The sequence below is a fragment of the Petaurus breviceps genome, unplaced genomic scaffold (assembly GCF_028583685.1).
Source record: "Petaurus breviceps papuanus isolate PSGF00001 unplaced genomic scaffold, PetGlider_PUasm1.0 154, whole genome shotgun sequence".
In the NCBI taxonomy this organism is placed as follows: domain Eukaryota; kingdom Metazoa; phylum Chordata; class Mammalia; order Diprotodontia; family Petauridae; genus Petaurus; species Petaurus breviceps.
The window spans coordinates 8,969,152-9,041,240 of record NW_027185715.1 but is presented as its reverse complement, the minus strand read 5'-3'; the positions used below and the strand labels follow the sequence as shown (position 1 = coordinate 9,041,240).

The following is a 72,089-nucleotide window of genomic DNA, read 5'->3' as shown; positions in this document are numbered from 1 at the left end:
AATTCAGGGCCATTGAGAGACAGGAAAGGAAGCAATTGAAAAAAGCCAGCATTAAGGGAGGATCGATGATAGACAAATTACTGAATTACATATCAAGCTCTACCATGACATTAATAATACAATCCTGAATAGTAAAAGTGCATCATTAACTTAATTCTGTCCTTCCCTAAGACTTACCTAATTAATTTTGACTTTGGTTTATGCAGTCTGTGTACGTTTCAACTGCACAAGGTCATACCTCTATTCAAAATGAACTCCGGTTTGGCTACAGACAAAGATATTTTTAACAGGGTTTTACATCTAACAGCAAAATGGATCCTAAGCAAAGATGGTGGCAGTGAGAATGGAAAGGACAGAACAGATGTAAGCACCATTATAAAAGGAAAATCAATAATACAGTCAGTTCTGCTATAACTTGACATATAATTTCCTAAAAATTACAAGTTATACAAAAGCAATGCAATAAAAACTGCAGGACTTGTGGGGAAAATGAGGTTATGGATATAACACTCAAAAATGTCATCAGTGATGAATAAAAATGATAGGAACCTAATAAAAATGGTAGCACAGTTTTATACAAGTTAATGGGTAAGAAATCCATAAATACTACAATAAATAGTGATAGAGTCCAAGACCTCAGGCTGCAACTGCTCAGCCTGTGCTCCCAGTTCCCATGCAGTCTGGGGTGACAAAGTCAAAGGCTATAGGCCATGGGTATGGTAGAAGGTGGAAAGGAGGAACTGGGGGGGAGATGGGGAAGAGAATGTGGAGTGTCTGGCTACAGATCAGCATTGCTCTGCCCACAGCTCCTACTGTACCAGAAGATATGCAATGCATATGGCATTTTTCTTCAACAAAGACCTAAAGTTTGCTTCTGAAAATGGGTATCAGAAGGGTTACAGTTTGTGAGTGACTGCAAAGTGGTGCAGTTTTCTTTGTTTTATATGTTTCTCATAGATGAAAGTATGCTCAAATTGTTCCCTGCTATAGCAATTGTGTTAGAATAAATTCAGGCTTTGGAAACAAACATTATTATAGCAGGATCAACTATACTTGAAAACAAAATATAGAGAAGGACTAAAAGTTGACTCCAAGGTTTTATACGGGGTGGAGGGTGGAGCAGAAAGATAGCATTATTGTCAAAAATGGAGATTCTGCAGATGGAACTGATCAGAAGGAAAAGGTGATGAGTTGGGTTTCAGTATATTGAATTTTAGTGATGATGGGACATGCAAGTAAATATATTGCACAAATTAGAAATGTGGTACTGAACAAGAAAGGACTTCAATGATACAGACGAGTTTTGTGAAAGAAAATTCTCAAGCTCCATTTTTTAAAAAATATCAGTAGAAGTGTATAGCAAAGAACAAAAGAAAACCAACAAGGAAGAAAAGAAAAACTGGGCAACTCTGAAAACACTATGTAGTATTTATTCTAAAGGTTTTCTTGAAATGGAAGTTTATTGTGTTATATTGAATCCTCTCCTATGGGCTGCTGTCTACATAGTAATGGGCTTTTTTCTCATTTTGTATTTAAGTTTAAAATAACAAAATTTATATTAAAAAATAATAATATCAGTAGTAAATGTTACACTCAAGTCCTTTGATGTTGCTTAATCATGGCATAGGGGTGATTGTAGGTTTTCACGGGCTTGTGCAACAGAGCATAAGTTTGTTGTATGCTACCAAGGTTTTGAATGTGGGGCATTGCTAAATAGTACGTACATCTGTTATCTAAGAGCCAGGCTACGTGAGCTGAAAGATCATCATCACCAGGGTGGTTACAGAGTGATGTTTTGGTCATGACATCTCTTGAAGTCCTTCATAGAGGAGTTATGACCTGTACTGCTAAAATACAGGTCATGCTGAAGGACAGAATTGTTAAAAAACATAAATATGGATATAACTAAAATACCTCCAAGAACAGTTCCATTATAACCCATCCTGAGGGAGAGACAAGAAGTGGTATGTGGCACTCAGACCAAACCATCTTGACCAACCCCTCCCCTTGGATACTAGTGAAGAAAACCCAGAACCCTGAACCCAGGAACCCTAGGACTAAGAGTAACCTCCAGAACACAGCCCACACTTCCACTTTGGGCCCTAAACGCTATGATCAAAGGGAACCACCTGCGTAGAAAGGGGTCTTTTATGCCCACCACCCCCATTACCAACTTCAGACCAATTGCCACCAACAGGCAAACAATCCCAAGATCCCTGGAACAGTGGTGGTTCCCAGACCACTGGCTCTGCTTCCAGCCTAACTCCTGAAGCCATAGTTCAGGGAAATAACCTTTGTTGCAGTGTGATTTGGCAACTTCCTTTGCAGTTGCCCCAGTCCTCATCTCATCAGTAGCCAGAACTACTAAAGACCCAGAAAAAAAAGTTTTTTCCATTAGTGTCCTTGGCCCTGTTAAAAGGTTCAATCTTAGGGGGATGCTAGGTGGTGCAGTGAATAGAGCACTCGCCCTGGAGTCAGGAGGACCTGGGTTTGGATCCGACCTCAGATACTTATCACAAAAAATAGCCGTGTGACTTTGGGCAAGTCACTTACCCCAAATTGCCCTCCAAAAAGCAAAAAAAAAAAGTTTCAATCTTAGAAACAATGTTAAAGAAGATGCTTTAAATCCGGCTTCAGGCAGTTGAAACACTAGCCGTGTGACCTTGGGCAAGTCACTTAACCCCAATTGTCCTGCTTTCCCCCCTCCTGAAAGAACAAAAAAAGAAGATGTTTTAGCATCTCCCTTCATGGTTCATCTTCAGGACCAAAGACCTTTCCATTTAACTTGTAGCTGAAACTTTCTGTATGTCATGTCTTTCCCTATTAGAATGTGGGCTTATTCAGATAATCGCAGGGTGGATCAAAAACCAGAGTCCTACAATATATTGTTTACAAGAAACACACTTGAAGCAGAAAGACACACACAGAGTAAAGATAAGGGGCTGGAACAGAATCTATTATGCTTCAGCTGAAGTAACAACAACAAAAAAAGCAGTGGTAGCAATCCTGATGTCTCAGGCAAAGCAAAAGCAAAAACAGACCTAATTAAAAGAGATAAGGAAGAAAACTACATATTACTGAAAGGCACCATATGAGCAAAGTGAGATAGAATCCAATGCAACCAAGCAGAAAGCTGAGAAACAATCTTTAAAACAAGTGCCTCTGATGAAGGTCTCATTTCTCAAATATATACATAACTGAGTCAAGTTTATAAAAATACAAGTCATTCCCCTATTGATAAATGGTCAAAGAATATAAACAGGCAGTTTTCAGATGAAGAAATCAAAGACCTCTATAAGCATATGAGGAAGTGTTCTAAATCACTTTCGATTAAAGAAATGCAAATGAAAACAACTCTGAGGTACCACCTCGCTCCTATCAGACTGGTTAATATAACAAAAAAGGAAAATGATAAATATTGGAGAGGATGTGGGAAAATTGGATCACAAGTTCATTGTTGGTGAAGTTGTAAACTAATCCAACTGTTCTGGAGACCAATTTGGAACTCTGCCAGAAGGACAACCAAACTGTGTATACCCTTTTACCCAGAAATGCCACTACTAGGTCTGTATCCCAAAGAAATCATTTTTAAAAAAGGGAAAAGGAACCACATAAACAAGAATACTTATAGCAGCCCTTTTCATGGTGGCAAAATATTGGAAACTGAGGGGATATCCATTAACCGGGGAGTAGCTGAACTACTTGTGGTATATGAGTGTAATGGAATACTATTGTTCCATAAGAAATGGTGAGCAGACAAATTTCAGAAAAACCTGGAAAGATTTTCATGAAGTGAAGTGAACAGAACTAGGAAAACATTATACACAGTAACAGCAACGTTGTGTGACAACCAACATTGTTAGACTTAGCTCTTCACAGTAATGCAATGATCTAAGACAATGCCAAAAGATTCATGATGGAAAATGCTATCCACATCCAGAGAAAGAACTTTGGGATCAGAATGCAGATCAAAGCATACACTTTTCTCTTTTTTTGTTGTTGTTTTTGTTTTTTATTTCTTGTGTTTTTTTTTCCCTTCTGTTCTGATTCTTCTTTCACAATGTGACTAATGTGGAAATATGTTTAATATGATCATGCATGTATAGCCTATATCAGATTGCATGCCATCTTGGGGAGGAAGGAGTAGAGAGAAGTGGGAAAAATTTAGAACTCAAAATCTTATAAAAGTGAATGTTGATGGGGCGGCCAGGTAGCACAGCGAGTAAGAGCACCGGCTCCAGTGTTAAGAAAACCTGGAGATCAAATCCCGGGCTCAGACACTTAGCACCCACCCAGAAATACCTGGCCATGTAACCTTGAGCAAGTTACTTAACCCCAATTGCTTAGGGGCAGCCAGGTGGCTCAGCGAGTACGAGCACCAGCTCCAGTGTCAGGATGACCTAGATCAAATCCGGGCTCAGATACTCAGCACCACACCCAGAAATAACTGGCCATGTAACCTTGAACAAGTTACTTAACCCCGATTGCTTTAAAAAAAAAGTGAATGTTGAAAACTAATAATAAAAAAATAAATTAAAAAAAAGAAAGAACGAACAAGATGATTTCTGAAATATATAGAGCCAGGAAAACATTGTACACAGTATCAGTAACATTGTGTGATGATGAGGTATGAATGATTCAGATCTTCTCAGCAACATGATGATCCGAGATAAGTACAAACAACTCAAGAAAGAAAATGTTATGTACATCCAGATAAAGATTGATGGACTCTTAATGCAGATCAAAGCATCTTTTTTTTCCACTTTATTTTTTTCATGTTTTTTTTTCCTTTTGATCTGTTTCTTCTTTCACAACTGTGATTAATATGGAAATGTTTCACATGATAGCACATGTATAATCTATATCAAATTGCCTACCATTTTAGGAAAAGGGGAGGGGGAGGAAAAGGAAAAATTTGGGACTCAAAATCTTATTTTAAAAAATGCTAAAAATTGTTTGACATGCCACTGGGAAAAAAATAAAATAGTATTAGAATATAAGCTTCTTGAGAGCAGGAACTATTGCCAATTTTAAATTCGTATTCCAACAGAGCACAGTTTTGCGGACAGGGTAAAATTATAATAAATTATTTTTCATTCATTATCTCACTCTATTAATGACTGATGAAATGTTTTTTCAGGGAATGAACTTGATAAGGGAGGAAGATACATTGTTCAATCTTTCTTGAGAAATGTCTGTTGTGTCAAAACAAAATGTAGCCATAATTTTTTTAAAAAGGAAAAAAATTCTGTCACAATTACTAAATGGAAGAACAAAGCAGAATGAATCATTGAAAACTGCAGTTGCTACAAAAACCTAATTTAATATAGCAACTTCACTCTCCTCCCCATTGAACCTTTTTGTCAGAAGTAGAATTAATTCATTTTAATTTCATTTATTTATATTTTCCCTGTCCTTTATAATGAAGATTCTCAGGAGTCTTGCCCAGAGGGAATAGGGGAGAAGTCAAATATAAGAGGGGTCTACAGGCTAGTGCTTATTCCTACAGAGGTTAGATGACAACCTGTCAGGAATATTGCAGAGGGGATTCCTAAATTTGCAGGGAGACTCAGTTAAATCACTTCACCTCACCAACTATTTTAACTACATCAGAAACAATTGGATAAAGATTGGATAATCTAATGGATAAAGAGCTGAACTTGGAGTCAGGAAAATCTGGGCCTGAATACCACCCCAAACGTTCTCAAAAGCTATCCAAGCCCATGAAGCCTTCATTTCCTCATCTAAACAAGGATAACAGTAATATGTGCCTCTCAAGGAAGCTGGGAACTTCACTAGGCAGATGATACCTATTGCAAATCTTAAGAGAAGAATAAACATTAGCTTTAGGTATTGTTGCCCTTTGTTTGGTGGTGGTGGTTGTTAAATGGTCATAACATAAGTCTGGGCACCAATGCAACAAGTCAGATTAGGAAAGGCTAGCTAGGTGGTGAGTAGATAGACCACTGGCCTTGAATCAGGAAGACTTATCATGAGTTCAAATCTGGCTTTAGACACTTCCTAGCTGTGTGACCCTGGGCAAGTCACTGTTTGCCTCAGTGTCCTCATCTGTAAAATGAGCTTGAGAAAGAAATGGCAAACCATCCTAGTATCTTTACCAAGAAATCCCCAAATGGGGTCCCAAGGAATAGGACACGACTGAAAACAGTTCAACTACAAAAGGACCAAAAATCTACATAAAGCCTCAGGATGGACAAAGAACAAAGGTCAGCTAGTTTCTGGATGGGCATGGGACTACATGAATAACCTAGTTAGAAAATCAGTCTCTAGACAAAAAATCAAGTGGGACACAAATACTATTTAAAAAAAGTCCAAATTAAATTAAAGATTCAGAATTGTCTAAGTAAGGTTAAAGTATATAACAATGTCTAGCATCAGTGACCCAGAATGTGTATGTGTGCATGCGCGTGTATGTATGTATGTATATGATCCAGTTATGAGGAGAATGGAGGTCTGCATCAGGAAACCCAACCACTTAGGAAATAGTCAGCTAGTTAGGTGGCACAATTGATTGATTTCTGCACCTGGAGTCAAGAAGACCTGATTTCAAATCCACCGTCAGCTACTTACTAGCTCTGTAACCCTGGACAAGTCACTTAACCACTGTCTGCCTCAGTTTCCCCAAATGTAAAATGGGGATAATAACAGCACCCAGCTCCCAGGATTTTTGTGAGGATACAATGAGATGATGTTTGTAAAGCATTTAGCATAGAGCCTAGCAAATAGTAGGCACTTAATAGATGTTTGTTCTTTTCTGTTCTTGTTGATCAGGTAACCAGGGAATAAAGGAGTGGAAGGAAACTACAGACTAGGGAAATGGCAATACTAAGATTAGAACAGGACCAGATGTAAGACTGACCAATGAGACTCCTTATACCTTCTCAACCCACCCAAAACCAAGAAGGGTCAGAGAATAAGGAAGGGCTAAAGCTATAAACGGGGATTAAGTAGGCTTAGTTCCTTGGGTTACACAGAAGGGAAGACTAGGTTAATTATTCTACTAGTCTATTGTCTAGTAGACAATGTCTGCTGGTTCTGTCCTCTGCAGTGACAGAGGAAATCGGATCTATGGCCTCTTTATACATAATACAGTGAACTAAGTCACTCCACTAATTTTCCTTTGGATTAAGAGAATTAACTTCAATTCTTTCCAGCCTTTCATCAAACACTGCAAACCTTTCATCATTTTTTATTGTTTTTCATTGATCTCTTTCTAGTTGTTTCTTCCCTAGTGTTCTTAGAACATGATTAAAGTCAACTATTATAATAAATAAATGAATAAACTGGAGCCCTGAACAAAAAAGCTAGCCGTTTGAATGAGGATATTTGATAGGCACTCATTGTTACTGCAGGAGATTGCTAGCATTATAAATCTGAGTGCAAAGTCATCTTGCTCTCACAAATGGCTGAGCGCCACCATCCTGCTTGACCGGTTCCCATTCTTAACACACCCATATGTTGTTGTTCAGTTGTGTCTGACTCTTTGTGACCTCATTTGGGTTTTTCTTGGCCCAGATCTTGTAGTGATTTGCCATTTTCTTCTCCAGTTCATTTTACAGATGAGGAAACTGAGGCAAACAAGGGTTAAGTGACTTACCCAGGGTCACACAACCAGTAAGTATCTGAGCCCAGATTTGAACTTGGGTCTTCCTAACTCGAGGCTATGCTCTATCCACTGCTTTACCTATCTTCCTACATATCCATATAGCCACATCCAATGAAAAAGTCAGCTTCATTTTGTGAGTCAGCTCTTTTATGTTTTTAAAATGGCTTTGGTTATTTTCCATGGTCTTGGTTATTTTTTCTTTCAGGTTTTTTTTTTCCCCAAGGCTGAAATAATACCAAATAAAATAAGCACACCCATATACAAAGAAGAACTGAAAAAGAAATTAAACATGAGATTGCAAATCTCCACTGCATGTAGCTTGTTTTTCCTTTTAAGTATCTATTCCATTCAACATGTAACTTTCTCTTTTTTTTTCTTACTTTTTATTTTGATAATTCTGTCATGAATCTCCCTTTCCCTTCCCAATTCCCTCCTCAGAAAAGAAAAAAAAATGGTAAGAAAGAAAAATAAAGTCTGCATCAGATAAGCATTTACAACAGTTAAACATTTCCAAATTACATTTTAATGTGGTTCAGGCCTTACTGGGAGTTTTGTATGCTGGGGGAATTTGACACCTTCATCAAAAATAAGTGAAAAATATTTGCTAATCATATTAGGAAACTAAAGCTTGGATTGGTCATTTCCTTTTATCATAGATTTAGGCAACCAATTACCAATCAGAGGTTAGATATAATTTGCAAATGCCCTTAGCCAGAACCATAAAAACCCATCAGAACCCTCCACCAGCAACCTGCTCCTGGAAGCAAGACAGACTCCTGAGTTCCCTATACTTAGAAATTCAAGTATTCTGATTTCTCTAAAAAAAAACAGTATTGATTGACAGAACAGAGGGAGACACACAGCCTTTGTCTGAGCAGAAAGGAAATCTTCTAAAATACTTACCTAGATCTCTAAGAATCAGATTGGTACATGGTTCCTAGAGGGGTTGACATTTGTATTGTTGAGCAGTCAATAAAGTTTGATTGCATGCATTGACAAGTCTAAGACATACTAATGTGCCATTAACCCTCATTAGTATATGTAAGGTTAATTGGTTTCATGCATGCACCATGGCTTACATCAACCATTACTATTCCTTTGACCACTACCACCGCCTCTAGTTTTCAGTGGGAACTAGGGTAGCTCTGATGGATCTCCTGAATTCACATGATTGATCAGCTGCTAGAATTTCTGATTCTGGCCCAAATTGTTATTTTAGATATAAGTCCAAAGGTATGTTTGAATTTTTCAGCCAATCACAAGATATTTCCCAATGACTCCTTCTTTCTTTATTCAATTATCAAAGCATTGTATTCCTCTCAAATTGATTAAGGATTTGTCCAAAACTAGTTTGCACTATTGATTGATTGACTGATTGAATTGAGCTTTCTAGGCTTTTTGTGATTGTATTAATTGGGGAAGAAAGGAGGCTAAGGACATCAAAAAAAAACCCATCAGACAATGGTGCTTGTCATGTGTAAGACCTCTTAAAGTTCTTTTCCACTGAGCCTGTTTCCTATAACCTTATAGTATTGATGGCAACAGTCCAGGCTGGTACAACCAAGTTCTTAGTACATTAGTACAGTTTTCAGATAAGGTTGTATGCCAATCTTCCCCAAAGGTTATCTGGCTCAGATTCAGAATTCATTATCACATCAGGATAATGTGCTGTACTGCCAAGTACAAGTATCTTCTTGGCCAAATCTCCACTCTCAGAATTAAATGAAAATTGAAGGCTCAATTTAAAATTACCTGGATAATGAACAGATTGCTGACTCAAATCACTACTTAATTCTAGGCAAAGAGATTTTGGGGAGGGAAGGCAGTCATCATCTGGGAAGATTTTTTTCATAGGTATATCTTAGCCACTTTGTTCTGCTAAATTATCTTTCATCTAGACACCTGACATAAATCCAACTACCTTCCAAGACAGCATGCACACAGGATTCTAGGAAGAAAGAAACAGTATAATGCATGTCCATTTCATTCAACTGTGAAGCCTGGAGAGAGAGAATGGTATTCCAAAAGTCACTGTTAATAATTGCTAAACAGGGATCATGGTCTTCATTACTAAAGGAAAGCCTTTTCTTTAAACAATAACAACAAATGAGAATCATCTGATGAAGTTCTTGCTTAGTTTTTTTTGGAGAAAGTTGTAGCAAGTTAAAAAAAAAAGTCATGTATATAGTTTTCAAAATTGATAGGTCACAGAAATTCTACTTAGATTCAAACCACCTATGCAGATCCAGATCAACAACTCACCTTGGCTTTTCTTTACCCTATATTCAAGCTACCAGGTGGTATCATGGAAAGTACATTAGGATTTTGGTTTAAGTCCCTCTTCCTGGCTATTTGACATTGAACAAATCATTTAACTCTCTTCCAGACTCCATTTCACCAATTTTAAAAATGTAAATAATAACTTCCAAAGCCAGGTTCAGTGCTCTGCGTGTAATCAGTACTTAATAAGTATTTGCTGAATTTTATTATTTTCCTTACTTAAACAACACAGACACCTGCCTGTCATTAATATGATAAGGGTAAAGAACAAACAGAAATTTCAATGAAAACCAAACAAGATAGGGGTGAGATGGGAGGGAGAGAAAATAAATGCTCATTCATTGAAAAATAAAATAAAATTTAATTTAAAAAACAAACAAGAAAAGGAAAAGTAGAGAATGCTAGAGCTTACTAAATTACTTTATGTCTATTTTCTCCATTTTCTTTAAGATTTCTACCTCATTTCACATGGTCAGGATATTGGGATCAGCTTGGGGGGGGGGCTTTTTTTTGGAGGGGGGAAGGTAGAGCAATTGGGGTTAAATAACTTGCCTGAGGTCACATGGCTAGTTTTTTGTGTTAAGTGTCTGAGACCAAATTTGAACTCAGGTCCTCCTGACTCCAGGGCCTGTGCTCTATTCACTGCACCACCTAGCTGCCCCTGGGATCAACTTTTATTGTCATAGCTAAAATAAATCTATGCAAATTGTCCATGTGGTCACTTTCCCAGGCATTTAATCTCAAATATAATAATCAAATGAAGAATTTGGAAGAGTAGAAAATGATAGGGATGGGGATGGGAATGGGATAGGAGGTAGAATATTCTGACCATAATTTGTGATATATTTCTGTATATTTTAGGCAATAACGGATGAACTTGGAGTCAGAAAGACCTAAGATCTTTATGCCATGAGACACACCTTTTACTGCCTCTTCTCTGGCCTTCCAGAGGCCCAGAGACACAACACAGATTTACAGCAGTGCCTACCTCTTGGCCAGCCTCCTGGACACACCATCTCCTACTCATGCTTGCTCTGACATGAGCTCCCCAACATCTCACAGAACATAGCAACACCACCTTCCAAGAGGCCAAGGAATTCAGGGCTATGCCAAGACTTTGAGGTTCCCAGATCTGGTACCAACTCATTGTGTTAACGTTGAGTGAATCACTTGACCTGAGTCTCAGTTTCCTCATTTGTAAAATGAAAGTATTAGAATAAAGCAGGGATTGGTGAATTATGACCTGTAAATCAAATTCAGCTCATTGCCTATCTGTGTACAGTCTACAAGCTAGGGATAATTTTACATTTTTACACTGCAAACTTAACAATTAAATACAATTACATTATCATTTATTAATATAATTATATTTATAATTTATTATAATATTATATTATGTTTATTATATAATGTATAATACATAATTTATTATATAAATATATACAATATACAATATATCATATAAATAATATATGATATGTAAATATATATTTATCATTATAATATAATTATATTACATTTATATGATTACTAGAATATAATTAAAATTCTATTTACTATGTTAATGATAAATACAAATTATTACAGCAATTAACAGTTGATTAAATTGAAAACGTATTACTAATTTAATAATTAATTTAAAAATACAAAAACCATTCTTAGCTCACAGGCCATACCAAAACAGTAACAGGCTCCATTCAGCCTAAAGGCCATAGTTAGCCAACCCATGGATTAGATGCTCTTTAAAATACCTTGTGAGGCAACTAAGTGGCACAGTAGAGAGAGCGTCAGGGAAGGAAAGGTCATCTTCCTGAGTTCAAATCTGGCCTCAGACGCTTATTAGCTGTGTGACCCTGGGTAAGTCATTTAACCCTGTTTGCCTCAGTTCCTTATCTGGAAAATGAGCTAGAGAAGGAAATGGCAAGCTACTCCAGTATCTTTGCCAAGAAAAGCCCAAATGGAGACATGAAGAGTTGGATATGACTGAAAAACAACTGAACCACAACAAAATACCTTGTATCTAAACCTTACCTGGGATAAAGAGACCTAATTGTCTGCCTTCCTCAGTAGACTTCTCCCCATTCAATGATATTCTGTCTAGACTCATTTTCCAATAGTGAACATATTCTCATCCATGCATTACTATCACTAACTATATTTGTTTTTTGTTTTCTTTTTGGAAGGGGGAGGGCAGGACAATTGGGGTTGTCACTTGCTCAAGGTCACACATATGAGGCTGGATTTGAATTCAGGTCCTCCTAACTCCAGGGCTGGTGCTCTATTCACTGTATCACCTAGCCATCCCTAACTATATTCTTTATACTCACCCTCATCCATGTTTTAACTACTTTCCTTCTTCTCCTTTGTTATCTTTAATTCAGATACCTGATACAGGAAAGCCTATCCACAGGCTTCCAGGAAGAAAGAAACAGTACAATGATTGATTGGTACTACACAAGGTCACCTCAGATTTGATATCCCTCTACCCCAATCTGGGTACCCATCATACCATCCACCTACCAATCCATCTACCCCAAAATGGAACTCATTATCTTGTCTCATTCCAATCCATCCCTCTTCTGAACTTAAGTTCACCACCACCCTTGCAGTTACATAGACTCATAACCTCAGTGCCATCCCCAGCCCCTCACTCACTCAGCCCATATATCCAATCAGTTGACAAATCATGTCATTTTTTTCTTCCACACCATCTTCCTTCTTTCCACTCATACACCCAATACCTAGTCCAGGCTTTCATCTACTCCCTTACATGGAGCCCCTTATTTGGGCTCCCTATTTGGTATCAACTTTCTTTCTACTCCAACCCATCCTCCAAAGTGATTTTCCCAATGTAGAGGTCTGACCTTTTCTCTCTCTGTCTCTCTCTGTCTCTCTGTCTCTCTCTCTCTCTATCTGTCTGTCTGTCTCTCTCTCTGTCTCTGTCTGTCTCTCTCTGTCTCTCTGTCTCTCTCTCTTTGTCTCTGTCTCTCTCTGATTCTCTCTCTCTCTCTCTGTCTCTCTTTCTCTCTGTCTCTGTCTCTGTCTCTTTCTCACACACGCACACACACATACACACCCCACACTTGGCCAACTACATTGACTAGTTCCCTTGTTACCTCTCCAAACAGATGACAAATTCCTCTATTTGACATTTAAATCTCCTTACAAAAGACTTAACTACTCTGATCAATACAATGATCCAAGACAGTCCTGAAGAATTCATGATGAAAAAAAAGCCACTCTCTATTTCCAAGGAGAGAAATGAAAGACTCTGATACAAACTGAAGCATAATTTCTTTCACTTTTTTATTTTTCTTGGGTGTTTTTTTGTTTTGTTTTTGTTTTGCTAAATGGCTGATAAGGAAATATGTTTTGCACTATTTCACATGTGTAATTGAGAATCACATTTCTTGTCTTCTCAATGGATGGGGGAGGGGCAAGAAAAAGGAAAAGAATTTAAAACACAAATTTTGAAAAAAATAAGTGTCAAAAATAAATAAATTTGAAGGAAAAAAAAAGCTGTACACAAACTGACCTCTTCTACCTTTGCAGTCTTCTTTCATTAATCCCCAACAAACAGTCTAATGTTTAACCATAGTGATCTCCTCCCTTGAATATGACTCTCCAGGCTATCCCCTGTCCCTGTGTTCTCCCTTATTCTTGGAATTCTCTCACTCCTCCCCTTGTCTCTTAGAATTCCTGGCTTCCTTCAAGACACAATTCAAAACTTGCTTTCAAAAGCTATCCTTACCCAGACAGACTCCCAGCTACTAATGCGTGCTTCACTCTCTGAGGTGACCTTGTGTAGTACCAACAGAATATTCACAACACCAAGGGTCACTGTAAATATGCTGGCATAGTGCTCAGTCACATAATATAGCAAACTCTCCGTAGAGAAGACAGAAACTAAACATTTATTCAGGCGTCAGAAAACCAAATCCCAACACCAGGAAACGGAATCCATCATAGCAATAAAGAAGTTAATACACCACAACACAGCAGGGAGCCACACCATCCTTTAGCCTTCCTACAAACAAACACAAGCCTAGCTGTCTCCCTGGGTGTGTCCTCTCCTCCCACCAGTCTCTAACTCCTCTGACTCCCAGCTTCCTGTGGGCTCTGCTTCATCTTTCAGCAAATTCCTCCCACCACAGGGTCCATGTGATTATATTCAGCCTATTAGGGGGTAGGGAAAAATCTTCAAAGCCAGGAAGGTCTTCAAATTCCCTTAGGCTTAATAAGGGGCAGGGAAGATTTTCAAATTACCATTACCATTACACCTTGAATCTGCTTTGTATGTACCTCATAGATACCAAATGTTGGACATGTCTTTCCCCCATTAGAAAATAAGCTCCTTGGAGTCAGGAAATATTTTTATCTTTCTTTGTATTCCCGTCCAAGTGCTTGTTGATTGACCCATAGTACCTGCATCACAGGGTTTTGAGGAAATAAGCATAAGCAAAGAGGAAACTACTGTCACTTTTTTTTTTTGCAGAGGATTTGACTGTTTATTCAAAGAATCCTTGTGAGTCAACTGAGCAACTGATTAAAACTTTAGCAAAGTAGCAAGATATAAAATAATTAGCATTTATGTAGCCTTTAATGTCTGCAAAGCACTTTGCAAACATTACTTCATCTTCATAATAACCTTGGGAGGTAGCTGCTATTATTATACTCATTTTTCAAATGAGGAAACTGAGGCAGAAATAAAATAAACACACATATATCCCCAGCGTTTCCATATATAACCTGGCTGTGAGCACACTCATGTTACCTAACATAGGTCCTCCTTTGATTGACTGCTGAATCTTAAAAGCTGGTGAGAAGCAACTGGATGCTTTCCTTCTGCCATCTTTGCTTTGCTTAGCTTTGCTAGCTGTTGCACCCAGCCAGGTGTGGATTCCATGAATGGATCCAGTGTTTTGCTTGTTTGTTTTTATCAAACTGCTATTACTGCTCCTCTCTACCTCCTCAAGAAATGAACCTTGGGGTGTTTGTTTCTGCTTTGTGCTGTTTGTGTTCTTTCAGGGGCCCTCCAGAAGTTTGAGCCAAGGAGACTGTGGAGCCAGGATTGCAGACTGGGTATACAGGGTTAGCCATCTCAACATGAAACCTGGAGAAGCCAGGGTAGCTGGGACTTGAGCCTCCTATGAGGATTAGATTTAGACCTGGGACTGTGTCCTAAGGGAACCAAGCTAACCTATGAACCTAATCCCCTTCCCCTCCTCAGGGACTAAAGTGGTACAGAAGAAAGGATTTTGCCTCCTACATTTTGGGAGGATTATATTTGTATATTGTTAACTATCTTTTGAAGTAAATATCCCCCTTTGTAAAAAGCTCCACTCTGTTATATACATGCACACATACATATGTGTGTATGTATACACACATATACATACACACTTGTGAAAATCTAGCAGGAAGAGATAGAAAGAGAAATTCCATAGAAAATAAATACAGAAAGCATAAAACACTTGGAGTCTACATGCCAAGACACACACAGGAACTATTTGAACACAACTATAAAAATCTTTTAAACAAATAAAGATAGAGCTAAAGAATTTAAGAAAATATTCATTGCTCATGGGTAGGCTGAGCCAATAAAATAAAAATGATGCTATCTAAATTAATCTACTGATTCAGTGCCATTCCAAGCAAACTACTGGAAGACTTTATAGGGCTAGAAAAATAATAACAAAATTCATTTGGAAGAATATAGTCAAGAATATGGGACAAGGTTAAGAATAAAGAGAAGCTAGGTGGCATAGTAGATAGAGCCCTAGGCCTAGGATCAGAAAGACTTGTGTTCAAATCTAGCCTCAGATATTTATTGACTCTGAGAAATTAATTTTTGCCTCAGTTTCTCCATCTGTAAGATAGGAATAATAATAACATTTACCCCCAGGGTCGTTTTGAGGATAAAAATAAGATATTTGTAATACCCTTAGCATAGTGACTGGCACACAGTAGGAAATACAAAAAGTTGTCTATTAGAATTATAGAATGTCAAAGGGATTAATGAAAAGATGTGAGAAGTAAGGAAACCTATTAGTATTAGACATAAAATTATACTACAAAAGAGTATTCATCAAAACAATTTGGTACTGGCTAAGAAAGAAAGAGGTTGATTAGTGGAATGGATTAGGGACACAATATACAGAAGAAAATGAGGACAGTAGCCTAGTATTTGATAAATACAAAGCTATTGAGGCAAGAATTCACTATTTAAAAAAAGCTTTTGGGAAAACTGAAAAGCAGTCCTGTAGAAACTAGGTATAGACCAATATCTCACATAGTATGACTTCAAATGGTTATATGGTTTAGACATAAATAGGTGAAATTATAAACAAAGAGGAACAAGGAAGAAATTACCTAATCAGACTTGTGAGTAAGAAAAGAGTTTATACACTCATCATTGCACTAAAAACAAAACCTGATGGTCAGCCTATGTCTTCCATGGCTATTCTGTCTGGAATACTGATGGGAACTTCCTGGGTGCTTGGAAAAGGGGTACACCCACATGCTAAATACCTTACCCCCATTTTGGCCCAACCTTTAGTGGACTGACATGCATTCCTCCAGGAACTGTTCCCAAGATAAGGTACTACTTATTTTATTGCTTTGAGATTCTTCTTCAACAGAAGTTGGAGTAGGTGGGGGGAGGGGATAATGATAAAGATCACTAAAGATAAAATGAACAATTCTAATTTAATGAAATTAATTTTTTTTGCATAAGTAAAACCAATGCAGGGAAAATTAAAAGAGGAGCAGATAAATGGGAAAAATCTTTTCAGCATAAATGTCTCGTTTTTTTTTTTTATGACAAGGGTGAAGAGGTAAGACAGTTTAAAAAAATTTTTTTTTATTTTTGGAGGGGGAAGGCAGGGCAACTGGGACCAAGTGACTTGCCTGAGGTCACATGGCCAGTTTTGTGTTGTGTCTGGGGCCAGATCTGAACTCAGGTTCTCCTGACTCCAGGGCTGGTGCTCTATTCACTGTGCCACCTAGTTGCCCCAAGGTCTTGTTTTAAAGATATAAAGGGAACTGATTCAAATTTATAAGAATAATAGTAAATTTTCAATTTATAAATAGTCAAAGGATATGAATAGGCAATTTTTCAGAGGATGAAATCCAAATTATCAATACTCAATTTGAAAAATGCTTAAATCACTAGTAATTAGAGAAATATAAATTAAAACAACTCTGAGGTAAGACATGCCAGAGAGACTGTAGGAAAACAGTTATGTCAATTCACTGCTGGTGGAATCAAGAACTAAGTCCAGTCATTCAAAAAAGTAATTTGGAACAATTCCCCATAAGCTATTAAATCCTGCATATCCTTTGACCCAGTAATATTGTTATTGTGTCTATACCCCAAAGAAATCAAAGGAGGAGGAAAAGGAACCATATGTAAAAATATATTTATATCAACTTTTCTTGAGATGTTATAGAATTGGAAACTGAAAGGATGTCAATTAACTGGGGAATGACTGAACAAGTTATGATACATGAATGTGATGCACTACTTTTCTAATAAAAGTATTGAAGTAATGGAGGGAATGATTTCAGAGGGGCCTGAGAAGACTTGTATGAACTAATACAAAGTGAAGTAAGTAGAACCATGAGAATGACTTACACAATAACAACAATATCATAAAGACAAATTGGACTTAGGAAAATTGCTCAATACAATTATATTCACTTGAATAAATAAAATTTAATTTAAAAATAAAAGGCTAGGGTTTCATATATCACCTAGGTCAGAAGTATAGTGGCTACTGACAGGGACCAATTCCACTAATAAGCTTTGAACTGCTCCATTTCAAATTTGAACCTCAGTTCACCTTTTCTTAGGCAACCTCTTGGCTGCCCAGTTCCAGAATCTTGCCCTACTGATACCAAACTTGGTGTAGATGCCCAATCAGCTTAACTGACTGCAGCTCAGAACTCCAGAACTCAAGACATATACTAACCCTGAGCCTTTCTGGGAGCAAGGATTATAAGCATGCCTCACCACAACTGACTTGCTTTTCTTTAAAAAAAAAAATTCAAAACCAAAAATTCCTTGATTTTATTTTAATTACTATCTTTTGTCTTCACATCATATTCATTTTCCTCTTCTTTTTTTCCCCTACTTCTGTTTTTCTTTTTTTGAGAGCTTCTCCAGCCTTTATTCTAAAGATTCTTAGCCTGGAGTCTATGAGTGGGTTTTAAAAAAATATTTTGCTAACTATTTGAACATCATTGTTTTCCTTTGTAGGGTTAGGTATTTCATTTTGTGCCTTTTAAAACTGTCATTTTCAGAGGATGTCCATAGAATTCACCAGATTGCCAAAGGGGTCCATTGCACCAAAGGTCAAGAATCTCTCATTTATTGAGCATGTTTCACAGGGAACAACAATCAGAAATCATCTCCAGCCTAAAATGGTGGATGATGGAGCCTCACTCATCAGGCAGCACTGAATAGAGCTAAATTCTAGAACTAGTTATTTTAAAAATGCTGGTGTGCGACTCTTAGCACAGAACAAATAACCAACACCTCTACCCTCCACTGCTTTTTGAACCTGAGCAGCACAAATTTAGTTCCAATGGAAGCAAGGTAGGTTCTGATTCCCTGAGAGTGAGGAACTGTCCCTTTCCTCTCAAATGATCCTCTCTCTTCAAAGGCAAGGGTGCACTATCAGAATACATGTAGCCTGGAGCAGGAAGAAACCAAGAACTATCACTATGGAATTCTACAGTGATTAGGGATCAGATAGGGCAGTGGGATCCTAGGAGACATCTCAGAGAAGAGCTTCTGAAGGTTGTTCTTTCTGACCTCCACACTTCAGGTCACCATTTTAAACATCTAATGCCCCAGAATTCCAGCATTTAAATAGATACATTGAGTGATAATCATCATAGCCACCTTTCTATAGGTAAGTTCCTCTATTCTCTCCCACCTACCCCAACTTCTGTTAAAGAAGCATCTCAAAGCAACTTTATCTTGGGAATGGCTCCTGGAGAAATGCATATCAATCCACTAAAGCTTGGGCCAAAATGGGGCTAAAGTATTTAGCATGTGGGTGTACCCCTTTCCCAAGCACCCAGGAAGTTTCCATCAGTATTCCAGACAGAGTAACCATGGAAGACATAGGCTGACCATCAGGTTCTGTTTTTAGTGCAATGATGAGTAAAGTATTTACAGTGTAGGTGTGATCGAGGAAGGCTGCCAAAGGCAGCAGAAGGGGAACTACTTTCCAGCATGGACTTAGTCATCAAAGATAAGAGCCTCTGAGTTCCACATTTGCTGCTAAAAGAGCTTCAGCCAAGAAAAACTAAGGAAGAGGGGGTGGATATGTCTACGTTGGGTGCAGCAAAACTGCAGGAGTCAAGAATGCCCATGCCCCTGACATGATGCAAAAAGAGGAAGCAGGAAGTCATTATGGATATATGGCAACAGCTTAGATAATGACTGGAGATAGCAGCTTCTCATCTTTTCAGTGACAGTAATTGTCCTATGCTGAATAGTGTCAATGTCTCTTCTAATGCTGGTGATCTGGACACCATACTTGATTCTGGAGAAGCAAAAATGAATATATAAAACCTCTAAGAAGAAATATTTACACAACAGAGCAAGACAGGATCACGAAACCTTTATAAGTTTCCTAGACTTGCGATCGTCTTTGGTTTCTATCATATTTCTCACTGAGTGAAAGTTGGTGAAACTCTCAGGTTTTCTTTGGAACTTAAGGGATTTCTAGGAAATTAGAGGTCTCTGTTCTTAGCACCTTCCTTCTTCCAAATGCCCCCATCATCTTTCTACTGATTCTCTCATCTCTGCAAAATTATCCAGACTTTATCTTTGCTACAGTGTTCCCTTTTCCCCAAACTGAAATTTATTGGTGAGAAACTCAGTGTTCTTATTGTCTTGGGTCAGGCTATCTGGGCCAAATCAAAAGACTGGGAAAAAAAAAGTGTGATATCTAATACCAAAAAACAGCTGACCTGGAAGACAGATCAAGGAAAGATGATTTAAGAACCAATGGATTTACTTAAAACCATGATAAAAATTATCCTAATCATTACATTTCAAGAAATCTTTTTTTTAATCCACCCAGACCTATTAGAAACAGAAGGTGAAATAAAGATAAAATTAATCCATTGATTATCTCTGAAAGCAATTCCAAAAAGAAAAGTACCGGGAATGGTTTAGCCAAATCTGGAGCTATTATAAGTATTCAGAATGAGTCTTAGCACTGAGGAATCATAGCCAGAATCACATAAGACATCTATTAAAATGATAGGAGATCTTGGATTTTAATATTCCAAAAGCTAAACAATCAAGAATCACTTACCCTCTAATGGAATAAAAAACTTTAAATCATTTCTTATGGAAAGACCAGAACTGAGGAGGAACTCTGAAATGCAAATACAAGAATCCAGAGAATCTAGAAATTTATTTGAACAATTGGAAGGGGCTATATGGTATTACAGGCTAACATTCTAACAGGCAGAAAAAAAATAAGTATTCCTTCAGAACCGTAATGTTTTCAAAGGGTAATAGGGGAGTTAAATAAGAAAAACAGAAGTTTTAAGTGAGGGAAGAAAGTGACAATAAAAGAAAAGCATTGGTGTAGGAAAAAAGAAGAGATTATTACCTGTGGTGATGACATAGAAGTGACATACTCAAGGTGCAGAAGGAGATGTACTTTTTTTCTTTTGGAGGGGGAAAGGCAGGGCAATTAAGGTTAAGTGACTTGCCCAAGGTCACACAGCTAGTAAGTGTTAAGTGTCTGAGGTCAGATTTGAACTCAGGTCCTCCTGACTCCAGGACTGGTGCTCTATTTACTGCACCACCTAGCTGCTCTAGAGATGTACTTTTTAAAATAGGATCTCTATATGAATTCATTTTGCTTGAATATACTTATTTGTTAAAAGGATTTTTTTTCCTTTCCCTCCATTTTTTTTAAATTGGGAGGTATAAGGAGAAAAAAGAGTCATCGATACTAAGTCAAAAAGAAAAGTCATTGAAAAAAATTTAAGGCATAGAGAACAGAAGGAAATTCACAAGGAAGTATAGATAAGCAGGACAGTTTTGAAAGTCGTATGTGAAGTTTATGATATACCTTTAAAAAATAAAAGCACTGTGAAATGGAGATTCCCAGTTTCATAAAGAAATCCTCTTTTTGTGTTCTACTATGTATATGACAATGGTTATGTGTGTGTGTGTGTGTGTTGTTGTTGTTAAAATAATTTCTTTGGGAGGTGGCAGAGTCACAATGGTGATAGCTGCTGCCATGTGGCTGCCTCCAAAGCTCCAGACCTACAGATCTTAGAGGGACCAAGCAACCATTCAGAGGGTAATCACTCTTGCTTTGACCTGCTTGTATCTGGGTCAGAGTCTTGGGTGATGGTCCTAGGCTAAGAAATGCCAGTGTGCCAGACCTTGTGGTGGTTGTAGGGAGGGTGTCCTTCTCATAGCTCTGACAACTGCAGAAAACCCAGCAATTTGGACCACAGCCCTCTCCATTCTGGAAGCAGAGTTCTACTGTGGCAAAGAACACAAAACTCAAGTAATTTTCTGGCAAGATGAGCAAGCAGAGGAAGAGCAATCAGGCCATAGAATCCTTTTTTGGGGACAAAAAGAATCAAAACATGGAACCAGAAGAAGATAACAAAGTCAAAACTCCTGCATCAAAAGCTACCAAGAAAAATATGAACACATTACAAACCATGGAGGAGCTCAAGAAGGATTTTGAAAATCAAGTAAGAGAGGTGGAGGAAAAATTGGGAAGAGAAATTAGAATGATATAAGACAATCATGAAAAGTGAGTCAACAGCCTGCTAAAGAAGACCCCCAAAAATACTGAAGGAAATAACACCTTAAAAATAGACTCAAATGGCAAAAGAGGTTCAAAAAGCCAATGGGGAGAAGAATGCATTAAAAAGCTAAATTGGCCAGATGGAAAAGGAATTTCAAAAACTCACTGAAGAGAATAATTCCTTCAAAATTAGATTGGAGCAAATGGAAGCTAATGACTTTATGAGAAATCAAGATACTATAAAACAGATCAAAATAAATGAAAAAATAGAAGGCAATGTGAAATATCTCATTGGAAAAACCACTGACCTGGAAAATAGATCCAGGAGAGATAATTTTAAAATTATTGGACTACCTAAAGGCCATGATCAAAAAAAAAGAGCCTAGAAATCATCCTTCAAGAAATTCTCCAGGAAAATTGCCCTGATATTCTAGAACCAGAGAGCAAAATAGAAATTCAAAGAATTCACTGATTGCCTCTTGAAAAGGATCCCAAAAAGAAAACTCCTAGGAATATCGTAGCCAAAATCTAGAGTTCCCAGGTCAAGGAGAAAATATTACAAGCTGTCAGGAAGAAACAATTTGAGTATTGTGGAAACACAATGAGGATAACACAAGATCTATCAGCTTCTACATTAAAGGATCAAAGGGCTTGGAATATGATATTCCATAGGTCAAAGGAACTAGGATTGAAACCAAGAATCACCTACCCAGCAAAACTGAGTATAATGCTTCAGGGGAAAATATGGTCATTTAATGAAACAGAGGACTTTCAAGCATTCTTGATGAAAAAACCAGAGCTGAACAGAAAATTTGACTTTCAAATACAAAAAGCAAGAGAAGCATGAGAAGGTAGACAGGAAAAAGAAATCATAAGGAACTGATTAAAGTTGAGCTATTTACATTCCTACATGGAAAAACAATAATTGTAACTCATGAGACTTTTCTCAGTATGAGGATAGTTGAAGGAAATATATATGTATGTATACATACATATATGTATGTAATAGGAGGGTATATGTGTGTATAAATACATATGTGAGTTTGTATATACATGTATAGATAGAGGGCACAGGATCAGTTGAATAGGAAGGGATGATATCTAAAAAATAAAATTAAGAGGTGAGAGAGGAATATAATGGGAGGAGAAAGGGAGAGATAGAATAGGGTAAATTATCTCATATAAAAGAGGCAAGAGGACACTGTTACAATGGAGGGGAAGAGCAGGAAGGTAAAAGGGAGTCAACCTTACTCTCATTGAATTTGGCTTAAGAAGGGAATAACATACAATTGGGTATCTTACCCTACAGGAAAGTAGGGGGGAAGGAGATAAGAGGGGATATGACAGAAGGGAGGGCAGATTGGGGGAGAGGGTAGTTAGAAGCAAACACTTTTGAAAACGTACAGGGTCAAAGTAGAAAATAGAGTAAGTCAGGGGCGGGATAGGATAGAGGGAAATATAGTTAGTCTTTCACAATGTAACTACTATGGAAACATTTTGCATAACTACACATGTACAACCTATGTTGAATTGCTTATCTTCCCAGTGGGGGTGGGTGAGGAGGGAAGAAGGGAAAGAATCTGTAAAGCAAAGTTTTAAAAACAAATGTTAAAAAAAATCGTTTTTTACATGCAACTGGGACATGAGATACACAGGCACTGGGATATAGAAATCCATCTTGGCCTACTAGAAAGTTGGAGGGGGGTGATGGGGAGGATATAAGAGACAGCAGATTGAGGGAAGGGGTATTCAGCATGCTTGCTATCTGGGGGTGGAGTAGGGGAAAGACGGGGAGAAAATTTGTAACTCAAAATTTTGTAGAAATTAATATTGAAAACAATAAATAAATACAAGATTTTAAAAAATAAAATAAGCGATTAGTATTGAGATGAGAGTGGGAAAAGGATAACAATTTGTTAATTGTGGAATTTAGGATTTGTTTTCTATTTTTAATTGGAATGAAGAAAAAATGAATGATTATCCCTTTCTTTGATGTTTAACAATACAAATAGATGAAAAATGAAAATTCAAACAAAAAAATTTTTAATGTTATGATCTGCAATAACATGAATTAAACATATTCCCCTCCCCCTCCACTGGACTGAACCAACAATAATCCCCAAGAGTAAGACCTCCTTAGGAATTCAATCCTGTCTGTGAACACTTTAACCTTGATTTTCTTTACCTGATACACTTTGTTTCTCCAGTGGTTAAATCTTCACAGTGACTCAGCATAGTTCCTACTTACCCCTGTTCTGGATCTCTTGTTATAAAGAGAAACGACTACCTCAGTTTCTATATTCTATATTCTATATTCTCAGATTATATAGAGTTCTCTCTTTTACCCCTTAATTTACATGACTTATAGCCTAAATCATGTCATTGTTCACCTACTCTTGATTCCAGTCGGGATTATATAAATGCCAATACAGATAAAATTATTGCCTTTTTCATGAAAGGCAATTCCCAATTTGTAAATGTGTTGAATTCTAAAAGTCTGTTTACAAGGCAGTTGTTTTTAATCCAGTAATAAGAATGCACGTTACCCTAGAAATAATAGTATAAATAGTGGGTGGGTGGTGTTACAACACTATTAAATACTATTATTATTTATATTAGGTATAGTGGTTGATGGTATTGTAACAACACTAGACATTCTAGAACAGATTATTGTTGATATTAGGTATAGTGGTTGGATAGAGTTACAATACTATTCATACTAGAACAGATTATTATTGATACTAGATATGATGCTTGTATAGTATTACAATACTTTTAGTACTAGATTATTTTTGATATTAGTTATGATGTTTGGATAGTGTTACAATACTAGTAGTATTAGAACAGATTATTATTGATACTAGGTAGAGTGGTTAGAATGGTGTAGTGAATTCAGAACCTGAAAGATTTAGGTTTCGATACCACCTCTGCCACATACAGGCTGGGTGACCATGGGCAACTTAACCACTTAATATCTTAGGCAACTCTCTAGGACCCTAAATTGTAGAGAATATACTGACCTACATCAGTAGAAGTAATTTCCTCGTTTAAGAAGTCCCTATATCAATGAAATCACACAATCTTTTTCCTATTCCTACCCCTATACCTATCCATAGCAGTTAAATGACATAATGAATCAGACCTAAAATCTGGAAGACTGATCTTCCTGAGTTCAAATAAAGCCTCAGGCATTTGCTAGCTGTTTGACCCTGGGCTTAAGTCCCTTAAGCCAGTTTGCCTCGGTTTCCTTATCTATAAAATGAGCTGGCAGAAGAAATAGCAAAACATTCTAGTATCTCTGCCAAGAAAATTCCAAATGGGGTCATGAAGAGTCAAACATGACTGAAAAATGTCTGAATAACAATAGATCTCTATCCTTACCCCTGTCCCTATCCCTACCCCTATGCCTATTCTTCCTATCCTCAATTCTGATAGTTTTAGAAGCAGGGTGGCTTGATGATGAGAGTTAGGATGACCTGGTTCAAGTCCTACTTCTGACACATGATGCAGGTTGTGTGACCCTGGACAAATCACCTATGTCCTCAATGTCCCAGGAACCTCTCTAAGATTTAAAGTACAGAGAAGGGGCCAATCTGCATTAGAAGAGAGGGTGTTTCCTCTCTGGCAGCTCCCTATACCAGTGAAAACACAGATGACTTTAATTGCCTTGACTTTAATGACTTTAATATGACTTGGTCTGAAAACCACCTACCTCATTTTTAATGGCAAATTGAATATCAAATTCGGACAGATTGTTTGTTCTTTGTATGCTGGATCTCAGTTGTGTTCATAACTGCACCGATGTATCAGCAAGAAATCAGCAGACTCACTCCACTCTATTTCCCTCAGAACCCCTAGGACTGATCCAGGCTTTGTTTCCTACACCTCCTCAGAGATATTGTTTCTCTGCTAGTTTAACTTCTTGGCAGCACATGGGAATGACTAGGCCCTCTTTACCTGTAATTCTGATTTCAGCCCTGTCTATTTTCATACTTACTTGCAAACAACTTCAGATTCTTACAGAGAAATCTTCAATCATCTAAAAGATTAGAAAGGACTTGTAGCATTTAGAAAACTCTTCCACAGCCAAAGTTTGTGTAGAATATATAAATAGTACTTATATAAATAATATTTCGTTAGCCTATCAGAGGTATGCTGGATTATTTTGGATGAGCTCCTAAGTCTGTTGTTAAATTTTTAGGATGAGCTTGGGAGTCAATAAATGCTAAAACTGAGAGTATGAGTTATAGTTTTATTGATAGATTAGACTTAAGAAAGTGATGGAGAAAATGTTAATAGAGTAAAGTAAACCTTAAAGTATACTGTAACATGTATATGTGTGTATACATATATGTGTGTATACACTGTACATATGTATATATGCTGGTTGTTAAGTTTTTACTAGCACACCTCTGCCTTCCCTGTTACCCTTACTTCACGGTGTCATTTGCTGTGAGTAAACCATCCTTTATATCTGGATGCCAGGTAGCAAAAGAGCGACTTTTTCAGTCAGGTAATTTCAAAGGTGCAAGCAGCAACAAAGCCAATGGAAAGATGGTGCTCCTAACAACATGGCAGATCAAAGTCAAATGTCTAACCTATCTCCCAGAAGTATGTTCTTGCTCCTTGCATCACCTATGTTGGTGTTTAAACTTTAAATGATCTGGGCATGTACCAAATCCCTATTACTTATGCATAGAATTATGATTTTATGGAATTATATATTTGCATTGACCATTTGGAATCAATAAATTGGGTTCCAAATTACATTATGACTTTCTATACTCTCTATCATAGCTTAACAGAAGAATTATTTTATATCCTAACCAGGGGTGGGGAACCTGCAGCCTTGAGGCTACAAATGGCCTTCTAGGTCCTTGAGTGCAGGCAGCCTTTTGACTGAGTCCAAGTTTTACAGAACAAATCTGTTATTAATGGGCCTCAAGGCTACAGGTTCCCCACCCCTGTACTACACCTTTTCTTCTCCATGCCTCCCTCTCCTTTTCTGTTGTTATAACTAATATATGAAACTATTCTCATATTATATAGCAGGGGATAGGGGGGAAATATGTTATTTTATCAAGATTATTCATTGCATTTATTTTAACGCATCATTATGATTTAGAGGTAGTGCTGGGTTCTTGAAATCCATGCCAGTAGAGCATAAATTCTGGAAGATATTACCATGTTGAAGAGGCACTGGGTAAAGTCCCAGTAACTGACAGCCTGTTTGCCATACAGGCTCATCACCATTTGGACTGGTCTCGATGAAGTCTTAAGCTCTGAGCCCAATTCATTCTTGGAGTTTGCTCAAAACATTTTTCATCCCTGGCTTACAATGTCCTCTCCCAGAGTTTTCTCCAAAAACCTCAGAATATAGCTTATTTCCAGCTCTCCATAGATTTGGGGAAAAGGGTCCCCAGTTCCCATGTAATATTTGAGGTAACAACACATATTAAGGAGGAGGTAGCCTTTATTTCACTCCACAGACAAAATCAGAAGAAAAAAGAAAGAAAAAGCATTCATACTAACTCATAAACAATTGAAACAATTCTCATCACTTTCCAGGGAGCCTCACCTTGCCTCAGAAACCTATATAACATTCCAGATTCATTTTACCATTGTTGGATTGCTCTCAAAAAGGACAGGACTTTGGGTTGCTAGAGAGGCAACCCCTCAAAACATTTTGTTGAATCACAGAGATCCACAGAATCCACAAGCCTGATGATACTAGCCCAAAAGCTTGGACTCCCTCACAGACAGGAAGAAAAAAAAAAAAACAACTCATGGTCATTATAGAGCCAGTCCACTTTTCCCAATAGACCAGTTCCAACAAAATAGTAGTGGAGAATAAAGTCCAAGTTTTGGTTCCTCCATATTGTGATTCAGTCCATTATTGCTCCTCTAGCTCCAAGGCCACATATGTCATCCTTTTCTCTTAGAGTTTGGTACTTTCCAGGAACTCCCCTTCCTCTCTCTAGAAGGCTGTCACTCAACTCGATGGGAAGCTGACCCTTTCCAGAAAATTTCCCCTCCCTTATCCAGAAGGTTGAATCCCTGAACTCTCAAAACTCTCAAAGAAGGCTGAGTTTCTGGAACTTGGGCCATTTCGCAATTTACTTCCCTTTTCTTAAGGTCATGTGGTTGAAAGCATGTGCCTCTCCAGCTACCTCTCCATTATTGTTCTCTCTATGGCATTATGCCATTTTTGGCTCTCCTAGAGATGTACATGGGGGAGGGAAAGACAATATTCAGTTTCACAGCCTTTTGCTGCCTCCCCCACCCCCAAATACAGATCTGATCATAGTCCTAGCTTGAGTCTCCAGGCTGCAATTCAACTCTTATAAATCTCTTCTTAGGAAAAAAAAAAAAAGTCAATCTACACTGAAGATTCCTTTTACAGATGAAACACAAAGGGGGGAGGGGGAGGGAGAGGGAGAGGAGACTCCATTCCACAGTATCTTGAGTCAGTCAATTCATCCCTAATCATTGTGTCTTAATCATTCATCCTCACTGAGGTGTTAATGACAATGAACCAGCAGTCAATCGATCAGCAGGTGGACAAGCATCGATTAAGCTATTACTATGTGATAGGAAGTGTGGCTAGGATGGGGACACAAAGACAGAAGTTAACATATCCTCTATGGGAGTGGCCAATGGGCATGTCCATATCCTCCTTTCTTTCCCTCCAGGTCTGTGATTTCATGTGTAGAGCCAACCATTCACAGAATCTACAAGAATGCTTGGGCGCAACACGCAGCACTTTCTTCTTAGAACGAGAACAATAAAAGCAATGTGCAATGCATAACAAACTACCAAGTGTAGTCCAAAACCCGGGAGTTCTAAGAAATGTCTAGTTGGAGTTGGTTTTCTGCTGTGTGTCTTCTCCCCTTCGTGATTGAGCAAATGAATGAGAAAAGAAAAAATACAGTTACCATACAAAATTCAAGTTTCGCTTCCCCTAGGACCAAGTTTTAGATGAATAAACAAAAATTCTCTTAATGTCCTTGAGCCAGGACTCAAGGAGATGTTTTCAGAATCTTGGATTCTTCTCTCGCTCAGAGAAGTGGACTTATTAGAAGACAGAATCATCCCCTGGCTTGGGATGCACTTGGTCTTGGCTGTCTGGTCAGTAGTAGGTTCCTTAGACCACTTCTGACTCATTCCTTAGAGACAGCTGACCTGAAGTCAGGAAGACCTTAGTTCAAATCCAGCTATGTGACCCTGGGCAAGTCACAAACTCGCACTTGCCTCAGTTTCCTCAACTGTAAAACAGGGACAATAATAGCACCTACTTCAAGGGGTTGTTATGAGATCAAATGAAATAATCTTTGTAAAAAGTGCTTAGCACAGTTCCTGGCATGTAGTAGGCATTATATAAATGTTTATTTCCCTTCTTGTGGAAGGTGCTTGTGGAATAGGGTAGATGGATCCAAAAGCCAACCCCAGTAAAGAAAAGCCTACCATCATGCTACCCTAGGAGTTCTCTTACTGTGAATGTGATAATCCATTGGGCTCAATCAAATCATCTCCTTTATCTACTTCTATTTCATTCATTAATGCAAAGACCTGGTACTCTAGGAAGCTAGAGGGAGGAGTCAATGGAGAAACAGCTACAGAGGAAGGAGTATGACATAAGCAAGCACAATATAAGATATAATAATAGAGTGAATGCTGTGAGAGAGAGATAGGGACTTAGAGCCATGATTTCATTGTGATAGGTAATTCCCAGGGAAATGAACTTTCTCTACCAATGAAGATCAATATCTTCTCTGAAACTCATAGCCTTAGAAGTTTACCTAGATGAGATACAGCCAAGATGGTGGAGTGGACAGAAGCAGTATGGTGAGCTGCCCTCCACAAAGCTCTTTCAAACAGACCTAGAAAATGTATTAGAACAAATCCTGGAGGGGAAATACAGAAAAAGTCATAATGAGTCATTTGTCTGGCCCAGCTCAGAACAGAGATAGACAGTGAGATCTGTTGGCACTTGGGATAAGGTTAAACCAAGAGCATGCTATGAACAGAGTAATCTAGTGCCAAGGAGAGGTTATGTACCAGGGCAAGAGAAGGTGTCAGACCCTTGTAGGGCATCACCAGACACATACTAGGACACAGGCAAGCACAGGTGTGAATTGGAAGCTTTGTAGCCTACTACCCAGTTCCAGGGCACAGATCCAGGGTGGACTGAAAAAAAGAACTGCACATGGTGGGGGGGGGGGGGGGGGGAGGTTACATTCCTGGGTAGGGAGGCCCAGGGTGGTATACTGAGAAACGAGGAAGTCCAGAAGCCAGCAACCGCAGCAGTGTGGCTCACACCCAGGATCAGAAAAGGGTCTAGTTTCTAGCATCTACACCAGTTTACAGAGGAATAACATCCAGACTAGGAATCCCAGACCAAAGGGGAGCTTACAGTTGTGCTACTCTGGTCCCACAGAGCTGGCTCCAACAGAGAGATTTTCTAGCTGGCAGACGAAAGGAGCTGATTTCGATTAGCAATCTGCTCTTACTAAGACTGAAACCCAAGTCAGAAACTTGCAAAGCTCAGACTAGGGGCACAGCAATCACATTCTGCCCTGGATCAGACTACTTTGGGAGCACTGAAAGCTTGCAGGTCCCCAGGCTCTCTCTGAGATCCTGAACACAATACCTAAAACACCATGAATTCAGTAATAGGACCGGCTCACACCTTTCTTCCAAAAGTACAGCACAGCCAGGCCCTAACATCAAGTCTGACATCATAGAGTAGGTTGAAACAATGAGGGAAAAAAAAGAATAAAGAAATATGGTGGCAGGGAAGCTCAAGACACAAACTTAGAAAAAATAACTCCCAAACATCTGCAAACAAAAGAGAAAAACATAGCTTGAGAAAAAAATTCAATTATAATTCCAGAAAGAGATGAAGCAAGAGTTTTAAATGAGAGCACTTGAGGAGGAAAAAAATAGAAAAGAAATGAAAGCAAGGAAAAAAAAAAGAATTAGAAAGGCAATTAACAGCTTGGAACAAGAGGCACAAATCCTTGCTCAAGCAATAAACTCTGAAAATTAGAATGGGCCAAGAAGCCAATGACTTCACTTGGCAACAAGAAATATTAAAACAAGTCAAAAGACTGAAAAAATAAAGAAAATGTAAGGCATCTCATAGCAAAAACAACCGATCTGGGAAAAAAGACTGAGTAGAAAAAAAAATTTAACAATCATTGGATTCTTTGAATGCTATGACCCAAAAAAGGACCTAAACTTTATATTTCAAGAAATTTAAAAGAAAGCTGCCCAAATTTCTTAGAGCCTTAGGACAAAGTAGAAATAGAAAGAATCTGCCCATTACTTCCTGAAATAAACCTCCAAATGAAAATTCCCAGGGACATCATAGCCAAATTTTAGAGTTTCCAAGTCAAAGAAAAAATACAGCAAGCATCCAAAAAGAAAGACTTCAAGTACTGAGGAGCCACAGTCAGGATCACATGTGATTTAGCAGTCATCATTATAAAGGAGGGGAGAAGTTGGAATACAATATTCCAGAAGGTAAAGGATATGGTCATACAGCCAAGAATAACTTACCCAGGAAAACTGAGTATTATACTAAAGGGGAGAAATGGGTTGTTAATGAAATAGAGGACTTCTAAGCATTCCTGATGAAAAGACTAGAGTTGCAGTTCAAAGTTTCTTCTTCTTCACAGGAGTAAAGAGAAGCATAAAAAAGTAAACAAGAGTGAACAATAACAAAGGACTAAAAGGATAAACTGCTTCCATTCGAACATGGAGAGATGATACATAAGCCCATTCTGAACCTTATCATCAGCAGTCATATATATGTGTGTGTGTGTGTGTGTGTATACATATACATATATATGTATGGTACATAGGAGGTGTTTTCATAAATGTTTATACATATATACATACATGTGTGTACATATACATGTATATGTGTTTGTTGTATTTTGGTGAAGCAATCAAGGTTAAGTGACTTGCCCAGGGTCACACAGTTAGTGTCAAGTGTCTGAGGGCAGATTTGAACTTAGGTCCTCCTGATTCCAGGGACAGTTCTCTATTCACTTTACCACCCAGGTGCCCCTCGTTCTGTCATATCTTAATTTTATTAAGAAATTAAAGGGAAAGAAAAGGGGAAAATTATCCAATATTATTAGGATGCACAAATATGCAGCCATACAAAAAAGCAAGAGGACAGAAAAAGATGGGATGTATTTGAAGAACAGTGATCAATAAACTTTAGTTGACCCCTAGGCTACATGATGAAAGGATAGTATAGTTATATTACAGAGGGCCATGAATGATGTCCTAAAGATCTTCGGCTTAATTTGGTAGCTGAAGGGGAATCGTCAAAGATGTACTGGGGATTTGTTTGTAACCCAGTACAATAAACATTTATGAAGATACCTGCTATGTACCAGGTGCTGTGCTTAGTGCTGGGAATACAAATAAGAGAAAAAGACAGTTCCTGTCCTCAAGGAACTTACAATCTAATGAGGGAAGAGACACAAAATGGAGTTGAAAGTGGGGAGGAGGAGATGATGGTGCAGCTGGTAGTAAATGAAGAGCCGGCTAGGTCTCTGAGCCCTTTTTTAATGAGGGCTTTGGGAGAAATCTCCAATCAGAGGGGCAGAGGCAAGTGAGGGTACTGAGGAAGTATGAGTATCAAAGCTTATGCAGTCTCTGTAAAGATGAGTTTCTTAGTGATGAGCTTTTTTTTGGGGGGGGGTCTAATCCAAGCAGTACAGTCGGTAGTAAATGAAATATAATGATTTAGAAATCTCCCTCACAAGCATTTATCTGTGTAATGCCAGGATCAGCAATGGTTTAAGGATGTGTGACTGGCCATGAACTGCATCTCCAGATTTGTACCTAGTGATTCAGAAGTTGTCTTGGTATCAGGAAGACTTGAGTTAGAATTCTGACCTCAGACACTATTTGACTTCAGACGCTGTGTGTCAATTAACCTCGCTCAAAATCAGTTTCCTCAGCTGTAAAATAAGACAAGTAATCACACCCACCTGAAAGGGTTGTTTTGAGGAGCAATTGAAATTAATTACATAAAGCAATTTGCAAACCTTAAAGTGCTGTATAAATGTTAGCACACATTATCACCACTATTATTTTTACCCAAACTTTTCTTTGTCATTGTTATCATAACAATGTTGATTGGCATTTCTGCGTCCTATAGGTTAATCCCTACCAGTACAGACTGATTTTGTCCATCGGTGGCTTTCTTGCAGGTAAAGATGAGGATTTTGTTCATTTGTCAGTCTACTCTTGATTATGGGACTGTCCACTAGAGTAACAAGGGAAGCTGTTTGCTGCATTGTTGGGTTTTTTAATAGGCATAATGCCATGTTGATTGTAACATTACTTTGGTGGTTGTTTTTTAAGATTTCTTTTATGTCTGTAAGCACTGCTGCCTGCAACCTGAAATACACTTTTGTTTGGCTTTGTTGTACACAAAGAATTGGATAAAACAATTTAAAACAAACTACAAAGTTTTCCTGTATTCCCAGACAGCAAAATATACTGAAACATAATACTAATCAGAATCAGGTTTTGTTCTCATTCTCTACTCCCTCTCTGCTCATAGAGAATATATACAATTCTTTTATAGAACATTCTACCATCTTGTAAAAATTTTTATGTGTTTTTGGATTCAAAAGAGTCCTTTGTGAAAGTTGTTCATGATGGAATCTCTTATAAAGATCGTGTCTCTTAGTTAAAATATGTCCTTTTTCAGGCAGCAATAAAAATGTCATGACAATGCCAGAAATGTGTTATTTTATTTAAAAACAAACAACGCTAATCCATACATCAGTAGTTTACTACAGATTGCGTCGGTTATCACAAAAAAAAATGTCTTTTGTAGAATATCGTTAACTACTTCCTAGTATTATTTGCCATTCCCAGCATGAAAACCTTAGAAGAACATAAGTATCTTTCTCAACTATCTTGCCTCTAAACAAGTCAATTTTAAAAACAACAAAAGAAAAATCAGCAAATGCTTCTTTGAAAAGGAAAATACCACTACAAAGAGGGTTATCAGAAACTTGTGTGACAAAAACTAGAAGGAAGGAGAAAGGCTGCACTATGACCAGAAGGGACAAATATGTTTTAGGAAAGTGGGAAAGGAATATATATATTTTAATATGCCCAATTATTGGGACAGAAATTTGAGAGATGAAACCATTATTCTGTCGGCCAAAGATTAAAAGAGGTTCTCAACATATATTGGGAGCTATGATCTTCAGAGAAAGGAGATCAGCATCAATGTGTCTTGAGAATACTAAAAGAATTTTTTTTAATGGAAGCATTAACACAACATTATAATACCTGAAACAAGCATATCTTCAAATGAAAGATAAAAGAATTCTATGAAAATACACCAATGTCTCAATAATATTTATAAAAGCTCCTTTTATCTTCTTCTAAGTATTATTAATAAGAATTGGTACATTTTAGGCATATTAATTTATTTGCCTTATTATTCCTAAAATTGCTGTTATTTTTTTTTTACCTTTATAACACGGGGCCCCTGAAACCTTTAAATATTCTGGATTTGGAGCTTTTTACTGCCTTTTCCAGGTTGAGTATTGCTATTTTTGGGTAGTCTACTATCTAAATCATGGTCTAAGCACCCACCAATATAATACTCTAAACTACCAGATCATGCAAAAGTCTTGAACATCTCACTAACACAAGGCATTTTGAAGCAACATTCATATGAATCTTGAAAAAGGAATATTTTACAGTATGATAAAACACAACTCAGGGTAAACTATAAAATTAACATTTTGTTTAATCAATCTAAAATAACAGTCACCTAATCTTGGAGAATCATTTTTCTAAAACAACTCAATCTCTCAGTGAACACTCACCTCAATGACACTTTTTACAATTATTATCTCATTTGATTCTCATGACAACTCTGAGAGGTATGTGGTATTATCCCCATTTTACAGAGGAGGAAACAGATGAGACAGAGGTTAAGTGACTTGCTTAGGGTCACACAGCTAGTAAGTATCAGAAGTTAGATTTTAATTCAGATCTTCCTGATTCCAGGTCCATCATTTTATTCACTGTGTTGTCTAGCTGCTATTAGGTACCAAAATGTAGTTAATATGATTTAATATGTTATTAGCACTGAGAAACTAATAAAAATACTGATTGAGTAATAATACTTTAATACATAAGTAGATTCATGACTTCATTAATGTGGGTGCTCCCTCCAGTAGCGTAGATGGAAACCTATCCATACTTCCTCATACTGTCCATTTTCACCCATATCTTCCTGTCCATTAGCAATCTTACCTAAAGCTTGAAGGCCTTCCTCTAAGTCTTTTAACAATCCAAGGTCATAGTCAAAGGAGATCAAAAAAGGGGTAAAGTATTCATATGTAAGAAAAGAAAAACTTATAGTGGTACTTTTTGTTGTAACAAACTAGAAACTAAGGGATGCCCTATAACTGAGGATTATTCAACAAGTTATGTCAAACAAGTAAAATGGAATATTATTGCTCTGGGAGACAAGAGGTATCAAACATATGGCCCATGGGCCTTACAATACTCCTAGTTTGGCCAGAACCAGGTTATAATGTAAATGGAAAATATTTAACAAAACAAATTAAAATATAATAAAACATAGATAATATTAACATGCCATTTTCTAACTCAGTATATGGCCCACAGGTATTCTTATGTATGTAGTGCCTCCAATTTCTATATGAGTTTGACACCTGCTATAGGAGATACAATTGAAAGAGATGGATTAAAAGAAGTCTGGAAAGACTTATATGAACTAATGAAGAATCAAATGAGCAGAACCAGGAGAAAATTTTATACAATAACTATAACATATAAAGAAAAATGAACTTGAAAGACTTAAAAGTACTAATAAATGCAATAAACTATCAAGATTCCATAGGACAATGAGGAGTATCCCATCCCCTATCTGACAGAGGTTTGGGGGATGCATGGGGTAGAATGAGACATATTTTTGGACATGGTCAATGTGTGCATTTCTTTTGCTTGTCTATGCCCTTCTGTTACGAGGGTTGTCACTTTTTAAGGTGTGGGGGAAAAAAGGAGGGCAAATGATAGTAATGAAAAAAGGAGAAGAATAGAAGGAAGGAGAGGAAGAAGAAGAAAAATAAAAAAGTGATAAATTTTTAATGCACAGAGGAGAAGAGGACAGTTAGAGGGAGATAACAATCAGGACACACTGTATTAATTATATATTTTTAAAACATGCAAGCTGTATATAATTGAGATTCATGGTATGTTAGATTATACATAAGCTCCTTGAGGGCAGGAATTGTCTTATGCCTCTTTTTGTATATCTCGCACATGGCAGGCACTTTAATGTTTATTCATTAATTGACTCATAGACAATCTTCTTTTCCTATTCCTTTGTATTTAGAAATACTCATGCTTATTTGTATTTGTCAAGTTCAGAATAACAAAGAAAATTATATTAAAAAATTCTTACTGCACTAAAGTAGCACTTGAATTCTATCTGTTGAATATTGATAATAACAGTAGCTCTCATTTCCATAGGGCCTTTATCTTTTACAAGTAGAATGCATATAAAAATAACTTGGAAATTTTTAACTACATTGAAAATTATTTGTCATCATATTTATATTCATATATTACTCACCAGAATTACATCATCTATAATTATTTTAGTCCCATGTCCTCTTCTTAAGGATCTTCAGAAGTAACAATTTTATAATCTTTTTATAGCATGTTAAAAGCATTTTAAAAAAACCCTTCCCTTATCAATAAGCTATTCTAGTCTAAATTCACTTAATATCATTCAAATGTATTTCCAGAGCTCTAACTAGGGCAGGGAGACCAGAGCTTTGTCCCAGGGCCCCATTTTTAGAGGACACTGACAGCACTTGCAGCTCTTCAGCACTTGTTATTCTTAGCAAAAATAATTAGCTAAAATTGGAAGGTGCCAGATGGCAGATTAGAAAGAGCCTCTAATTTACCCTCTCCGAACATGCTGGCCTCCTCAGAAGCATGGGATGTCCTGAGGTCCTCCTCCACCCTCACCTCCACCCATCTCTAGGCCTGCTTCATAATGATGATTTTTTTTAAAAAAATATGTTGCTTGATTTCAAATACAAAATGCTCTGAAACAAATCAGGAATTCTATTTCTCCATAAATTTAGTTCTGCTAAAAAGCATAGAAAGTAGATATTGCAAATATATGCAAATTTTGACTACATTCAATTTTGACACCTTTGTTACATCAAAGTCCATTGAATATAACATTCTCCTATGTTAATATTTTAACATAAGGGGAAACATACTTTATAGATCGAGGCTCTTATGCATACACTGGGGGTTGAGTAAGATGACACAGTTCAGGGAACTATGGTGAACTGAGTTGCCACCTGTTTTTGAATGGCCAGTGAACTAAAAACTTTCTTTTAAAATTTTAAAAACCATTTCTAGCTTGTGGGACGTACAAAACAGGCAGCTGGCCAGACTTAGCCCACAGGACATAGTCTACCAATGCCTAGCATAGACTATTGTCAGCTTATGAAACCATCGTGTGTTTAGGTTCAAGACGTTCTGGCAACCTGTGTTGCTGGAGATGCTACACTTATTGATATAAAGAATACATACTTATCCAACAGTGATGAATAATACTGGGTCCAAGGGACTGAGTGCTATACCTTATTCTTTGCTACTAAGGTAACTCTGTCACTGAATGCATGAAGTCCATGATGGGTTCAGTCCAGTAGGAAGGACCTTGAACGTGACTGAGAGGTGTAAGGCTCTCTCTTCTCAAACTCTGGTTTGAGACTCCTCCTTCACTCCCCCAACTCACTGCCATTAGGAAAAATTGTTAAAAGCTTCGGTTTGGCTTATATCGAGGATCTCTTCAAAGGAAAAAGTAGAAAGATACTCAATGTATAATACAAATCAGATATGAAACAGGTATTTATTTCCTACACACAAAAGAAACGCTAAACACAAAATGCTCACAAGCAAACAATGATAGAAAGACATAAAGCAAGATTCAATAACTTATAATTACCATTCTACTAGGAAGCTGAGAAATAAATCTCATCAGAATGTTGAATGCTTTATGGAACTGCCAATGGGTTTCATTTCATTCATTTCACTTCTGCTCTATGTTGCTCCTTCAAAGTCCATACCTTCTGATCACCCAGGCTACAGCTTAGTCTTCTTTTCTTATGGGTGCTCATCTCTTCCAATAGAGAAATTCTCCCTGCTACTAGTCAGCTCTAACCAAGGGACCAAAGACCTTTGAAACTCTTGAACTCACAGTCACCTCATAGCCTAGATATTTCCATCTCAAGATCAATACTATTAAGTCAGTCAAAAAGCATGTTAAGTACTTGTTATATGATAGGCAGGGTGCTGAGTGCTGTTCAATTACCTACACTCAGGAAAGAAACACAAAACAGATCATGAAGCTAGCGCTGGGAGATCCAGTCTCAGGCTGGAAACGTGCTCTAAGTTATGTGCTCACAGCAACATGGTGACCAGGGTCAGTTAGAGGGCAAGCTGCCCTTCCCCTATTCCTCACAGTTATTCTCAAAGTTATATGGTATTTGACCTTGGAGGGTCAAAGGAAGAGAAAGTCAGGGGTTGTCATTCCCTTTTTGAAGGTCCACTGAGCCACTGGTTCTTCCTGATCAGTGACCAATATGGGGATTGCTTCATCATCCCCATAGTGTCCAAGTACTGAGCTATCACTTGTGGTTGTTCAGAAGTAGTTAGAGCAGCTCTATCTGTTTAACTCTCCAGGTGTACTTACATGTACAAACACATACACAATTAGGCTTGGAAAAGTGTGGTCCACTCCCCTAGCTCATGTTTAGATATGGCTTTATGATTCACAAAGCAATTCCATTACAAAAATCCTACAAATTTTTGAAGTTTGTTTTTAGAAATATTAAGGAAGCATTAAAATTTTTTCTTAGTCTGAAACCTTTGGACTAATTCCAAATAGAGACCTTATCAGTCTCTTCTTTATCAGTTCAGAAACAAGATCCTGCTTCCTTTTCTCTGATGAGTCCAGAAAGGACTCTTCTCATGAAGTAATTATGGCAGTAACTAGACAAGATTAGTAGCTATAAATATACCAAGTATACTTGGGAAGAGAATTATCACTTAGTTGGGGGAAAGTTGGCCAAAAAACCAGTATCCAGAAACAAATGATGGTATGACACCCAACTTTATCAACAAGAGTTGAAGCAAGATGACAATTTTGTTGAAAAACCTTTGGTGTCCAGAAATGATTGGAGATATTTGAAATAGAAGTTAAACAGAGACTCCATACCCAGCCAGAAATACACGAATTTTCCAGGCACATATCCACAAGAAATGAAGATATTTTATATATAAAGAGACTAAGAACAAACAATTACCTTGATACAAACAAACTATTAAAAGATACCCCCAAAGAAACTGCTTCATTGAGAGAGAGTTCAAGAATGTCAAAGTCCAGCTGGCTTCTGAGTCAGCACAGAAAGTTTCTGAAAGAGGCAGAAGTTGTGTAAAACAAACTCTCTACCTTTGTTTAGGACTGAAAAGAAACCATGTTCAGACAAGCAGGACGGATAAAACCAAAACAATACATTTCCTGCTTAGAACCTCAACTGCAGCATCTCATAAGGTTAATAGACAAGCCAAAGAGTTAATTAGAAATCCTGGTATTGAGTTTCTACCATCAACCAATTTAAGTACCAGAATAAATTGATCACAGAGAACTAGAATCATTCAACCTTACAAGTAGGCTAAACTGTGATGTTGCAGAAAAGGGAGTTATTCAAAGAACCAAATGTAGTTCATTGCTGAATTATATTTAATATTGCTTTGTACTGTTTTATGTCAATAATCAATAAACATTTATAATTACTATGTGCCAGGCATTGTGCTAAGCTACTGAGATACAAAAAGAGGCTAACGGTAGTGCCTGCCTTCAGGGAGCTCACAATCAAACAGACAAGACAACAAAAAAATATATACAAACTGTATAGTGGAAAGGAAAGAAATGAGAAGGAAGGCATTAGAATTAAGAGGGGTTGAGAAAAGCTTCTTTTAAAAGGTGGAATTTTATTTTTTTTTTATTTTGTAGTATTTTCTTTTTCCCCAGTTACATGTCTAAACAATTTTTAACATTCATTTTTAAAAATTTGAGTTCCGAATTTTCTCCCTTCCTCCCTTCCGTCCCCACCCAACACCATTGAGAAGGCAAGCAATTTGATAGAGGTTATACATGTGTAGTCATGCAAATCATATCAATAACAGTTATGTTGTGAAAAAAACATAGATTAATAAAAACAAGAAAAATAAAGTTAAACAAGTGTATTCAGACACCATCAATTCTTTCTCTGGCGATGGATAGCATTTTTTATCCTAAGTCCTAGAAGGCGGAATCTTAATTGGAACTTAAAGGAAGCCAGAGAAATCAGTAGGTAGAGATGAGGAACAAGAGTATTTCAGGCACAGAGGACAGTCAGAGAAAACGTCCAGAGTCAAGAGACGGAATTTCTTGTTTGAGGAACTGCAAGGAGGTCATTGTCACTGGACTGAAGAGTATGTGTCAGGGAGTAAGGAGTAATAAGACTGGAAAGGCAGGACAGGGCCAGGTCACGAAGGGCTTTGAATGCCAAGCAGAAGATTTTGTATTTGCACCAGGAGGCAGCAGGAAGCCACTGGAGTTTATTGAGTGTGTGTGTGGGGGGGGGGGGGGTGTTACATTAGGAAAATCACTCGTGGTTGAATGGAGGATGGATTGGAGTGGGAAGAGAACTGAGGGAGGCAGACTCACAAGAAGGCTATTGAAGCAATCTAGGAGAAAAGGAAGTATGTTCAAGAGATATAGAAAGGTAAGACTGAAAAGTCTTGGCAAGGAGTAGAAACAGGTCCTCCGCGTGGCTCCGGCTCCCACCACCTCCAATTCATGTAAAAGGGGACTCTGAACAAACTTTGGAGCTACAGAACCCACAAAATGACACAGAGAAGCTAACCTCCCACTAAGGACAGCCCGGCAGGCTGGCAGGAATCGACCAGTGCAGTGCTCTGGGAGCTGACCCCAGCCCCACAAGCCAGAGGTTTTAGCCCCAGGGCAGGCCTGATGAGCCACCAGCTAGAGGGACTCCAGATCACCAGCAGCTGTGGTAGTCTAGAATTATCAACACATAGATGCTAAGTACAGTGAGAGGTCAGTGCAGTGTGGACTCTGGGACCCAGTAGATGGGAGTACATTGGCTTTTGCCCCTGGGGAGAGAAGCTGCTGAAGGCTGCAGTGCAGCCACCATGTGGCAGCTTCAGCTCCTGGCCTGCAGACTGTAGGGGGACCAAGCGACCAGTCTGAGGGATAATCACTCTTGCTTTAACCTGCTTAGATATGGATTGCAGTCTAGGATGGAGGTCCTGGGGTGTGTGATCAGCTTGCCAGAGTGTGTGGAGGCTTCAGAGAGGGCACCCATTTAATACCTCCGGCAGCTGAGAAAACCCCAGCATTTGGTAGGAAGCTCCCCTGTCTGGTGGCAGAGTCCTACTGTGGTAAAAAGACCAAAAGTCAAGTAAGTGAGTGGCAAAATGAGCAGGCAAAGGAAGCAAACCAAGAAAAGCAATCCAACATCAGACTCCTACTTTGGGGACAAAAAGGAGCAAAGCATGGAATAGGAGGAACACAGTGAAGTCAAACTCCTGCACCAAAAGCTTCCAAGAAACATACGAGCTGGTTACAGGCCATAGAGGACCTTAAGAAGCAGATAAGAGAAGTGGAGGAAAAAATGAGAGGAGAAACAAGAACGCTGCAAGAAAATTACAAAACAAGGGCCAACAGCCTGACTGAGGAAAATAACACCTTAAAAAACAGACTAACTCAAATGGCAAAAGAGGCTCAAAAAGGCAATGAGGAGAAGAATGCCTTAAAAAGCTGAATTTGCCAGATGGAAAAAGAATCTCAAAAGCTCACTGAGGAGAATCATTGCTTCAGAATTAGATTGGAGCAAATGGAAGCTAGTGACTTTATGAGAAATCAAGATGCTGTTAAACAGATCCAAACAAATGAAAGAATAGAAGGCAATGTGAAATACCTCATGGGAAAAACCACTGACCTCGAAAATAGATCCATGAGAGATAATTTAAAAATTATCGGACTACCTGAAAGCCATGATCAAAGAAAGAACCTAGAAATCATCCTCGAAGAAATTCTCAAGGAAAACTGCCCTGATGTTTTAGAACCAGAGGGCAAAATAGAGATTGAAAGAATCCACTGATCACCTCCTGAAAAAGATCCAAAAAAGAAAACTCCTAGGAATGTTATAGCCAGGTTCATGAAGAGTTGGACACAACTGAATGAGTAAACAATGATGAACTGTTTGTAAAATTGAGTTAGAATCAGACTAAAGGTCCCTCTGATTCCCCTTTTAGAAATATTAAGAAAGCATTTAAAATTATCTTAGCTTGAAGCCTTTGGACTAAAAATCTGAACTAAAAATCCTTATCGATCTTTCTCCATGTATCAATTCTGAAACAATGACCTTCTCTCCTTTCTCCAGGAAAGGAATTCTGCCTTGAATTGGGCTGGGGGGAGGAGGGTGGGGGAGGGAGTAGGTTGTGTCTCCCCTATCTTGCCTAGGCTGGAAGACTCTAGAACCCTGAGAGCAGGAGTTGGTTGTCATCCTTTGTTCTGGATTGCTGATGTGTATAAACTTTTTTGTTACCATGGTCGAGCTGGCTTTCTGGTATCTGAATATATTTTGGTTTTGCCTTTGAGGAAGGGAGTTATAAATTTTGCGAATTTACCTGGAAATATGCATGCATGTTGATAGCAGCTGCTATGGTTATCCCATTGGTGATATACTCAAACAAACTGAGAACTTGGAAAGACTTTAATTTAGAAAGACCAAGGTCACCCACTGCATCCTGGGCCATTGTCAGTCTTTTGTCTTGCCACTGGAGGCTGATAACTTTACCCAGTTCTGCCTCATTTAAATCCAATTCTTGTACAAGTCAAGACACCCTCATGATGTCATCGGTCCTCTTCTAGGATGGAGGATGAACAGCAACAATCTGATAGTAAAACAACCACTGATGGGCCTGACCCCATCTGATCAGCAGGGAAGCTTTGTCGTGCTTTGTTCCTAACCTAAACTGGACTGCCTTTCCTTAGGTAGTCTAGTGCCTCCCTTTCCACCCGACCCTCCCTCCCTTCATCCCTGGGGATGTAAAGGAATGTAAATAGCAATTGTTATTTGGTGTTAGACTTAATGTGGACAGCCACTAGGCCTTAGCCTCAGAACTCCAGAGCTCATGTGGGTCTACAAGTCTCAGCCTCCCCAGCAACACGAATTATAGGCATTTACCACAGTCTTTGAGTAACATTACCTTTGATCAGCTGAAAAGTAACACCCTTAAAGGATGTGGACCAAAAAGTACCAAATGGTTTTTAGGAAAATGATTCTCAATAAGGTGTGCTGAAAAATGTTGCTATTTTTCTGTTTAATGAAGTAAATTGTCAACTGAAATTCTACCGATTCTGAACCCTCACTCAATCTTGACTGAAATATTCCTGATAGAATTAAAGAATTCTATAAATTAGGACTTTCAAATGACTTGTGGAGATAGATGCTTGAGTGAATAAGTGGACGCCATCAGTTTGAACATTTCTTTCTCTAAGCAAAACAATGCTTGGATTAGAATAATGATAAATTAATAAAAAATCATTTCTGGAAGCTTGTGCCTAAAATATATACAATTTTCTTCCATAGTGCTAATAAATTGCTTATTAGGTGGTTTCATATACACATACCTCTATCTGCAGCTCACTACTTGTGGGCTGCCTCATGGGAAGGTGTGAATAATAAATGTGGGCCAGGCAGAAAATGCAAGCAAGCTGCAAGCAAATCCATTTATTCATCTGAGGGTCAGGAATTATATAGGCAAAGCATACATTGTTTTATGGCCACTCCCATGGGACATTTCCCAATACCTTAAGTGAGTACATGACTCCTAGCATGGTGGTCAAAGTTTAGGAGGATGGGTGATCTGAATTCATGGTGGTCAAAGTTTAGGAGGATGGGTGATCTGAATTCCATGGGTAAACACAAACAAAAGCAAGATCCATATCTTATTCAAGGAAAGCACAAGGAATCAGATGGTGAGCCAACAATCCTGAGAAGATTGAGCCCAGAGAGAAAACACAGACCAACAGCAAAACTCTGGCCTCGATTTTCTTAAATGGACTGTCTAAGAGCTGGCCCTTGACATCTATTTATGTGTGTATGTGTGTGTGTATATGTGTGTGTATGTGTGTGTGTGTGTGTGTGTGTGTGTGTGTGAAAAAGAGAGACAGAGAAAGAAAGAGAGAAATTTATGGGAAAAAAGTGTTTTCCAGGTTAATTAAAAATTTTTAAAAATAAACTAGGTCAGGGGATTGAATTAATTGATTAGCAAGATGTTACAATTTTAGTAATTATTGAGGAATATTCAGATATATCCCTGATTGCCCCAGAACCTGAGAAGAGAAATTAAATAAAATAATAAGCTAGTCATAGATAGAGATGGAGTGATTAGACCACATAGGATACATGTGAGGGACTGGCTATGTTTATACTGATTGGTCACCCCGGTCTCATCTGAATGTATGATACTCTGAAATGGTAAGTATCCAACATCTATATACTAAAAGAAAATAAGCATTAGCCTGAATGAATATAGACTCCCATGAGAATCATAGAGAGAACAGAAAAGAAAGGAAAAACATAGTATATTTACAATAAGATTTAGTCTCTGATTTTCATTTGACTTGCCGTTATTCCTTCTGGGCATGTGGACCAGTGCTTATTTTCATGTCTGACATACTTCCTCTACTCCCACATTCAGCTGTCCCTTAAGTATATAACACAAGCTTCCCACAGGCCAGGAATTTACAGCCGAAGCAATTCAAAGAAGATTGAGACAATTATCCAATTATTTCAGACAACAACCCCTCCCTCTACAAAAGAAAACAGCAAACAAATTTCAGTCTAAGAAATACAGACTATTGGTTTGGTGGGGGAAGAGGGGTGGGAAGGATGATTAAATGTTAAACTAGTGAAGTAGATTCTGGGGAGGATATGCTACTTGCTCCTTCTTTGAAAAATTTTTTTTCTAATTGTATGCAAAAATGTTCAACATTCACTTTTTAAAAATTTGAGGTTCAAATTCTCTCCCTCCTTTCCTCTCCTCCCCCATCATTTAGAAGGCAAGCAAAGTGAGCTACTGCTCCTGCTAGCCCTGGAACCACGTATGGGCAATGGAAGAATCCTTCACCCAGTGCTAGCAAAGGGGCCCCTATACTGTCTTTCTGACTAGCTGAAAGCTAAGAGCTCTGCAAGCTTCCACTGCCCATGCAGCCACCCCCAAGGTTTGCCAGAGTGTGGCCTGTGCTGGGCTACATTCCACTCCACTCCTAGTGAGATGGACCTTTCCTGCCAATTGTCTAAGTTGTCTTGGACCGGAAAATTGTTTCACCCTTTCCTTTTGCTGGTTCAGAATTCATTTTGAGGCATTATTTTAAAGTTGTTTGGAGAGGAATTTATGAGAGGTTGGGCAAGTCCCTGACTTTACTCTGCCATCTTGGCTCCACCCCCTTGCAACTTATTCCTGCCTGATTTAGATAACTTTTCTATGACTGTGTACTTTACTTCAGCCATGGAAGGATGACCATTAAAATTTTGAACTTCAAAAATGTCTTCTTAATTCTGCCTAGATTTGGCACACAATATACCCAATAATAAGTACAGACTAACCAATTCTACATTCCAACACATTCTTGTTAGCTGACCTATGTACTGGAGTAGAAAATTAACAACAATTATGCAGAGAATAGTTGGTAGCTGAACAGCTTGCTAGGCTGGTTTCAGCTGTAAGATAGAGAGCATTAGAACCTTGCCCTCTGGTTTTTAGATCAATCTCTGCTCCATCAACACTTTCCCTTGGCTAATTTACACTGATCATGATAGTTCTGGAAAAGCAGAGCAATTGGTAGGAACTGTAAAAATGAGTTGATGAAAGGGAATAAATTGCTCTGGAAAAGAGACATGACACTTGGAACTAGGTTAGTAATACCCTAATCAATTATAAAATTGGGTGATTTCTTTTTTTTTTGAACTGGACAGAATTTAGAACAATCTCTTAAGTTCTAAAAGGATACAAGCAGGGGCGGCCAGGTAGCACAGCGAGTAAGAGCACCGGCTCCAGTGTTGAGAAGACCTGGAGATCGAATCCCGGGCTCAGACACTTAGCACCCACCCAGAAACACCTGGCCGTGTAACCTTGAGCAAGTTACTTAACCCCAATTGCTTAGGGGCAGCCAGGTGACTCAGCGAGTAAGAGCACCGGCTCCAGTGTTGGGACGACCTGGAGATCGAATCCCGGGCTCAGACACTCAGCACCACACCCAGAAATAACTGGCTGTGTAACCTTGAGCAAGTTACTTAACCCCGATTGCTTTAAAAATAAAAAAATAAAAAAAAATAAAAGGATACAAGCAGTTCCCAACCTTCACCTAGGCGATTTTAAAAATCAGTTGTTTGTGTTCTAGAATGTTTTCTGACCCAGTAGCTCAGGCAGCTAGATGGCAAAGTGGAAAGAGTGCTGGGATACTCAATAGCTGTGAGGCTCTGAGTAAGTCACCTTAACTTCTGTTTGCGTTACTTTCCTATCTGTAAAATGGGGATAAAAATAGTGCCTTCCAGGACTTATTGTAAGAATAAAATGAAGTGACTTTTGTAAAGAAGTTATCAGCACATTACTAAATGCTTAATAAATGTTTTTTAAGTTTAATTTTTGTCATATATAATTCCCAGACTAACCCACAAAATCCAATTTAACCCACAAACTACTGAAGCTGTTTGGGGTTGCCGGGAACCCCAAAATGTCAGGGTACAGGGCGGCATCCACCTGGAAGAAATTTATGCACTCAAACCATCTTCCAGTCAAGAAGCAACTGTAACACCAATAGAAGCAGGCAGGGTTCTTAGTGAACCTGCTGGCTAATGAGGATGAGGATGATGCATATAGGGAAAAAGGATAGCGAAAAGGATCTGGGTGGGATGAAGAGTGGTAAGTAGTCTGGGGTGGGCCAGGTGCCTGTGGAGGTGCCAGTGATCTGGGCTGCTAAAATGTATGGGAAAATTCAGGGACTGAGTCTCTTCCAGAGACATGATCTTTTCCTCTTAGGGGTCTGGGTCCCATCACTCCATTATTACCATCCATGCAAAGTAGAAAAAATAATACTGCAATCACTTTAATAATTAAATAAAAGGTTTAAAAAAAGAGCCCCTTATTTTATGTGATTACGGATCATGGGTTGGGGATGGGATAGAGGTGAGGATACTGATAATCAGAAATCAGTTTCTCTACACCTATATACGATGCATTTGTAATGGGATAATATTATATAACCTGGTATGAGAAAACTGGCTTTCTCTAGTGTCTTTCTCTCTTGTCTTTTGAATAAGCAATCCTATAGTGGACTAGCATGGGCAAGACTAGACTAAAGATTGATACAAAAATACACCCCTTCACAGAAGTAAAAGTTTTTGGGGAAAAAAGACCCAAAACCAAAGCCATCTATTATTATCCCAGTGTGGCAGAGGCTTGCTGTGGACCTCTCAGCTGAGAATAGGAGGATTCCTAGAGAGGCCATGAGTTCTCTCTAATCATTCGCTTTACCAGATAAAACTGTGTTTTCTATCATTCCTACCTGTTTAGGGATACATCAGGGAAATGGTTCACGGAGGTGAGAGAAATGATTATTAATAACCAGTTATGGGGGGAGATCCAGGATTTTTCCTTGTCCTACTTCCTTGTTCAAAGCCCAGGCTTTGAAAGACATTACTGACCTCTGCCAAAAATTTGCCCCACCCAGACCATCTTATCTAGGTGAATTCCAGCCCATTGTGTTATACTCAGGTTTTGGTAGGGATAAATTCTTTGATTAAATTGCCCAAGACTGAGGGTGATTTGGAAGTAAATAAATGACTTGATCAAAATCACATCCCCTAGTACCTCATTAGAATAGGCCTACCTCACCCTCCAGGAGAGTAGGGGGGGAAGGGGATGAGAGGGGGGATGATGGAAGGGAGGGCAGGCTGGGAGGGAGGGAAGTTGGAAGCACCCACTTTTGAAAAGGGAAGGGATCAAAGTAGAGAATAGAACGGGTGGGAGGTGGGACAGGAGGGAGGGAAATATAGTCAGTCTTTTACAATATATCTACTATGGTATTGTTTTGCATTAGCCACACATGTACAACCTATACTGAGCTGCTTGTCTTCACAGTGGGGGTGGGTGGCAGGGAAGGAAGGAAATGAATTTGGAATTGAAAGTTTTAAAATAAAATATTCAAATATATATATATGTATATATGTATGTGTATATATATACATATATTATTATTAATACCATCTTACATGTAATTGGGAAATAAGATATGTAGGCACTGAGGCATAGAGATCCACTGGAAAAGTCGAAAGGGATATGGGAGAGAGCAGATTAGAGGAGGGGATATCCTGTGGGACTGCTATTTTGAGGTGGTGGGTAGGGGGAAAATGGGGAGAAAATTCGTAACTCAAAATCTGGTTAATAAAGCATTAAAAAAAAAAGAATAGGCCCACCTCTCATTATAATATTCATTTTTGTTATATAACATTCATTATTTAACATTATGTTTTACATTAACAATATATGACACAATATAACATTCATTCTTGTTAACCTATCAGAGATTGCCACTCTCAGGAACACCCATTCTTCCAAGGACATATAAGTGTTGAGTGGGTTTCATAATTGGTCTTTGGCACTGGAAAGTGTCACTGGCCTCTTTTATTAATAATATGCTACCATTATTAATAAAATGATTAATTACCCAGAAATTATGTCTCCTGAACTTTTTATATATCACAGAAGAAACATTTGACCTGGCTTGTTTGACAGGGGCTATGGTTAAACTAGAGAACATTTCTGTTTCTTTACAAAGATTTTTTTAAACTTTATTTTCCTTTATGTTATCTTAATTCCTTGGTAGAATTTTTGAAACAGTCTTGTCTTGGATGAGGTAAGACAAAGGTGGGTTTGCCAACACCCAAGTAAGTCTAGCAAATATGAAGGACCAATCAAGGTTCTTTAGTTTCAAACTGGTGGCATCTACAGGGAAAGTGAAAAAAGAAACTGCTTTAGGATACCCTTTCAGTCAGTAAACAAGGACTTGTTATGTGCCTGGCCCTGTGCTAAGTATTAGGGATGCAAAGAAAGGCCAAAGGTTCAGTCACAGAAGGAAGGTGTTCTTACCCTCAATCACTGGCTTCAAGGGGGCATATTTATTACATAAGCATCTGAAATTAAGTGGTCTATTTATGGAATCATATAAGACTCAAAGCTGGGAGAGGACTTTGAGCTCACCCAGTCCAACAATTTACATTTTACGTACCGATACCACTCTACTGCAGGCCCCTGTCATGTCTGGACTATTGTAATATCCTGCTAGTGGGTCGGCCTGATTCACACCTCTCCTCACTACACTCCATCCTCCATTCAGCCACTAAAGTGGATCTTCTAAAGTACAAGTCCAAATATGTCACTTCTAAAGTCACAGTCTTTAAAGAACATGAACTTCTATTCAATAAAGTACTGTGGCTCCCTATTGGATGAAATAGAAAATGTTCTCTTTGGCATTCAAGGACCTTCATAAACAAGCCATTTATAATTTTCTTATACATTCTGCACATTTCCCCCTCAATTTCCAATGCTTTGCCACCACAAAAAGAGCTGCTATAAATTTTTTTGTACAAATAGGTCCTTTCCCTAATCCTTTTACTCTTGAAATAAAAGTTGAACATTTCCTTTATGTTGACTATTCTAATTACAATTGTTTTATCTTATACAAAATATGAGGTTAGTCTTAATTATAGAATTATGTAAGTTTAAATGCTGGGTCTGCTTTTTTATTTATTTTTCCCCACTTAATAGTATTTCATTTTTCCAATTACATATAAAGATAGTTTTCAACATTCACTGGTATAAGATTTTGAGTTCCAATTTTTTTTCTTTTCCTCCCCTCCCCTTCCCAATTGGTCTTTGATTTTTCTCAGATTGACATAGTGAGTGAAAGAGGATTATGTTTGCAGGGGATTTAAGTTCCACTCCTCATTCTGCCACTTTTCTACTTGGGTGACTGTGGACACATCACTCAACCACCCTGGGGATCATTTTCCTTCTCTATCAAATTAAGGTGAATTTAGAGATCCCTATTAGTGTTAAATGTGTGGTCCTCGGACTATCTTGTTTGCTAACTGAGAAACAACGGATCAGTGAGAATTTGAAGGAAATCCAGGAAATGGAGAAAATTATTTGAGTTATTCATTGAGTAGACATTTTCATTTCTTAAAAGTTAATCTTTGCCCTTACTCAGCAGTAAGAAGTACCATACTTTGCAATACCCCTTCTGGGGCTGTATCCCAAAGAGATCATACTAGTAGGAAAAGGACCCATATGTTCAAAAAAATTTATAGCAGCTCTTTTTGTGGTGGCAAAGAATTGGAAATCAAAGGGATGCCCATCAGTTGAGGAATGGTTAAACAAGTTGTGGTATATGAATGTATGGATAGGAATGGAATACTATTGTGTTATAAGAAATGAGGAGTAGATGGGCTTCATAATGACCTGGAGAGCCTTATATAAACTGATGATGAGTGAGAAGAGAAGTTTGTACCAGGAGAACATTGTACACAATTACAGACACATTGTATCTGTGATGACTGACTGATAAACTGGGCTCCTCTCAGCAATGCAAGGTTATAAGACAAGTCCAAAAGACTCATGATGCAAAGGGATATCCACATTCAGAGAAAGAACTACAGAGCCTGAATGCAGATTGAAGCAAACTACTTGCTCTCTGTTTTTTGCTTTGCTTTGTTTTGTTCCTTCTTTCTCATTGTTCACTCCATTGGCTGTAATTCTTCTTCACAACTTGACTAATGTTTAATGCAAATGTATCTGTAGAAGCTATATCGGATTGCATGCTGCCATGGGGGAAAGGGGGAGAAAGTTTGGAACTCAAGGGATTGTGGAACTGAATGTTGTAAACTAAAAGCAGATAAATAACTTAAAAAAAAAAAGAAGTACCATGCTTTGAAAGTTGCAGTCAACTGAATGAAAGGTAAAAATGATACACTGGCCACTTGTGATTGTTAGCAGTAACAATAATAGCTAGTATTTACTGTGCTAAGCACTTTACAAATCTTACCTCATTTGAAACTCACAAGAAATCTGGTAGGTAGGTGCTGTTATTAAACTTATTTTACAGATGAGGAAACTGAGGTAGACATATATTAAGTGACTTGCCCAGGGTCACACAGCTAGTAAACAAGGCCTGACTGAGCTCAGGTCTTCCTGATTCCAGGTGTGGCACTGCACCGACTAGCTAGCTGCCTAGAACAATCCACCTAGCTAGGTGGGATTAGGGGTGTGGAGAATTATTCACTTTCTGACTCCTAGTCAAACTTTCAATGGGCTATTGAATCCTCTCGACTTAAATTTTCCCTGTTGTTTTACCTAGAGAAATTACCCATCACTTCCCTTCCTAAAAATAGACATACTGATGACACGGAGCTGTTGAAAGTCCCCAAGTGGTTGTGTTTCCATTAGCAATGAGTGACTGTATAATAGCTAAATAAAGGAACTATGTCCCTAATGTAGGCACCGCTGTTTTTGATAAGCTCATACTGCAGGAGGAAATGATGGACAGGACTAAAACAATCAAAGGAAATTGTTGACTTCTGTCTCTGTCTTGCAGAGCTGCACTGTGTTCATGATGACTAAGCCATGAGGATCTGGGGAATCACTATATGACATTTATGAGCCGGTGGCACTTGGTAAGCTTGCTAGAGGAGAGTCAATTGGTAACTGAGATTCCTGAATGTTAACCATTTCTCTATCCTCAGTAGTTTCTAATTGTACAAAGCCTGACACATAGTGGGCCCTTTAAAATGCTTGTTGACTTTTTCCAATAGAAGCACAGGGTTTTTTAAAGTGCAGAGTTCTGTGCTGGAAAGATCTTAAGAAATAATGTAGTCTAAACCCCTCATTCTATAAATGAGGTCCAGCGAGTGAAATGACTTACCCAAAGTCACATGAATATCAGGAAATCAGGAAGCCAGAATTTGAATCCAGCTCTTTTGACTTGAGTTCAGATGTTATTGTTTTTTAAATACCAAACCTTGTGGAGAAATTCCTCTTAGCAAAATCTCAAATAGCATTGAACTTTCAGCTGGTTATACAGATAGTAGATTCAACAGTAAAATCCAAATGCTGGGGTAAATATGTACATGCAGACAAAAATCAATGTGCTCCATGCCTTCAGGGTTGGTGAACTATATAAACACACCTAAAGATATTACGAAGTCCTTTTTATGGTACATAATCTTTTATTAAGGATCAGATTGATGTTTTTAATAGCAACTCAGAGCAATATTTTAACTATGGGGTTTAAAGTTACTGAATATAAGTATGTTATATATTTTAAGCCTGCCATATTTCTATTGGACTTAAAATATTTAACATAAGTTAAATATTTAAATAAAATATTTAACTTAAAATATTTAAATTTTATATTTCTATTGGGGAAGCTAGGTGGCCTAGAACAAGAAAGACTCATCTCCCTGAGTTCAAATCTGGCCTCTAACACTCAACTAGCTGTGTGACCCTGGGCAAGTCACTTAAACTTCTTTGCTTCAGTTTTTCCTCATCTGTAAAATGACCTGGAGAAGGAAATTGCAAACTATTCCAGTATCTTTGTCAAGAAAACCCCAAATGGGGTCACGAAGAGTCAGATATGACTGAACAGCAACAAATATTTCTATTACAATATATCCCATCTTTGTACCTTTGTAGGAACTGTCTCTGCATTCCTGAAATGTACTCTCTCTTCCTCTCCTCTTAGAATTGGTATAGTTCCCTTCAAAACTCAGCTCAGCCTCTAACTCCTTCCTAAATGAAGCCTTTCCCAATGCCCCACAGCTGTTAGTAACTCCCTTCTCCAAACTGCATACTATTCATTTCTCAAAAAAATATATTTATAGGATTTATCTGCCAAGTCATGGAAACCCACAGATGACAAACAAAGGGACAAGGACTCAGGAACAAAGAATGTCATCAGGTTCCCAAATAAAAGACAGATATGTAGTACACCAAAACTAGTCATTACCTTCCAACAATTATCCAGATTTTGTAAAGAAACCTCACCCTCAGCTAAGAGATAAACTTAATCTAAAACTATTGATCTGTTTAGTGATCAGCCACAGGCTCCTTCTGCTCTCACTGATATTTACTCCTTGCAGGGACTATGAGAGGCTAAACATCCATAAAGGATTTGTATCAAAAGAAGATGTTAAAGAATTACTTTTGGTTGGAGGTACTGCAGAAAAAACTCTCCCTTTGCTGCCTACACCAGGGGTGGGGAACCTGTGACCTCAAGGACACACTTCTAGGTCCTCAGGTTTCCCACCCCTGGTCTACAGTGATTCCTCTCTTGAAGGCAGCTCTGACCCATTCAATCGGTGAAGTGTTTGAAAGGGGATTGAATTTTATAGTACAGCTGAATGGAGGTGTTGGGCTTTCTCTAAATGATCATTTTAAGCATTTGCTTACAACTCTTTCCAAGAGACTAATGGATAAGAAATTCAAAGAGCCAATCACCAGTGTTTTATAAAAGCTGGAACAACATGGTGGAAGTGGAAGCCTTATGATTCTCAAAGCTAAAATTCCAACCCTCTTGTTTCATCTACTTTTTTTTTTTTTTAAAGCAATCTGGGTTAAGTAACTTGCTTAAGGTTACACAGCCAGTTATTTCTGGGTGTGGTGCAAAGTATCTGAGCCCGGATTTGATCACCAGGTCATCCCCACACTGGAGCCGGTGCTCTTACTCAGGTGTTGTGCTACCTGGCCACCCCGGTTCATCTACTTTTAAACCAAAGGAACAATAAAACCATTTGACTAAGTGGTGAGAGATGTCAGAAGCTCGTGGTGAACATCATAGGATCCCTTTAGAACATGTTTAATTTTTTAAATCACAGCTACTGATTTGTTATTTACGTGATAAAACTTACACAAAATTGATTACACTGAATCGCAGTAAATAAGCATTTATCAGCACAGAAAAAATGGTTAATTATGGAAAATTATTGAAAGCACTTCTATAGTACAATTTTGTGGGGCTTATCAAACAATTTTTTTCTGCTACAGTTGGTCTGTATCAAGAACCACATTTTTGTTTACAGTTTCAGATTTGCTATTTATATTTTAGAGCCTTTTAGTTATATCACTTAAGGGATTGCACTAATTTTTCATAATTACTTTGTCATACTCTGTAGGGGTTTTAGACCTACCAGAACCATAGAAATTAGGAAGAGCTGTTAAACTATTTAGTATCCTCACTGTTAAGTTATTGCTTATAAATAGGTATTTTTATAATGTGGAATGCCTGGTGGAACCATCTGGAACATTTTAAAATATGAATTTTTCAATAGTATAAAATTCTGTTTTAACTTGTAAATTATTATTTTACTATAACTTGCTAAAATTATACATGAGTTTAGGTGTTGTGTAGTATATAAGTAAATGTTATTTTTTTATATTTCCTCACCTAAAAGAAACATGCTTGCAAATTGGAATATTTAATAATTCAATTCTTGAAATTCCAAATTGTATTCAGAAAATTTTTAGTGCTGACTTGGTAGCCCTTTTTCCCTTAACAATACTTAATACATGTTTTAGTTCTCACATAAATTTTTTTTAAACTTTATATGTATATGCATTGTTTATTCCAATAAAATGTTAGTTCTTTGAGAGTGGGAAATGTTCCACTTTTCTTTTAACATCTATCTCAGCATCAGGCACAATAAGAGACTCTTAATAAATCCAAGTATTTATTAGATATCTATTCTTCTGTGCAAAGCACAGGGAAGCTTTTCCAAGACAGATTAGTTAATAAAGGAACTAAGAAGACTTTATTGTTAAAGGATTTCACTTTTGGGTGGTTCCATAATCCTGTGGTCAGTAGGGTTCTAATATAGTATTGCATGCAGTCAAATGACCTAGATTTGAATACTGACTCTGTCACTTACCTGGGTGATGCTGGCAAATCATTTCACCTTTCTTGGCACCCAGTCTGTAAAATTAAGGGATTGAATTAGTTGGCCTATTTGGTCTTTTCTAACTCTAAATCCCTGGTTTCAGGATCATTTTATATGCAATAGTTATTGAAGTATTAGAGAAATTGCTTGGTATCAATAAGTGAATTTCACACCCTAGAAGTATTTGCGGTTGAACAAAAAAAGCATTCAGGAAAAGATGATTTACTTGGATTCCCAATTTAAAAGCACTTGGCCAATATTTAACAAATTCAAATTCAGCAAACATTTGCTGAAGGCCTACTGCATGCAAGGGACCATGAAGTGGAAAAATTTAGGCTTAAAAAAAGGTCCCCATCATTGCATTTACTGTGCTTTGTGAACCATAATTCAGGTTGAACTCAGTGGTAAGGTCAAGGATGGAAATTTTGCTGAATCTACTCTTCTGCTATAATAACTTTGCACATGGTATGATTGCAGATTGAACATCCATTTATACTCATGACTTCAGTGAAAAGGGTCAATGGAAAACTGAAGAATAAAAACCAGGAGAGAAACAGAAGGGCTGAAGCAGAAAGAAATGGGAGGGAGTCAGCCAGACTCCACTCTTCTACCAGGGCCCAGATATTTTAATCTCCAATTCCTCCTTCCCCCCTTCCCAGTAATCTCTTCTTCATCCTCCCCACAAATGCAACTAAGTGGTCCCGAGTCTAACTCTTGGCCTAGAGGCAGCAAGACTTGAGTTCAAACGCTGCCTCATGTAGTTTCTTCGTGACCCTGGGCAAGTCTCCTTTCTTCAGTTTCCTCATTTGTAAAATGAAATTAATAATTGTAAAGCAATTACCACAGTGCCTGTCACATATAAGTACTATTGAGTCATGTCCAACTCTTCATGACCCCATCTGGGGTTTCTTGGCAAAGGGTGGAATGGCTTGCCATTTCCTTCTCCAGTTCATTTTACAGATGAGGAAACTGAGGCAAGAGGGTTAAGTGACTTGTCATATGACATATAAAAATTTGAGAGACATAGTTTCTGGGCAATTAGTCATTTTATTAATCACACTAGCAATAATTAATAAAAGGGGTCAGTGGAACTCTTGCATGCCAAAGCCCCCTTATGGAAACTACTCAGTGCTTATATACCCTTGGAAGAGGGGTTGTTTCTTAGGATTGGTTAACAAGTAATGAGAAAATTAATATTATAATGATAGGTGGGATTATTCTAATAAGGGTCTAGGGGACCTGACTGATCACTCAGTCTTGATCTAAGAGATTTATCTCTTAGCCAGATTACCCCTTCCTAGGGCAATCTAGACAAAAGGGCGTCTACCTCTGCCCAGACCTGACTGAGCAGAACTCTAGGGACTGGAATTCACATTAAATTCTTTGTAAGCTTCCCAACTAAGCTTTGACCTAATCTCCAAGTGAGAAAGGGATAAATTCCTGGATCTCCCCAGTATTTGATTATTTCATCATCATTTCTCTCATTCACACAGGTAGTAAGTGTTTGAGCCTGAATTTGAACTCATAAATGAATCTTCCTGACTCTAGGCCTGGCACTGCTCCACCTATAAGTATTAGCTATTATTATTAATGTAAAAGAATTGGGGGCACAGGCCTTTTGAATTAAAGATAGCTTACTGGCAATACAATTCATATATTGCATATAAATTGCCCTGGCAGATTAAATGATATCAACAGATAGACTACTAGGCCTTGAATCAGAAGACCTGAGTTCAAATTCAGCCTCAGACACTTAGCTGTGTGTTCCTGGGCAAGTCCCTTACCCTCTGTAGAAGGAAATGACAGACCACTCCAGAATCTTTGCCAAGAAAACCCAATGGACAACATTGGCCTGCTGTGGTCCAGAGAGTTCAGAAGACTTGGACGCAACTAAAAACATGGGGAAGATAAGCTTGTAAAAAGTGATAGAAAAGTGTTCAGTTGCCAAATTACACAGAGACTGAACTTCTCATGCTGTTTTTAAACATAACTTTATAAACTTCAAAACAAAACATAACCAAATGCAATTTGGTTGTGTAGAAACAAGTAGTATTTGTTAAAAAAAATTTTTTTTAAATCTTAAAAAAGGTTAGAAAATGAAAAAAAAAAGAATGTAGAAAAAGAAGGGTCACTGGAACACTTAAAAATTCATATCAGAGAACAGCAGGGTCAGTGGTAAACAAACAGAATACTTTTAAAACATGCTGTTAGACTTAAAAAAAAATAAGTAAAACCAATTTGAAACTTCATATATCACCTTTTTTCTGTTCTATTCTGCATATGGAAACACTCAGTTTTTTTGGTTAAGCTTTTAAAAAAATTTTTAAAAGGGGAAAAATGTAAGCTGCTTGAAGGCAGATAGTTTTTGTTAGGGGTTTGTATACACAGCAGGCCAGTGTTATCCATTGGGTTTTCTTGGCAAAGATTCTGGAGTGGTCTGTCATTTCCTTCTCCAGTGGGTAAGAGAGAGAGGGTAATAGAACTTGCCTAGGATCACACACCTAGTGAGTGTCTGAGGCTGCATTTGAACCCAGGTTTTCCTGACTCAAGGCTTAGCGGTCTATTGATATCATTTAATCTGCAAAGGACAATTTATGTGCAATATACACTTAAATGCTTGTTAAAATTGCAGGGGGGAAGGATACAGGCATTCTAACATTTTCCTTGGGAATTTTACTGATATAGGCATATCCTACGTCAATTTGCCAGCTTTTGTTCGTCGACTGTGTTTCGATTTCATCAAGAACAGTGCAACCAAGGGAAACCATGGAATGTTCCATACTAAATACGTCCACTATTTAAAAGCGCTTTGCATACGGATTTGAAGATTTAGGAGGAAAGCGCAGCATTACTCTGCTAAAAACCCAAGGATCACGTGAAACAGTTGCATTGTTTTTGAATGTCCCCATCTCCTTTTCTCTTCCTGGTCAGCGGGGGCTGAGTTTTAAACACGGTTTTCCTTCGGGGGCACGGATCTGATGAATGCGGTGGGGGTGGAGAGGGGGCGTTCTGATTCTGGGGAGCCTGGGGGCCCATTTTCAGGGGTTCCCGGGTGGCTAATTTGGGGTGTTTTTCTAAGGCTACAGAGAATTCCCTGGACATTTGCTCATTGCAAGCCCCGGGCGGCAAGCATTCCAACGCTCCCGGGGCAGGCGCCGGGAATCTCGGTCCCACCTGTGCTCTCCTCCCCCGTGCACCTGAACTTCTCCCTCCGTTTCCCCGCGGCCCGGGGGGCGCGCTAGCCACCCGAGGCCGGCCCGCGGACGTGGTTCCCACACCTGGGGTCCGGAGGGGTGGTGGGGGCGGGGGTACGCGCCCAGATCTCAGCCCCACGCTGCCCTGGCCAGGCCGGTGCGAGCCCCCCCAGGCTGCCCGTCACATGACTCGGGAGGCGCGGGGAGCTCCTTCGGTCCGGCCTGCGGGCTCCGCTCCGCGCACGGAGGAAGGCAGCCCAGGGGCGGGGGGGAAGGAGAACCTGCCGCCGGCGCTCCGGCCGCTTCCCAGCCTCGCTGCCCGCAGCTCCATTGCGGAAGTGGAGCAGGCGGCGGCGGCTGCGCCGGCCCCGGGAGCCCCAGGCTCGGCCCAGAGCCCGTGCTCGCAGCCCCCCGGCTCGGCGGCGCGGCGGCGGCCCTCCCCCTCCCGCTCCTCCCCCCTCGGCGCAGCCGCCCCCGGCCCCCCCGCGCCCCCGCCCCCTCCCGCCGCTCCTGCTCCGCCTCCTCCTCCTGCTGCCGCCGCCGCTCTCCCCGCAGCCGGCCGCGGGAGCAGTAACATGCTCACTCGCGTGAAATCTGCGGTGGCCAATTTCATGGGCGGCATCATGGCTGGTGGCTCGGGCTTGGAGCACGGCGGAGGCTGCGCCGGCGGCGGCGGCGGGGCCGGCTCCGACCTGCCCTTGCGCTTCCCTTACGGCCGGCCCGAGTTCCTGGGGCTGTCTCAGGACGAGGTGGAGTGCAGCGCCGACCACATCGCCCGCCCCATCCTCATCCTCAAGGAGACCCGGCGGCTGCCCTGGACCACGGGCTACGCAGAGTGAGTGCCGCGCCGGGGGTGCAGCACCTGCCCCGGCCTCCCCCGCGGGCCCCTTGCTTACTGGCCGCGGGGCTTCCCCTTCCCCATCCCCGGCCCCTCATCCCTTCTCTCCAAGGACGCTGCGTCTCCATCCCCGGAGAGGGACCGGGAGGAAGAATCGGGGACGGAAAGGCTTTTAGGGGGGTGGGATGGGGGCAGCCGTCCCTTTGGACCCGGGCGGGAGCGCGGCTGCTGAAGTTAGGAAGGAGGGAAGGGTATAGATGGGGGCGGGGGATTAGCGCCCCTCCAGCCCCCTGCCTCCGCCGTGGGCTGCCTTGGAGGTGGGGGCCTGCGGCTGTGTGTGTGTGTATGTGATGGAGGAGGATCTCGGACCTTGGAGCCGGCACAGTTGCTGTACTTTACCCCTGCGGCGCTCGGCAGATGTCAGGACCACTTTCCTGGTCCATCCTGGGGAGAGGGAGAAGTTCTTTTCAAGTAGATAACCCCCGCACCTTGGCTGTTTCATCTTTAATGCCTAGTCGTTAGGAGTCAGGGGTGGAGGGTGGGGGGAATTGCTGTCTCAGGAATAAATGGGGCGGGGGGGGGGCCTGTGGTTCCCGAAGACCATTAAGAGGGGGAGAGCCGGCGCCCGAGATGGATGATGCGTTCACTCTTTCCCCACTGTGCTCCTCCTCTGACTTTATTAACGAGCCCGTTTTGACTCTCGGGATGCCTGCGCTACATTGTATTTTGTTCACCTGGTCCCCTGCGCGCTGGAGCTGGGAGATGTGGAAGGTGGAATGAAGGAGACCAGAGTTCAGGGGTCGGCAACGCCAAGTGCGGGTGCCAGAGGCTGGCATTGGAACTTGTACTGCCCGTGGACTTAACTGGCCCCTGGGCCTCCTGCCTTAGCTGGCCACCCGCACCAGCTGTCCCCTGGCCCCCTAACCCTTAACCCATATCCTTGTGACACCGATGCTTGGCCGGGCACATACTCTGATTGGGTCTTGGAAGAACCAATCAGCTCTTGGAATGCCAGTGCCAGGTGACTTTTCTGGAGGCTGCCTTGAACCGCCCCCCCCTCCACCTCCCATAAGCAAGGATGAATGGGACTGTAAATGGAGGGGGGTGTTGTGTCCTCATTAAGCTAATCAATCATCATATCAACCCCCTCCTCCTTTAATCTCCAACCCTGTCATCCTTCATCAAGGCCAGCCACGGAGACAGATCAATACAATATCTTTACCTTTAGGTGTATTAGATGATTTTTCAGCCACCCTGATAATAATGTCACTTACTTTAACAAGTTCAGTTTGTAAAGGGTCCTTGCCACCTGAAGACAGACTTAATTTCTTAGGTTTTTGAAAGAGAAACATCAAGGTAGAAAATGATGGGGTTTCTGTGGGACCAAGTAATGGTTTTAAAAGGAAAGGGATTGTAAACATGGAACTAGAAAAGACTTTAGACAGTTGGGTTTGAATCTCTTTTCTAATGCTGTAGGATCTGTGTTACCTTGGGCATAATAAGTCTCTTTGCTTTGCTTATCTGTAAAATGAGAAACTTACCCCGAAGGGCTGTGGTTAAGGACATTATTTTGAGAGCCTGGAAGTGTCAGTATTATTAGTTTGTATTATTGCTAGTAATAAAAAGAAGCAAAAGCAAATTGCTAGGTGGAGAAAAGCACTTAAAAAGCAGGTAATGAAAGAATAAGATGAAATAAATGTTACTCGAATCATTTTATTTCAAAGCAATCAAAAAACCCTGAGTGTATTAATCTAGCTAGACTGCTAGCCTTGCAGTCAGGAAGACCTACATTTGAATCCCAACTCCCAAACCCTTATTAACTGTGTGACAAGTCATATAGTCTCTTTGGGCCTTAATTTGTTCATCTCTAAAATGGAAATAATTACCGACGGGGTTATTGTGTGATGTGGATGAAATAATGGCTATATAAATGCCAGTTACTGTAATTATTTCTCTTTTAGATGCCCTTAGGTTTGGGACTTTGAGAGGAGAAAGTAACTTTTACTTGATGCTACAATTTCTTTTAAGCTGTCCTCCTGAAACAAAGTCTCTTCTTTCTTTCATAGCCAAATCCCTTTGAAAAAGTCTAAGTTGCTTCTGTTTATCTTTCTCTCACTTTTTAGCCCTTAGTAATCTGACCCTCATAATTCTTTTGAAACTGCTCTCTTCAAGGTTAATAGTGATCTTTTAATAGACAAATTCAGTAACTTTTTCTCAGCTTTCATCTGTCTTGACTTCTTAGGAATATTTGACATTGTTGATATTACCGTTTCCTCCTGCATATGTTTCTTCTCTGGGTTTTCATTACAAATATCTTGTTTCTCCTTACCCACATCCCATTTCCTACTTATGGGTATAATCTATGGCTGTGCCACTTTTTTCTCCATATACCCTCTCTCTGTGTGATGTCATCAGCTCCCATGGGTTTGATTGTCATTTTAAACAGATCTTTCAAAAATATGTCTGTCTGTCCATATGTCTGTCTGTCCATCTATCTGTGAATATCATCTATCTCTGTCCATCTAGCTAATCTTTTGAGTTCTTTCCTTATGATGGTTCTGAGTCACCAACTCCTTGTTGGACCTTTAATGCCCCATAGGCATCTCACAGTCAACATATCCAAAACAGAACCCATCTTTGCCCCAAGCCCTCTTTTCTTGGGAATGCAGGGGTGCCCTGTTACTGCTATCTGTTAATCCCTAGGTCTCCCTCCTTTCTCAAGGAGTTCATCTGTTGTTGTCTTCCTCTCTACCCCAATCCTTGCCCTATAGGATAGGACTTCATTTTACATGATGATGTTCCCCAGTTCATCAGTTTCTTTAACTCTCATGACTTACACCTTCATGTTTCCTTATCTTTCATCTCACCATTGCCCACAAGTGTTCTACTTTTGTGATCAGTAACTCTGAAACTCCTTTATTCACCTCTACTCTCCTATCCCCACATTTCTCTCTGTACTTCCTCCCTCTTAAACTCAATTTTTCCATCCTTGCTATGGCCTCCATTCTCTCACTAACTCTGGGCTCTCCTCTGCCTGCATGTTTGGCATCTGGTACAGCACCTGCCACATAGTAGGCATTTAATGAATGTTGTTGATTGATTGCTAGATTGATGACTTCTTTTGCTTTACCAAACCCCATCCCTGAATCACATTCCACATATGATTGTGAGTCTCCTTCACATTTATATTCTTTAATCTCAACTGGGTCTTAGCTGCACAACATAGTCCTTTTAGCCTTCCCAAACTGACTCTATTATATTCTTCCTATCTACCACTTCAAACCTTTCCTTTTTTCCTCAGACCTCCCATTTTCTTCTCTTCCTCCAAGCAGAGAATCATAACATCCTTGGGGATCTTTCACAATGTTGCAGGCTTTAAAATTACATTTAGAGGCCTTTGGGTGGAATTGGTGCAGTGGAGAGAGCTCTAACTAGACCAGGAGACAAGAATTTGTTCATTTGTTTCACTTGTGTCTGACTCCCTATGATCCTGTTTGGAATTTTCTGGGCAAAGATCTTGGAGTGGTTTGCCATTTTCTTCTCCATTTCATTTTACCAATGAGGAAACTAAGGCATTAAGTGACTTATCCAGGGTCACACAGCTAGTAAGTGTCTGCAGCCAGATTTGAACTTAGGTCTTCCTGATGAAGGCTCAGAACTTCATACACTCAAATACAACCTCAGGGTTGTTGTGAGAATCAAATAAGATTATAATATTTGTAAAAGCTCTTTGCAGAACCATAAAGTGTCATATTCCCATGCCGTATAGGAATGTCACATGTAAGTTTAGCAGTTTTTTAAGCCTTACTATGCAAGATCATAATCAAAAAGCCCTTGCATGTGGGTACTCATCTGAAAGCCACAACATAAATGCCTAGGTATTCTAATATGTGAGGGATTCATAACTCTTCAAGCTAATAAAGTCACATTTTGAAGACTCATCTTGGGAATTTCTGCTCTACTTCCCACTGCGTCAAAGTCTCTTATGGAAAAGACCAGCATTCCTCTTCAGATTGATGGACAGATGCAAACTAACGTTTGGAACAGAGCCACCTCTCTCTAAGTTGTCTGTCTTTCTGCTTCCTTAATTGTAGAGGCACTGAAGGCCCCTGGGTGGCACAGTAGATAGAATGCTTGGTCCGGAGTCAGGAAGGCCCAAGTTCAGTTCCAGCCATAGACTCTTTATTAGGTATGTGACCCTGGGTAAATCATATAATCTCCATCTGCCTCAAATTCCTCATCTGTACAATAAGTATAATAATAACACCCACCTCCCAGTGTCATTGTGAGGATAAAATGAGTTAATGTTTGTAAAATGCTTAGCAAATCATAGAGCGCTCTAAAAATGCCAGCTATTTTTATTGTTATTTAATGAAAGCTTCTTTCTCTTCTCTTTCTTTCCAGATATATTCTAGAATTAAGTACACTATGCCCAGGTAACCTTAGAACTAAACCAGCCACTGAAATTAGCAGTGCAGGAAATGGTTACCTGTCCTATTGATTTGGTTTGTGTTGAGTTATTAATTCTTCTTATCTCCCTTAACCCTTTTGTTGTACCCTTGTCTTTCATCCACTGGGATGAAGGATACAGCTAAGTAAGAAGCATCAGTAATAGATGTTTATCCTGCAGCTGTATATACCAACAGAACAACTGATCTTTCAGTTTTTTCTTCTCTTTTTGACTTCTCGAATACATTTGCTGTTTCCTAGTACACATAAGACCAGATCTGGATTTTTAAAAAAGTAATATATAATTTTAATAACCATAATGGCAAGGCTATAAATGATTTAACTCAAAAGAAATTGAACATGTCCTATCTTCCTTATACTTTTGACTTTCTGAAACCAGATCTGTACCGGAAGTCTGCCTTTAAAGTTATTTTTTTTTCTCCTTTTATCAGAGGCATACATAGGGTCCTCCGCTTATCCTGCTGAAAGTTCTGTACTTGCCACTTGGCTGGAAGAATCACTCGGTGAAAATAGAAGCATCAGATGATAGGTTTATTCTTTAAAGTGGTGACATTGCGTCAGATGGTCTCTTAGTCATTGCTGCTTACTCAGATGCATGCATTAAGCAGAACTGAGGATCAAAAATCAGACGCTGAATTCACACTGACACTAGAAACCCCAGTTGTCTTTATTTAATGTGCATAAGTTTTTTTTTTCTTCAGAAAATATAAGCTCTCTGAGGGAAGGGACAATCTTTGAATCTCATCTATCAGTGTCTGGCACATAGTAGGCATTTTAAAATACTTATTTTTTTTTGTATTGATTTTAAAAAATTAATTTCTGTTGTTTTCAATTAACTAAAAAGAAAAAAAAAATTCTCTCCCCATCAACTCACCTTGTCCAGTTGGGAGGAGAAAAAAAAGAAAAACAAAACTCTTGCAACAAATACGCAGTCAGGCAAAAATCCCTCCTCCACTGGCCATATCCAAAAGCCTGTGTATCTTATTCTGTATTTTGGGTCCATCACCTTGATGTCAGGAGTGGTATCATGCTTTTGTCATTGGTCTCCCACAATCATAGTTGGTCATTGCATTGATCAGAATTTCTAAGTTTAAGAAATGCTTGATTGACAAGATATAGGATTTTAAGTCAATGTGTTAAGTGGTTGAGGCTCAGGTCTTCACTGGGTGCCATGTTTTGGCTTGACTACTAAACTCCTTTAGGTTCCGTGGATGCACAGAGGGCTAAGAACCTCCATCTGCCACTACCTGCCTCAATCAGGCCCCCTCCAGAGTTAAGGTAGACTCCTGTAGCAGCAAGCACCCCAAGCGACCCTAGGGTGGCTGCCAACACAGTTTCTTAGATCTGCTTTATTGAAGGAAAGCAACTCAAAATGGGTTAACAAGCTTGCTTTAATCAGTCAAATATGTATCGTTTACCTAGTTCAGGGGAAAAAGGTCACCCCCCCCCCCCAACTTCAGAGTATACAGACAGAATTATCAAGACAGAAACAGATCATTTACCTAGTTCAGGGGAAAAAGGTCAGCACCCCGGACTTCAGAATATACAGACAGAATCATCAAGACAGAGAAACAGATCAAGTTGACAGTTTCCAAACTGTCCAACATTACATCCATACCAAATCAGCATCTGGGTTTCATTAGCATCTGGGTTTTTCAAAACTGGGGGGCTCTCAACAATGGCTTCCCAGAGTCCCATCTGATCAAATCACAGAACACTTCTCAAAGTGAGCCCCAAAACAAAGCCTCACATCAGGAATTATATAGCCTTCTCCTGGCTCAGAGAATGTAACCACCCTCTTGACCCACTGGCCAATCAAAAAGTATCTACTGAAAAACAAGCCTCCCACCCCAGGCTCCAGGTGCACTTTAGCCTAGGGACAGGGAAGATCTTTAAATTTGCATTTTCATTACAACTCCAGACTTTGCACCTAGGCTTGCCTTATTCCCTCCTCTTTATTTTATCATTTCATCAGTATTTAACAGTTTTAGAGCTCAAAGGATCATAGAGAGATAGAAATCTCATTTTCTAGAGTAGAAAGCTGAGACCTAGGGAGGGCAGTTGATTTGCTGCTAAGGGTCACAAGTAGTAGTGGCAGAATCAGAATTTAAACTTAGCTTCTACTGACTCCAAAGCCAAGCAGACTTTCCTTTGGGCTGTCAATGAATTATCTCTTTATGACATGTTGAGCCCTCTTATCTATTTGCCAAAATTATTTCTCATCAAATTGCCTTGTGATAAAGATATCAGCAATAAATAAACTAAGAATTGATGGGAGTAACCATTTTAACTTTTGCAACACTTAGTATTCATCCTGAAATTTGAATAATTTTCAGAGGTTGAGGCCTTCATAAGTCTTAATGAGATCTTCCTCAGAGACGTTTGCATAGCACCATGAGGTAAAATGTTATTTAACGTATACCTTATTTTAATTTGAATTAACAATCCTATTGTTACACAAAGATCATCTAAATATTTTTAACATCTACAGCTGAGCTTTGCCAAAGCCTTCATGAATGTAAGCAAGGGAGATCATGTAACATGGGAATCATTTTTGGTTAGAGAATTATAAAGGAAGTCTAAACCTCTGTATTTAATTAGCTGCTTGCCTAGAGTTCTTCCCCCAGACCTAAAGGTCTTTCTGAAAGTTCATTTATTTTTATTAGAGCCAAATTCTTTTTTTCTTTGTATCCAGCGATTGCTGAGATTTTCAGTGTTCAAATAGTAATTAGTGGATCCAGACATGTATCATATGACTTCAGATATAGGAGAGCCCTTTCGTAGGTCATGGTCTAGTCTAATTCCTCAGTGTGAGCTGTATTAGATGTTCTGATACTGTAGATAAAATTTACATTTAATTTCATTTAATGTATATTTTACTTAGCCATAATATTTTATATCATAAGTATAGTACTTATATAATAAACTAAACTTGCCTGTTGCACATGTAACCTTAGTCCACCCTGCACTCATCCTAAACTCACATATTGTTCAATGAAAATAGCTGCTTTAATTGAAGGGAAACTGTATGTTTGATTGTTTCATAGTATTACCAGTTTAAATGTTCTATGTGTCACAAAGAACAGTTTTTGGTGATAACAACAAAAAAAGTTTCAGAATCCTTGGCCTAAATCAGACTCATACTCCATATGTGTGAATGCCATTTACAGTGTCCCTGATGGTCATGCAGGCTTTGTTTGAAAATTTCAAGTGATAAAAAACTCGTGACCTTGCATGAGGCTGCTTAAGGGCAGCCTTGAACTTGGAGTGCCAGTAAGTAGGGGACTGCAGTGGCCTCTGTAGAAGAGCTGAATTTGCAAAACCCTGGCATTAGGCCCCTAAGACTTGCTTCCTAGAATGAGCACCTCATCTCTCAGGGAGGGAGTCTCCCCCACCTTCTTATTGACCTGGGAGCTTCCATGATCTTGATATCATTTTTCTTATAATTTATTGATCTGATTTATCCATCAGAATAGAGTTTTGGAACTTTGACTAAAGCTCTCCTCATTGCTTCATTACAGTGTTGAGATTGACCCTGGGTTCTGTAGAGTAAATTCTGATAGGGTCTACCAATCTACAAAGGTTTCATGTATGGTCCCAGTGGCCGGTCACCTCTATTTGTTCAAGAATCAAGCCTGCGAGGTCAGAGAGATTCATCACCATGAAATTGGCTGGGGGACCATCAAGCCACAAAGACTGTTGACTAAGGTGCGTAGAAGAATTAGTTGTCAGTGAAAGGGCCTAATCAATTCAGTCCAGTTCACCATACATTTACATGTTCCCCTATACATAGATATTGTCATTATTGTGTTTTTGTTTTTGTCAGTAAACATTTAAGTACCGACTATGTATTAGCTGTATGCTAAGCACTAGGGATACAGAAAGGTAAAAGGCAATCCCTGCCTTCAAGGAGTTTTCAGTCTAATGGGGAAGACAGCATTCAAATAAAAATATATGAAGGAAGCTAGGTATAGGATAAATAGAAAGTAATTGACAGAGAAGGTTTGTCATATTAACTTCAGATTTGGTAGTGAACTACTGTGAGAGGCCCAAGTTTGTACTGTGGGTGCCCATTCAAGGTTTCTTTGCAGAATCCCCTTCATAGTATACTGGGAGCCTGAAAAGGCCAACAAAGATGATAGAATTTGCCTAACTCAGCTTTCATATAACTGAATTTCCCATAAACCCAACTAAACTCAGTAGAAATAATAGATGCTACTTTTTTTTTTTTTTATGGTTCTTCATAGTAAGTGGGAGGGAGTTATTTATATCAACAAGAATTTAAAACTGACTTGCTACTTAACATGTAGTGAGTCAGGTGAATTCATTCCCTAGAAGAATCTTTATTTTAAGACTAAAGGTAGAATTGAAAGCACTGTATAATTACATTTGGCATGATAGTATAATATGATACGAATTCTGATTAAAGGGTAAACTAAAAAAAAAAAGCCAATCTTTTTTTGGCTGGATTCCACAGTTTACCGAAAATACCATTGTAGGACATTTCTCTTTGATGTGCTTAATAAATGCATATTGATAGAGTGACTAACAGAAAATCCAGATATTGGCTCCTTGTAGAAGGCCTGGTGTGCATGATACAGTGAGAAAAAATGACTAGATTTGGTGTTAGAGAGCCCGAGTTCAAATCTTGACTTCTCTTGGATTCCCAATTTCCTCATCCACAATATGTTGGGGTTGAACTAAATGCCCTATAAGGCTCCTTCTAGCCCCTAAATCTGTGTGACCCTACGAGGGAAAAGTTGATTGCCTCTGTCCTTGCATTCTCTTATGTCATGAGGTTGTTAGGACGTGAACACTCAATAATAGGAATTGTGGTTGCTGTTTTTGGCTTTCTGTTTTGGCTAATTCTGTCCTTGTGTCATTTATGTTCATTAGCTTTCTTTGTTAATGCTGTCCTAGCTGAGTTTTTTCTGCAAATAGATGAAGGACATAGATATTTACTAGATATGAGAGAAAGTATGATGTAGTAGAGGGGCAGTGGTTAGAGCACCAGGCCTGGAGTCAAGAATACTCAATCTTTCTGAGTTCAAATCTGACCTCAGACACTTCCTAGCTGTATGACCCTGGGAAAGTCACTTGACCCTGTTTGTCAAGGTTTCCTCATCTCTAAAATGAGCTGGAGAAGGAAATGGCGAACCACTCCAGTATCTTTGCCAGGAAGACACCAAAGGGGATCTTAGAGAGTTGGATCCTCCTGAAATGACTGAACAATAACATGGCCACAATCCTGCCTCCCAGGGATATCATTTCATCTCTCTGTGCTCCTATTCTCTTATGATTTTTATCATTGTCTTTCATGAAATCTTAGACAGTAGTAAACTTAGCAGATTTGCAGAAGACCTGAAGTTGTGAAGAAGAATTAATATATTAGCATTTGACTCTACAAAAAGATGTATGTAGTCTGAAATGGTAGGCAAGAGATAGGAAATTCAGTAGGAATATGGCTAGGTCCCAGTTTGTGTGAATAATGGATTTGTTGAATTAACTATTTGAATCTATACTGCATATATTTCCATTGGATTGGAACCAATCACTATATTTCACATAATTGCAACTTAAAATAGTATAAATTCAAATACATGGGACCACTTTAGGGGATTGATTATTCATACTAAAAGTGGTTTCAACAATCAGCACATAAGAAATCATATTAAAAATATCCAGATTGACTTCCATATGTTTTATACATTTTGTGATTATTTGGAATGAGATTTCCCTTTCCAATATTGCCTGTTAGATTTTGTTATCATATAAAAATGCTGTTAATTTCTGTGGGTTTATTTTGTAATAATGAAATTTTGCTGAAACTATAGCCTTAATTTCTTTCTGGATTCCCTAGTATTTTATAAGTAAACCATTATGTTATCAGCAAATAAAGATGGTTTTATCTACTTTTGCCTTTACTTTCTTATAGCTTTTGCTAGTATTTTTAGAACTGTATCAAATAATACAGGGAAAGGGCTTTGATTATTTTCTGGAAGTTCTTAACTTTCTATTCTTTGGTCAGTTGGCATATCGAATACCCTGTTCTACCATCAGGTTCTTTTGAGAAAATGATTAAAATTATTCCTTCTACTAAATGCACTCTCCCCAGGACCACTGTTTTAAGGAGGGTGCCCTGGTCAGCTCTCTCCTTATTTCTCACCATATTGTAATCTGGCTTCTTGCACCATGTCCCAGATGCTACCTTATCCTGGATGATCATTTCAGTCCTGGAATTCACATCTCAGAATTTCGCTCAGCCCTTTATTCCTTCTTACTAATGAACCTCTATTTAAGGAGGGTGTGGTGTTCTTGGGAATATAACATTCTGTTTTTTCCTTTGATTCCTTCTAAACAAGGAGAAAGCTTGCCCTATTCTGATTTATTCTCCTTGGAATTTGAAGGTTTGATTTTTTTCCCCCTTGCTGACTAGAGACTTTTTTTTTCCTTTGTTCTGAAATTTGATTAAGGTGTTTCCTTGTGAGTTAAACATCATGTTTCCTTCTTTTGCTGTTCTGTGGATTCTCGTGATCTATACTTATCATAGGATCAGAGCTTTTCAGAGATTTTATCAAACCCTACCCCCTTATTTTATAAGACTTGAATCCCAAGGAGACCTACCCTAGGACAACTTTGTGTCCTTTGAGGGAAAACTAATCCCTTTCACAGGATGAAAGAAGGAGGGAACTGAATCTCTGTCCCATGTTGGCAGAGAGCACTATTGGTGAGATATTAGTCCTATCATGAACATGTTTAAAACCTGGGTAGTTGACTCCAAACTCAGCACTTTTTGTGCTTTATCAAGTCTACTTCCCTTTCCAATCTGCTTGTAATATTTCTACATTTTCAGTGGGATTATTGAAGTATGGCATTCAATTTTTCTTTTTATGATCTTTTTCTGGAAGACCTATCTAAGGTTAATCTTTTCACATCTTAACTTCACATTCAATATTGTTTTGTAGAGCTATTGATGTTCTTCCAGTCTTTAAAGAAAAATTTTGTCCCATTATTTTTTCTTCTGCCCCCTGCATTTTTTCATTCCAACTTTGATGTTCTCTTTTTCAGAGAACCTATTGTTATAGAGAGCATTTCTCTCTTTTGTTCAAAATTTTGTGGTCTCTGGCTAGATTTTCTGATTTCTTCTTTAAAATTTCTAACTTCTGCCTTCATTTCTCCAATATTTCACCCAGTGATTTGATTGTTCATTCTAACTATCCTGGAGATTCTTGGAATTACTTTATCATTCCAGCAAGCCTTGCAGAATTTGTTGTACTATATCTTCCCCAGTGGATTTTTACTGTTTCCTTTGTCAAAAAGATCCATTTAAATCCAGGGTTTTAAACTTTTTTTATGGACCCCTTTAGCAACCAAATGAAACCTATCAGACCCCTTCTTGGAAATTTTTTTAGGTGATTTATTATTTTTCCAACTTATCAATATTTTATTTTTCAAATTACATGTAAAGATAGTATTCAGCATTCATTTTTATAAGATTTTGAGTTCTACCTTTTTTTTTCCTCCTCCACAAGATGGAAAGCAATCTGATATAGGCTATACGTGGTTTATATATTAAACATATTTTGGAATGTTTTTAAATGCTTAGTATGCATAGGATTATAGAGGAAATATATTGTAGAAATATTTGTTGAATGTATTTGTTGAAAATGTATCGAAAATAAATAAATATATTTGTTGAAAATATATTGTTGAAAATTGAGGAAATAATGTTGAAATATAACTATCAAAAAAATTTTAAAACAGTTCAGGGACCCCAGGTTAAGAACCTCTGGCTTAAACGACTTTTTTTTTCCCACATTTTTATCCATTTCTCCTACCTACTTTATCAGTCACTGTTGATTTTTTTTTTTGCATGATTTTTTTGCTGCAACCCTGCTTCATTCATCTTGCTAGTCTTTTTTTGCACTACTGTGCTCCTCTCCCTACACCTTCCATCTGTTCTGTTTTCTCAGACTGCCAAGGCTGAAGAGAATCTGTTGTTTCCAAGATGTGAGAGTGACCATTTGGGACACTACTGCTAGAATACTGTAAGGGACAAGAAAGAGACTTTGGGTTTCCTCCTCTTCTGAATGAAAGGTTTTTGTGAAGCTAACTTTCTTCTTATGAAACTGACTTTCTCTCTAGCCTAGACTCCAGGGTCTGCTCCTACAGGCCTCTCAGAGGCTCCCCCAGAGCATTGCAGAGAAGCATGTTCCTTTGCCTTTACCCTTAGGTTTCTTTTCTTAATTCTTCCAATTCTTCCTTTGGCTGCAATCCTGATTTACTGTTGTAAATCACGCAGTTCCTCAGGGCCCTCCTTCCTCAATTATTATTTATGATGCTTCAACTCTCCTGTATAATCACGCCTTTCCCTGCTTTTGTGCCTGGGGTTTCAGTTTGGTCCAGGGGAATCAGGCTGCTTGGGAGAGGGGATTCCCCAAAAATTCTCTGCCTAAAAATTGTAGGTCTACCCCTGTCCTCTATGGATATGTGTGCATGTATGTGCATATAATTTAGTGGGGGAGGAGGGTTGGAATTCAGACTGGTGACTCAGTTTTTAGTTATCTTTTCTGGAAAAATTACCCTGTGGTACCTTCTTGTAATTTTCCCCTTCTTTTCATTGCTGACATTTCAGTTTTGGGGGACTTTTTGCTGATAATGTTTGAGGTAGTGTTAGTGGAATTGATACTTGCCTCCCTC

General features: G+C 38.8%; 1 protein-coding gene and 1 pseudogene across 1 annotated transcript in view; both read left to right on the top strand.

Moving 5' to 3' along the window:
* The first annotated feature begins 21,544 nt into the window (after nt 1-21,544).
* LOC138156186 (PACRG-like protein) lies at nt 21,545-57,712 on the top strand (annotated as a pseudogene).
* Nucleotides 57,713-58,592: 880 nt separating this feature from the next.
* PPM1H (protein phosphatase, Mg2+/Mn2+ dependent 1H) overlaps nt 58,593-72,089 on the top strand; it is a 313,802-nt gene continuing 300,305 nt past the window's right edge. The window contains exon 1 of the mRNA XM_069080699.1: nt 58,593-58,916. Within this exon, the coding sequence (XP_068936800.1) occupies nt 58,657-58,916 (260 nt within the window). The 5' untranslated portion in view covers nt 58,593-58,656. The remainder of the gene's footprint in view (nt 58,917-72,089) is intronic.